At 35.2% G+C, this 72,089-nt stretch overlaps 5 protein-coding genes across 5 annotated transcripts; 1 reads left to right on the top strand and 4 right to left on the bottom strand.

Annotated features, from left to right (window-relative positions):
- Positions 1 to 2,949: 2,949 nt before the first annotated feature.
- On the bottom strand, positions 2,950 to 7,797 carry LOC110467502 (solute carrier family 52, riboflavin transporter, member 3-B-like). The gene is made up of 3 exons (XM_021524706.1): positions 6,831 to 7,797; positions 4,832 to 5,965; positions 2,950 to 4,616 (listed from the first exon to the last, which is right to left on the bottom strand). Exons 2-3 carry the CDS (start codon positions 5,936 to 5,938, stop codon positions 4,422 to 4,424), a joined length of 1,302 nt encoding a protein of 433 aa, XP_021380381.1. The 5' UTR covers positions 5,939 to 5,965; positions 6,831 to 7,797; the 3' UTR covers positions 2,950 to 4,421.
- Positions 7,798 to 7,832: 35 nt separating this feature from the next.
- LOC110467500 (phosphoethanolamine N-methyltransferase 3-like) lies at positions 7,833 to 26,283 on the bottom strand. The gene is made up of 16 exons (XM_021524702.1): positions 25,872 to 26,283; positions 21,787 to 21,841; positions 21,002 to 21,095; positions 20,493 to 20,557; positions 16,255 to 16,390; positions 15,403 to 15,494; positions 14,674 to 14,851; positions 13,831 to 14,123; positions 12,606 to 12,757; positions 12,122 to 12,310; positions 11,744 to 11,833; positions 11,084 to 11,173; positions 10,368 to 10,493; positions 10,003 to 10,131; positions 8,934 to 9,053; positions 7,833 to 8,451 (listed from the first exon to the last, which is right to left on the bottom strand). Exons 1-16 carry the CDS (start codon positions 26,004 to 26,006, stop codon positions 8,338 to 8,340), a joined length of 2,058 nt encoding a protein of 685 aa, XP_021380377.1. The 5' UTR covers positions 26,007 to 26,283; the 3' UTR covers positions 7,833 to 8,337.
- Positions 26,284 to 32,210: 5,927 nt separating this feature from the next.
- Positions 32,211 to 38,536, bottom strand: LOC110440230. Its single transcript, XM_021483177.1, has 6 exons — positions 38,384 to 38,536; positions 37,053 to 37,249; positions 36,297 to 36,458; positions 34,481 to 34,691; positions 33,554 to 33,749; positions 32,211 to 33,274 (listed from the first exon to the last, which is right to left on the bottom strand). The coding sequence occupies exons 2-6, from the start codon at positions 37,227 to 37,229 to the stop codon at positions 33,082 to 33,084; spliced, it is 939 nt and encodes a 312-aa protein (XP_021338852.1). The 5' UTR covers positions 37,230 to 37,249; positions 38,384 to 38,536; the 3' UTR covers positions 32,211 to 33,081.
- A 263-nt stretch (positions 38,537 to 38,799) lies between these two features.
- LOC110440254 (putative carbonic anhydrase 1) lies at positions 38,800 to 56,871 on the top strand. Its single transcript, XM_021483204.1, has 8 exons — positions 38,800 to 38,833; positions 43,588 to 43,685; positions 44,430 to 44,600; positions 48,129 to 48,310; positions 52,107 to 52,205; positions 53,779 to 53,860; positions 56,085 to 56,224; positions 56,557 to 56,871. Exons 3-8 carry the CDS (start codon positions 44,516 to 44,518, stop codon positions 56,686 to 56,688), a joined length of 720 nt encoding a protein of 239 aa, XP_021338879.1. The 5' UTR covers positions 38,800 to 38,833; positions 43,588 to 43,685; positions 44,430 to 44,515; the 3' UTR covers positions 56,689 to 56,871.
- Positions 56,872 to 60,446: 3,575 nt separating this feature from the next.
- Positions 60,447 to 64,067, bottom strand: LOC110440244 (complement C1q-like protein 2). Its single transcript, XM_021483191.1, has 3 exons — positions 63,987 to 64,067; positions 62,474 to 63,015; positions 60,447 to 60,946 (listed from the first exon to the last, which is right to left on the bottom strand). The coding sequence occupies exons 1-3, from the start codon at positions 64,007 to 64,009 to the stop codon at positions 60,525 to 60,527; spliced, it is 987 nt and encodes a 328-aa protein (XP_021338866.1). The 5' UTR covers positions 64,010 to 64,067; the 3' UTR covers positions 60,447 to 60,524.
- Positions 64,068 to 72,089: the final 8,022 nt, after the last annotated feature.

Raw genomic sequence — 72,089 nt, forward strand, 5'->3', positions numbered from 1 at the left:
CGGAGACAAACGTAAACAAATACGCGAAGGAATACCATGGACACCTTTAAATTGTGTGGAAAGATGTTCCTGAATTTTAACTTTGTTCAATGGGGCACAGCAGATGATAACTTCTATGTAGAGGAAGGGAGCGGACATCATGTTTCTGATTGTGTGTTGTCGTTTCGGTTTTTTTGACGGTCTTTCCCTACTCTATCTTTACTATAAAAGTTTTATGATTATACACAGTTTGGGTGACAGGATTCTTTAGATTTTTCAATTATGTGTACAACCCATTGTTTAAAACACGTATAATGTCAATCAAACGCACATTCAATCCAAGGGAGACAATCTAATTACATGTGGATTCTCAAATTCTATGACAAAGTCAATTCATAACGATTTTTCCTCAAATCAGTATTCTATCTAGTGATTCGTGATTCTTAAATCAATTAAATCGTATGTAGGTGCATCGGTAAGTTGTTTGATCGGCAAGTAGATTCTTAACTTGTAATTCAAAGAGGTTAAATGAAATAGCTATAGTTCATAATGTTATTTGAAGGTCATGACACAATGGGGTAAGTGGCACCTGTTTAAACAAACATGAAACGACCCGAAAAAGTAAAAAGACCTCATCTTAATAGAACATACAAAAATGAAAGAAAAATCAATTTGAAAATTCCACTAATTATATGGTTCAGGCGTTCTATCATAATGTAAATGGTTGTTGATCATCCAATATTCATACAGCTATAGCTGTTATTGATGACGTGTAACACGCTTGCCTGAATTATTGGTAATTTTAATTTGCATGACTGACACATCATTTAAATTGTAATTTGGTTTAAGTACATAAATGATATTGAAATGTGCAAAGCGTGCGCGATTGGTGTAATTAAACACGATTACGTCACATTTCCTTTGCGTTGGTGTGACGCTCAGACTATCCTGAAATTTCCACGGTGTTTTATTAATATCAAACACCTTCACTAAGATAAGGAAGGTGTTATGATGATGTTTTAAGGATATGATCATAAAGAAATTGATCAAAACAACAACACGTAGGACAGGATTAAAAAAAATCCAAGAAAACTAATCGAAATGTAGTGATTTATAAAAGTTAAGATGAGACACGTTTAGGATGAATTATGGACTTGGAACACATGCGGGGTCGTCACACTTTCATTATTGCTCTGTGCTCGTAAAATACGACGTCAAGTTTTAAAGATAACCTTGCCTAGTGAGGACCGGTTTTAGTTCGTCAGCATGTCTATGACACTCGTAATGTTCTATTGTCTCACGGTGACATCGTGAGTGGCTCTACGCTACACCTACACTGCCCTTTTTAATGACAGTCGTAACATACATTGTTTCATGATGTCTTCCTAAGGAGTTGTAGGCATGGCGACCAAAATTTGTTTTCGTGCTTTGTTTCAAACCATGAACACTATTGCTGTTACTTAATTACCACATTAATAATAAAGTACACCGGAGGTCAAAATAATTACAATACTTTATAAACTTATTTGATGGCGGGGGGGGGGGGGGGGGGGGTATTTCACAGAAGATTCGCTTTCCTGAACAGAAGAATAGTCATCAAAGTGATTATGATTTCAGTTGTTATAGAGTTTTTACATTAACTATATTTTCGTTTCCAATGGGCGGTTTTTTTCTATTAGATTAAAAACAAAAAGCATGTATTAATGACTACACCACTCTGTCCTAGATTATCGGCAGTTTCCTCCCAGTAAGTACCATACAACAACATGTTTCAATTGTATGAAATAAGGCATCTACTTAAAGCCGTTCTGATAATTTTGCAAGGACGCTTATACTAGGATTGAAATTCATTTCTGGCATATTATCTCTACCCACGTAATTTTACAGCTAATTGACTGTCATCGTGTGTATTACTGATAAAGGAAGATATCTTATAATATAGCTCTGGGTCAGACAATTACAATGGAAACGGCGGCTATAATCAAACTCTGAAACGTACATTGTGAAATACAGTCATCATGCTATGTTTGTAATTTATCACCGTAGACTGTTTTGATGGATGATGAATTTAAAATCAAGAATACAACTTAAGGATCCCCGTACAACTGCCAAAAACTGTGCTATGCACTGGAAACCGATTTTACCGGGACTGGTATGACAAATAAAAGATGAGATAAAAAAACAAGTCTCATCAACAAAAGTGTTCTGAGTGTAAAAACGTCAACAGGGACCGGGATTCGGACCAAAGATTTCAGATTGTTATACCAACGATCTAACCAACTGAGCTAACTGTCCTACGTCGCGTTCTGGTGCAACTTTTCAGCTTCCATATCCAAATCGAAATTATGGGGAGGTTACTGTAAATACGATAAATTAAAGTGCAGTGATCTTCAACACGATCACACATACATTATATATTAGGTTGTGCTACATATTAAGCTTTTGAAATTACATGAGCCTTTCAGCATGTGACAGCATAATACCTCAAACCTAGGCAAACAACATGATATTGATAAACATGTTTTATGGTAAGTGTAATCCGAGTTCGCCCTGGTGCATGTTATTTTTGTGTTTCACCTAAACAACAACGTTCGTTAGTTGCATAAGACGCGGCACGTATGCGTCCTATATACTCGCGATACCTGATAAAATGACAGGAGAGAGACTGACAAATAACGGCTAGTACAGAAGGGCAACGTCCACAGAAACTGTACTAACCCGACAGGTTCAGGTGAAGATTAGGCCTACCGTACTCAACCGCATGTTAGCGTCAGAGGTGATTATATGCGTCCCTTGAGATTTGCGGGGGGTGGGGGGCAGTGACGTCTGTGTAAGGGACACTTAACAAGCTAACATTGATATGATATCCCTATTCCAACACTAAGGATTGATATCTTCTCTTTATTCTCGCTTCCCACTTTCTTTTTCTATGTTGTGAGAAGAAGGAATAACATATCTACAGAATGTTTTAAGCCTTTCGACAAAAAGCCTGCCAAATTCTTTTATTATGATATTTAATCAACAAGAGTCAAATACAATGCAGCTCACTTATGATTAATATACAGAATACAATATTTGTAGACTTATGTCTTGAAATGATATCATTTCTAACGACAATAATTCAGTTGTATGATTATCGAAGGTAAAACTGAACCCCAGTATGAAGGTCATATACAATGTAGTAAGTCAATCGTGAGGAAGACAAACTGTCTATGGACTGTATAATCGGATATGCTAATTGAACGGCCAACACTTCCACACTGTTGTTAACTTGGTACGCTTTGTAGCTTGTATGCTACATACTCGTACAGCATACACAAAGCAGGGGTCTTACTCGGGCAAAGTGCCTTAAAATATGTCAGATGTCACTTCATGCATAAATCTGTTTAAATCAGTTAGGTTATCTGTTAGGATAAATGCTTGAGTATCGTATTAATGTGCATAGATAAAACAAGATATATAATGTGGTGGCTTGGAATGACTCCATACACAATGATGTAACACGTATTAAAGTAGCCCAGTAAACATGGGCGTGTCTTACTCGTTATAACAATTTTGTTTTGTTTTATACTGTAACTCATCTTATTTCGCGAGACATCATTTTTTGCATTATTTCACGCAAAGACTTGCTCACGAATTGAAATTTTCTATGACAAATTCTGTGAAAATTCAATGCCATTGATAATTACTATCATCTTTGATATATCGCCATCTTAATAGCAAATTGTACCATTCGCAGATAACGTCTACAGGAATGATTCGCGAAAAAGTACACACAACGAGTAATTTAAAGTTATAACGACTCTTAATTCAGACATAGATCTTATCCGCTAAAAATCGTTTATTTTGATATTACCACAGATGCATTTTCAATGAAGACTTCCATACCACATGTGTACATATCGTTCTCGCATATCTAACACTCAATGAGTTCACTATAAGGCTATTATTAGTCTGTCTCCATCATACACAACCACCAGCTATCACCTCTGATTTTACCCATTTTCCGAGTAAATGCAAGTGTCAAGCGTCTGCAGTTTGAAAAGCATACAATGGTTGCGAATTTAACATATTTTCTATAAAAGTAGAATTAAAACTTTTACATATGCAATATATTGTATTAGTCATTTTGTTTCTATAGGTATTAATTAATAACATCTTAAAGATGATCATATTCCTATTTTTATCGATTTCTTTTGGTACATTGTTCCTTTATTTGTACTCTGTACCTTTATTTTAAAAGACGACGAATAATATAACATAAAGCACGGCAGCATTAAATAAATCATTATTGGAGCTACGAAACAAAATTCACAATGAGACATGTACTTGCAGGTTGATATAAAATGTACTTGATATTCACAATCGAAAAACTATCTATAAAAATAAATATAGTAATAACACCTTAAAGAGTCAATATATACACATATATATATATATATTCAACAGACGGGTGCACTTTCAAATAAGGTCAAAACGTTCACTAATACATAGCTAAGAACAGCACCGATAAGCGAGCCTATCTGAGTTACTGCTCCACACCATATCAGGGCCCGCTTTCCTTCCTGTCTAAGGATTGAGGCGATGGACAACTTAGAAAACGTCATTAAGGATCCCATAATCACCCAGGCCGATATCTGATAAAAACAATAATTTCATAATTGTAATTTGACTGAAAGAAAAAGTCATATTTAGTTTCTGATGTTTTAATGAAAAAATATTTGTAAAAATGCTGAATCGTAATTCAAATATAATTACTACACGGTATACACTGAATGAATCAATGCTAATTGTTTCCTTTTTTGCGTAAGCATTTCCGATATTTATAGAAATATACGAGTAGAACACTTACCATTAGTGGTGGACCGGCCGCATCGTCGTACAACCAAGGAGTTGGACTTTGACTAGCCATCAATATGATGTAAGCCGATATCCCTGTTGCTATTGTAACATAGATTGTTATAACTATGGTTGATGCGACCGGAAGAAGAAAGGCCACAAAACACGTGACCGGATTAGCAATTTTGGAGAGCGTTACTGTCAGGTGGTAGGCGTCGTTTCCGTACGGTATACAAGAGTAAGACTGGACTCCTGCTAGGACACCGTTAGTTAAACTGTTTATCACTGTTATGAGAAACAGATAGAATGCAAAGTTTGCAGGGTTGATGCTTTTGGAAGCCTCCTTCACTGACGATTCATTTTGTTCACTGAGATCATACATTTCTTTAGCAGTTGTAAATTTGTGCGTGACGTGTTCCTTTTTACAATAAGGAAGATAGTTAAGTAAGGTAAATGCCACACCGCACACAAACATCATACCACACAGAAAGAAACAAAAGTACTCGAATGGAAATGAAGGCTCTTGGTAGACAGGTTTTATGTGAAAATAGGAAACGTTTGTTGTTTGGTTAACATCAGATATATTTTGACAAGTCATCTTGCCCACTCCTTGTCCAAGGGCTACTAAACTAGGCAAAAGTCCACTGAGTCCTTCCCCGATGTACAACGCTGTCATGTACTTAACATGAAATAATGCCATGAATGGCAGAAATAACACAGACGATGTACAGTCAACAAATGAAAGGAAAAAGTCAAGGACAAATAAAGCCACACTATGCTCCTCACCGAATAATGTTGATGTTTGATCCCAGAAAAAAGCCATCAGCACACATGCTACAGCTCCGATTATCAGAATGCCATAAACAATGACTTTCTCATTCAGTTTGTTCTTGCAACACAGATATGCCAACATAACAAGGAGTGGACCGATGTTCGCCAGTTGGATGATTACTGTCAGATACGATGGAAGTTTCCACCCTTCTGGTAAACTTGGGACCATGATGGGTAATTCTACCCAAACACCATTGACCGCTACCCATGACCCCACGCCGAATAAGATAACAACGAGATACACGAAGAAATTAACGTCGCCATTACGACATCCATTACAACTCTTCATCTTAGAAAGTCGTTTCGTTGGTTGTTTCTGTAAATACACAATGTGATGATACGTTACTGGATACATCATTTTTTAAAATCTATATGTATATTTTATAACGATAATATAGAACACTATATTTTTAAATGATAAAACCACACATTATGAGCTGTATCATACAGTGTAGCAATGTAACTTTTTCTACTTTTTTTGCTATGGATTTTATTTTATATTCAGCATTTAAATAGACATGATAAAAATGATGATCTGTCGATATTATTTCATAAAAAAGGAAGGGCTACACCCATCTTTGTGGATGGTCACTTTATAATACAACTTACAATATATTAAAATACAAACAAAAAACACAATGCTTTTATTTATTTCTCATAACACATTTTTGAATTTTGTTTAATTCAAACTAAATGAATATTTCTTAAAAGTGATAATAGCATCTGGTTTTAAACCAATATGTGTCTTGGTCACTGCTATGCTATCTTAAACATCACTTTGGGATATGTTCACCTCATAAAGAGAAACTCAAAGAGGTTCCTATTACTTTTGATAATTGTGAAGCGAGATTCCCCGAGGTTGATTAAACTGTGATGGAATGTGAACGAGAAAGCATTACAACTGCTTATATTCTTTGTACATATTTTTGGCAACAAAATATTGACCGAGACGAAGTGATATTGACCTTGACTTCGCCCGGTCTATATCACATTTTCAGATCCATATAACCACATTTTCACCTCAACTAAAGTTAATTATTGATAAATATAATGAATCAGATCTCGGAAGTTGTCATTGTGCCCATCCTTATATTACTTTCATTAGGTAATAGCAAACACAATACTGATACATATATAAGTGACACAATGATATCAACACAAAATTAAAACTATCAACTTACGCTTTTATCAAAATCCTGTGTCTGAGAAATAAGATCGTCCAATCCTCTTCATATTTTCTGTTTCCACATTCTCATTGTATAGAGTAGATCCGGCTATCGTCGTCTCTGGTTATCATCATTTCTATATGTGTATGGGAATGCCTAGTGTTGTAGTTATTTGTTTAGTATCGCTTATCTGTCGCTGTGTAAATAACGTCATGAAGATAACGTTATGTAAAACAACCGGAACAGGTAGTCGTTAAAGTGCATGTCTGCTGATAACACGGTATCTGCGTGAGTCGATTTCCAACTTATTCATCGCAATTGATATGTGATTTGTTTGGTAAAGTTTATGGGTTTCACATGTTGTTACCTAGTTGTGTAATCATGTTTATATAATGATGCATACTTGGTTTTCTGAAACTGAACTAGGTAATTCGAATATTTGTATTAATTACAATATCAGTGTTATTTCTTTAATAACAATAGGATTGTATACCACGAGCGATCTAAACTATTCTCACAAATGTTACAGGTACATCAAATATGATTTTGATATGTTAATATTATTACATTGTATCACTATCATTATTAGTGTTTTCTCTAAACTTTAATCTAACTAAGGAGTTTAAAAACTTATTCAGAAATAGAAAGGCATGCAGTCAAAACGAAGTTCTGGTTCAAATTCATCTATATACACTATGGGTATATATAATGCATCGCATGAACAATGACGTCATCATAACATATTTTATGAAGAAATCAACTAGTTTATATCACAGAATGTTGTTGCATTATAAATATTTAACCCTCTTACTGATTAAGTTGGTGACTATATTCACATATTGGTTATTTTTCTGTATGAGATACATAAGTTGATGAGTTATAACATTCAATCAGTTGATCAACTTGGTTTCAATGTTTCATAAATAATTTACCTGTAATCACATACAGGAGTTTATATAAAATACAAGGTGAAAAGTATATGTTTTCTTTCAACGTATAGATTGTATGAATAATAATTATGATGTATGTATTTGGAAAAATATTGTTTCATATCCACCTATACTTACATGTAATAATGTTATTTTGTGTATCGATATGAACGATACATCACGTATGCTGCCAGTTGAATTATAATATCCCTGTGCAATTAATTATTTAAAAGAAGAGGAAGTAAGCTAAGCTGTGTCTAATTCCTTTGCCTATGCTATTAATCAAATAAAGTTCGGAAAGTTGTATGAACATATAGAATGAGCTTTAACAAAATATTGTTAAATCCCATATTTGACAAGTAAAATGTAGCATAATGAGGGGCGCATAAAGGAATTGAAAGGGAAGGTGGTTATTGGAAATGCTGGCGGTTAGCGAGATGGTAAATGAATCGACGAGTACTTTATTATTTTTACTGTAGACATAAACGAGGAGCGTCACACTAAGGATATAATGTGAATATTAATGAGAGGATATAAATATATGTTGCAATGTATACGATTTTCATTTCTATTTTGACCAATTTCAAATCCATTTACGATAATTGTTTTTCTCCATAGAAAATCATCCATGAATCCCCACTTTTAAGCTTATTAACTATCTTTCTCCTAACTGTAAGTGTGTCTGCACATTCAGCATCAGATTGTTCCTGGAAAACAAATAGAACCTTTATCAAATAAAATCAATTATTGTTTATTCCATCAAAAATCTATAACATATAAATCTTTTCATATCTGCACCTTTACCTATTAAAATATCAACACCCGTGTCTTTTCGAAGATATTTTTTAGATATTTCCTTAACGGGTCATTTTCCTTTATATTTGTAAATGCTACCTATTATGACATTTCCTACATGTAATAATATATGTATAACCTGTTGTCATGAATAACGTTGAAATGATTCCACATATTTAACATGTTGCACTAAAACATTGATGTATATTGGAAAATATTAACCGATTGGTTGATTGGTTCATAGCATAAAATAATCGAATAAAAGTTGATATTTTATAATTCATCGGATCTATTGAGCGGAAAACGTTAAAAATAAAAAACGAATTTTGGCCGCCAAAAGTTTCCGTTATACAGTATTTGGAATACAGTCACACATTAATGGCACAATGGTTACCTTAACAAGAAGCAATTCCCGTTCAAGTGCCCGCAGTATATCGTCCGTTTTATCTATCGCTGATACTTTAATGAATCCTGCTTCTTTCATCATGTCAATTAATGCCCCTGTCGATAGTACCTGTACAAGTTTTTGTCATTAGCATTAAATTATACATCAAAATTGCCAGTTATATATGACACTCATTCTTTTCCAGCGTGTGTCAAATTGCACCTTGTTCGTTTCACATTTCAAGCGCATTGTTCTGAATCACATGTACTTGCATATAAACACTTTAAATACTTATATTAACAGTATACATTGTCATTTACTTAGTTCCTGTTAACTGCAGTTATCGGCTCAAGTTGGTACCATAGAACGTGACATGTTTCCATGACACCGACATCAATACATATGGTTGGCGTTATGCAAATCTTCCCCGAACGTTTGGTTTGAAAATGAAAAACATGTATCCGCTATCAGACTAATGTGTAAAACAATTGTGGAGCAATAACGGGGAAAACACTGTAAATATAAGATAAAAAACAATATTCCATTTTGATCAGATTATGAGGTGATTACCCCACAAACGGATTGGTCGTCTATTTATACGTGCGCAACTGGAGCTATTCCTTCTATCACCAAAATAGAACAGTGTTCCTTAAATTGTAATATAAAACATATAATTGGATCGTAATGGGGCCATGGATTTCGAACCAAATCAGGTAGTCATAATCACTGAAGACCGAGTGTATGATCATGAAACAATGCTAGTAGCATTATTTGAAACACAAATATCTGCAATCGCCATCGTATCAAAACGAAGAGTAGAGCAGGGGAAGAAAAATACATGCTTGTCACGTTAGTAATCAGTAAGCTGTGTAAACGTCAAAACACAAGAACATTATGGTGTAGACAAAATACTGTTAAAGCCAAGTCAGACAGCCAGATAGCTTGATAGAGCCATACACAGTTATTAATGACACCTGGTGAAAGATGATCGTGAAACAGTGTTACTGTTAATAACAATATCGAGTGGCATTGTTTGAAAGACGAATTATTGCAATTGCAACTGTATCTTACTGATTACCTTGTTCGGCACGTTACTGTTATGGTCCAGTTCCTCGTCAAACACATCGTTATCTAAGTCTAGATCTTCCATATCGTCGTCTATACAGTATTCCGACATCAACAGCCGGCCTCCAGCCTTCATGGATTCCTAGTTAATAAGAAATCATATCTAATATACTGTCATCTTAAATAGTCTAGCGGTATTCTGATTTGAAATCTTTTAACATTTAAAATGGCACTGATTTATGATTGCACTGATTTAAGTTTCTGAATATAGATATACATTGTGAGTGCGCCATTTTACCAATGCTCTACTCTTTTCAAAATCGATGGTGTGCTTAAATGTACGCCCGTTTAAAGTATAACTGCAGTACATCAGCTTACATACAATCGTCGAAGTACAGTCAGTACATTCTTGTTTTCTCCGATGACGTCACGGCTGTATATGACGTCAAATGTGTCCGGGTTGTGTATCCTTCTTGTTATGGATGCAACCTCAAATTGTACATCCTAAAAGTAAAGTAGATAAAGTTTTCGTTATCGGCGTGAAGGAGTGTGGATTGCACAAACACCAAAGTTATTATCAAAACCAATCTATCGATGAAACTAACAGATTGACAAATACGCTAAATACAAGGTTGATAATGTTCGCACAGTGAAATTTTGACAAGTGCGTCATATTTCAACCTCGGATAAATAAGTATTGCATACATCATTGTACAATGTATTTATTTACTCAATACACAATACCAACGCAAAATATAAAGGAAGGGTACTTAGTTCTGCCCTTTCCACATTTCAAACTCAACTGATGTTTTACGGCACTAAACATTTAGTCAATAATTGCCGGCCATTACACCACTACACCATCGGTTCCTCTCCGAAAAGGAGAGTTTACGTATATGTAGAGCTCAATGTACTATTTACAATACTGCGTGCCACCTATTGCCTATGCATTACGTCACTTTATGTCTGTGACGTAATGTATACATATTGTGTGATTTCATGAGCTTCACATCATATTAAATCTTTTGAAAGTTTATGAGTATTCTTATTTCGAAGTAAAAGGTACTGCACGAATTTACAGGTATAATACTAACCTGCGCCATGCCAGCCTCCTTTGCTCTTTCCCGTCCAATGTGTACTAATGTCGACGATGAATCACTGGCCACAACAGCCACACCATACGTCTGATTCAGGACAAAATTGAGATAATAATTAGCAAAAATGTTCTAAATACCAAAAGATTTTTCACCAGAAAAGCTGAACAATGAGGTTGATTCGGTGTTATACACTAAACAGTATATAGTGTTTACACTGATGACACTTTATTGTATCATTGTCTAATTGCAAAAACAAAAACTCTGTTTCTGTTATGGTACTAAAAGTGTCCATGGCTATACGTCTTTTATTACTGTGGAAAGTACACTGAACATGCTTAAAGTACTAATATATTTATGGGAAATATATATCTCAATGAAGTTTCAAACGTATGTCATTCCCTGCAAGTTTCCGTGTTTATTATTCATTTAGTTTAAATAGGTCGGAGCAACCGTAACAAGAACAGAACAAGCGAAATATAAATCAGCTTCAGTATCTTATATAACGCCTTTGCTGACCTACGAGTGACTGCATTTTAATTAATTTTGTTCGTCACTTTTTATTTCTTTATGCTTTACTTGGGTAGCTGCGCCTGCCAAGATATTAACAACATTGATTCCACCCTAGTAGACTAAGCGTAAATTGACGTTAACCCTCACCTTTGCGATATATATACCAAAACCTCCGGTTTCACAACTAAAGTCTAGTACCCGCTGACCTGGCTGAAGATTGAGCATTTCTGCTTTCATCTGTAACAAGTGGAATCGATATTACGTTCAAACATCATTATTGGATTGCAACACTAATTGTACAACAAATACCGTATTTATTTTTTGTCAGAATTAACTCTTTGTGTCACATATAAATAGTGACAGATATGGTTTATAAGACGGTTATAGATGTATAACCTTCCATCACCTCGAACACAATACCATATGATACTACTTTTATTATTGAACAAAACTGATAATTAAAACCAAACAAATATGTTCTTATGATATAGTTATAATATGATTAAAATGTGTATCGGTTCAAACCTTGGCTATTTCAAGTCCTCCTGTTTTCACAAATCCTCTTCCGACCAGCTCCTCTCGGCGTAAAATGTGACAAGTTTCTAATTTTCTTTGTTCCTTGAGTTGCGGGAGGATGGCAAAATCCTTACTGGTATCATATTCCCGTCTCACCTTCTGTATCAACCATACTAGTTGATTATCATTGTTTTTCACCTGCCAAGAAATCAGATATGTAAAGGTGTGTTTTTTTAAATGCGGTATTTATGTACAATATAGTTGAGACAAATAAATAACGCAATTAGGAATGTTCCATATAATCTGTCGTATATATCTGTTGCGGAATGAATTTCTTAATTGCGATTGTGTTTCTTAAGTATATACATTACCAATTAGATTTCTTTAAAGCGACTTCAAATCTATTTAGACGAAATGTTCCTTTCTTAGAATGCATATGATCGTAGTATCGAAGATTCACATATCAATGGAGTAGCTTAGTATTATCAATTACCTTGATATACGTATCGACAGATTTAGAAAAGACCTTTTCAAAGCCGTAAAATGCTCGCCCGTCTTCCGTGGGGATGGTCACACTAGCGAACAAAGATTCGTACACCAGAGGATCTCTGTAGTACGTAGGGTTGATGGTTCGCACTTTGCTGCCTTGAAATGGTAATTTTATCATTAAGGATGTGCATAATATGTTCATGGTATGCACCGTCTATATCTTCAAAATGAGTAAATCGCATGAAAATGAAATTGATATTGAATTGTTATTGAATTAAAAGTCTTTCATATACATCGGTACACGTTTTACAAAACATATCAATCTTAATAAAGAAATACTGCCTACTTACGGAAATACAAGGGGAGATGACTCTAAGACAACATTTTTGGTAAATACGGCTACGTTGTGAAAACGTTGTTTATAATTACGTTTTTCGGTAGTCAGGCTAGTGTGAATACGTTAAAAAAATACACAGTGCAATCTGCATGAAATTCGTTATATGAAAATAAAACTAAAAGCGTTAAGAATCCCTACAGAAAAAATACTGGAGAACTCAACTGCGTGTTTCCATTTTGGATTTGAAAACGCTTTAACTGGCAATCGGGCCATGAGACTCCCGTTGACCAGGTAGCCTAATAGGTTTGAGCGACAGTATCAAAATGTGTTGTCAATGGTTCGAATGCTGAGTCCTTATTCATGAAACTGCTCTTATGCTCAAGTATGGATTTTGTGCTCGAACCAACATTCTTGCAACTCGCTTGCATCATGTGACACATCCGAAAGGTTTAATGTAAATATTGAAAGCGGTTCTTCCAAATCGTTAGAAAATTTGGATTTTTATCAAATAATCACCAGAACAAGAATTTGGACTTGAACACAGCATCTGAGTTTGAGCATGAGAACGGTTTCATGAATACGGACCCTTGTCTAGCCAGGCTGATCTGTTAAAATCAACTCACAACTGTTGATTTTGTTTTAAGTCCCGCAAGATATAGTTTTCTTTTCAGAAACGATTAATTAAAGCTATAGTCATACCGAAAAAAAATTAGTTGCTAATGCATAGTTACATTTTCTTACAGTTGTGCCGGTATCTTTTAAACCAAACACTGCTCGTGGACTGTACAAAAACATGCAATCATGTCGCATGGTAAACAAAACAGAGTAAAACATTAAGGAATGATCTATGACAATTCAATTTGCATAAAGTAGTATCCTAAATAAAACGTACCAGACTGTTGTAGGCAGGACTCCCTACAGAACATATATCCGTCCGTCCGTAGCCAGGACAGCGAATTTCGTAAGAAGTGAGTGAGTTCGTCATTATCAAGATACATGTAGAGCCAATTAGAAAACACAAGATCCCATTCGTCAGCGTTTAATTCCATATCCATCACATCCGCAGCGAGGTAATCTATGTTTGTCAAATTCTTGTTGATTTCCCGATTCTTTTCGATAAAATTCTCCATAAAATCTACAGCCAGTACCTTCCCCGCCTTCTGTGCCAGGTGAGTCGTGAATCGACTGTAAACGTAAACAAAATCGCCAGTAAGCTGTGGTGTGGTCAACATGTGTTAATATTTAATGATATGATCTCAATTTGAGATTTGAGAAAAAAATATCTTGCTAGCTTTTAATACGTTGATTAATTAAATCAAGGACCTCAAAACTATCTGGGGCCATATACCATAGTCCTATGAAAAATGACAAAAACTATGTAAACAGTCAATACCAGATACACAAGTAATTATCGGGAGATATGGTGGATGGCCTGTGTCCAAAAACTATACGTAATCATTTTATTATTGTACTTGTACTTGACGAACACTAGCGAAAAGTAATTATGGTAAACATGAATGATATAAGCTATAACATTATTATACATATTGGTGCTTAAATTACTAGTATCTCGTTTAACTATGAGTTGTGAAAACGATTAGTATGGTTTATACACTATTGCATCGAGTTAATCAACTCGACAAATTATGTTGTTGTTGTTTTGTAAATCTTTTAAAGTCATCAGTGTTCACTGAACTTAATGGACAAAAACGCAGTTATTTCCAGAAGTATTTACCCTATGCCTGCTCCAAGTTCAACAACATCTAAGTTATCATATTTGGGTAGATATGATAGTATCTCGGGCAGCTCATCTTTGCTGAGTTCCTCTGCGTCGTTGTCAAGCATCATTTCTTGCATGGATGCATCCTTGGAATGTTCATCCCAGTACTCTTTCATAGACGTTTTCGTTCCATCTACAACAAGAAATTCAAAGACATTTAAGCAACTTGGTATAAAAAAAATTCGGAAACAAACTTAATACTGCAAATTGTGAATTGCAAAGTTAAAGATAATTTATTCAAAAAAGACAGAGTTGACTTTACACGTAGTGACCTCATTTCATAAGTCACTGTCGTACTCTATTGCTGTATTTTACAGAAATCTTTTTGAAACTAGAAATATGTTAACAACGACCTTGACTTTTGATCTATATTTGTCCGAGAGTCGTTATATTAATATATTTGAGTAAACACACATAAAATGGGATAATTACTGAACAGACTTTATTGTCATGTCTTTCCTTTGCTAAATATTAACCTTGACCGCCGACCCTATGTTTTTTTCCAAAGGGTTACCATTTTGATCAAGATATATATAATCAAACATTTACCATAATTACTGATGATTGTCAGCAGTGAAATGTGGTCCCTATGTGTTAAATGTTTCATCATAGAGGGAAAATGTAAAGTTGCAGCGAAGCTAAACGTGCAATTATGAATATTTTAACAATAACCTGAGTGTGTACCTGTATTGATTTTCTCTGTATCTACAGTAAGTGATGGGTCTTTTAACAATTCTGCAGTCTCTGATACATCGGTAGTTTTTACTGAACCATTTCTACAAAAAGAAAATTGTATTGCTGACTAAAGTAGAAAATCTAGGAAATGTCTGTTAGACATGAATGTCTCCTCTTCCATTCAAAGTACTGCCAATGTTTGATTAATATCTATAAATAATAACGGTTGCCTTGGTTATGACATTGTGGTCCTGAAATAGGGTCTCAATCGAGCTTTGCATGAAGTTTAATCGAAGTTGTTTAAAAATGAACTTGCTAGAATGATGTAACTGAATTGGTTGATATATTTTTATAAATAATAACAGTGACATTTCCCTTAACGTTAGAACCCTGAAATACAAATGAATTCGAGATATTCCCATACTTCACCTTTGTATAAAGTTTGATCAAAATCCGTTAAAAAATGAGGTCACTAGATCGATGACTTTGAATCGGCACGCGATGGGACAGGACGGGACGGAAATGGGTCATACAATGTGTCCCTCCATAAAAAGGCAGGAGGCATTTACTCTAATTTATATTATAATGTATATGTACGTTCATAATGTAACGTCATGTGAAGAAATATACGAAATGCACACGAGATATAGCTGTCAAAACATTTAATATGTCTAACGTAAACAAACTATAACGTCTCAAATGCATACATATCGAAATCAATTTTTTTCAGAATTGATAGAATCGGATAATTGTATAGCTATTATTACAAAATAATATATTGCATTTGGTGCTTTCCATTCTGTAGAGTGAGATAATAAAATGCATAAATATACTTTATATAATAGCTCACATGTAACACACCCCGTTTGTATCTGTAAGTGCGGATCTGTCCCGTACACCAGCAACTCTCTGACCTCGGTCAAATCCTCCTTATCTTCAGTGCCATGTTGTGGTGTATACCCTGTGCCGCTTACAGCGTCCACAACATTGCCCTGGTCTGTGAAAATAGTAATCTTACATAAAAATAATTTGAATAGTTATACATATGCAATGTAAGAAACGGAACATCACCCGAAAATAGTAGCATAGAGATGAACAATTTTAAAGTGAATAAGAAAACAACATATGCTGTTCCTATACGAACAGACCAAAAACAAACGCAGAATCAATGAGACTCCGATAGTTTAAGAAAGAATAAATGGGAACTCGACAACAAAAAGAGAAACTAGCGCTCAATAGAAATCGGTTCTTACTCTACACAAATGTACATACATAACCTCTATGGTCTCTCACAGAATATGTGGAAACTTCAAACTTAAAATTAAATATTCAAAAATGCTTTTAGTTTTACATAGATATCACCATATATTAAAACATTAACAATTAACTTTTCGAAAACAAAACGTCTGGAATCAAGAAGAATTGGGTCGCTTATTAATGCAATTATGCACGCATGATGTGATACTGCATCACTAATATTAATCACGTGCGAGTGTGAATATCTGTCAAAAAGCATGTTGATAATATTGCGTTTCAAACTGAGTTATTTATCCTAAAATTAATTTTGAAAAAATATATACAATTACATAATGAGCACATTATTTAAACATACGAATTACACAACAATGTTTAAAGCATTTTCTTGTACAATACAGTAGAAATCCACGAACTGGTATCATCAAGAATGGATTTTTGTTATAACGCTGGATATACTGTAAACGTTAATTATTTCACAGCACCCAAATTTTAGCAAATTATCGAATCTTATCAGATGAAAACGTTGATGATTTGGTGCATCAGAACCCAATTTAGAACATCCATGGTTTGACGAAGTGTTTCAAGCGCAATACACTAAACTCGGTACGTTTACAGTACCGTTGCTAAGTGAAATATCAATTTTGACTGAACAAACAAAAGTAAAAGACAATGACTATGTAATAAAGTATAGAATATACACAAGAAAAAAGTCTAAACAAATGACAACTTCTAACCATAAAAGGACAACTACACAAACAAAACAAGAAAATAGGACAAATAAAAATAACTCCCACTTAAAAATATTCTGAATGCTATGTCGACGGATGTTGTCACACTCACCTAGATACAATATTACAAAACAACCTGGTAGTTGTAATGGTGCATGCCATGTTCTCCACCATAATTATCATGTAGAAATTGATAACAGCAATACGTGCATTGCATGCCATCGACCAAACTTATACACATGGTAATGTGTAAAACGTATACACATAATAAAAATTATGCGCTGTGTCTGTGGTCCTGTGGTGATTACAATAACACTAAAAGGTACGCCCGAATGTTTACAATTTTAAAGTGGGTGATATATATACCATAATAATGTTGTACATTTATTACTTTATGACTGAAACATCGTTTCAGAGGAGTGTCAATGGGAAAATATGATATACACCATAAGCTTATAAGTAAGTAGTTTTAATACAAGATGAACATTTAAGAACAGGAAATAGGTAATTGAATGAGCATATAAGTGTTTTGGTATAGATTACGAGTACACATTATGAATTATATTATTATTGTTGTTATAAGTATGCGTCACTTGTATCGGAGCTTTCCATCAAATCTGGAAAATGAAATTTCAAAATCAGGAAATATATATATTAGGTGTTTCTTTCGTAGTCCCTCTGAGATTATGAATGGAACCCTGACAACAAAGTTAAGCATGGCTGATCTCAGACTGCATATGGTAGACAACGTCTGGTATTACCTGATATGTATTGCATCATAGATATCGACATAATTTATGAAAATATGATATTTGTTATGACGTCCTTGTCAATTTTAAACCTATTAAAGTTTGCAGTGGAAAATAATGTATTTATTAATAATTATATTGCTCTTGTTTAATAGATATATCTTAGTTTATTTAATAATTATTTCAATACAATCATTTCAGTTAGCTAGATCAAGTTTCTCAATTGCTAAACAGACACATCGTTGTGATTATTGCATGACAGTCTAATATATATTTATCTTTCTTATTGTTGTTTGTACATTAAGATACTTACCTTTGTATCTTTTGCTGAGAGTCAAATGTATCTTAAATCTCTTTACAGGCTATGTATGTCATATAATCACAATGTAGTGTTGTGTTGTGTCAGTTTCTGTGTTGTCCTGAATGTCTACTGGGGCCTACATACACATAGACAGTAGTGTTTGATGAAGGAAACTGTACATCCGGTTGTGTGGGTGAGTGTCCGGAAGTCTGCCATTGAGTATTGTAACACACAACAGTGTAGGATGAACTAATTTTATCACATATTGTATAGCTAATTTCAACGTCTGCTGTCGTTCATTGTGCAGTGTTCAGACTAGCATAATGCTGATATGTATGTACCAGTTGCATGATAGTTTCAACTTTCTTTAATGCTGCTATAAAATTATTTTTTTACAGCCAAAGTCAAACATGTTGTATTAGCTTGTATTAATCATTCTTGTTGGCCCAGATGGCAGCGCGAATGGGATCTTAATGGTGAATGAATCCGGGTAACTCAGGGGAAATCCGATATGAATAACTGGTAAACGATTCCATTTCAACAAATTTTATTGACAATCGGAAAGTACAATGCTTAAAAGAAAGTTGCCTACATAAAGAATTTATAAGTCCTCTCCCTTGGTGGCTGACGGACATTATGTATAGATTTTACATTGAACTGATAAAGATATGGCTTACTTTCAATATTTGAACACGTGACACAGGTGTCAAAGTTTGTTTTATAACCTTTATTTAGACAAAGCAACCATAAGAAATGTAGACCTCGTTGAACTGATGTAGATTAGGAATACTATATTAACTGATGTAAACGTTTAAAATAGGTTGTAAAGTTGGGATGATACTGTGTGAATTATGATATACAGTCATCACTTTTTCTCATTATAAAGCTTTTATTTTCCTGTCCTCCTCTACGTTTTGAAGTTAATAAAATTAAGCGGTTTATGCACCTCCCCTTCTGTTTCAAATATGTGTCAAACGTTTATCTTTAAAATTTTACCTAATCTTAAAGGTGCATCAGAAGTGCCCTTCCCATTTTCCATTAACTCTATGGAAAGTCAGCCTGCAGTTACTGGAGAGTAACTGCAGTCTGCATTATCTGGTCACATGACCATTGTTTCCGTGACGTCAGTGTTAGCAACCACTCCCATCGATGCGATAGCCGCCATCTTGTTGTCGTTTGGTTCATACAAGTTGCATTTAACAGGTTTTGCAGACAATGAAGACATCCGGATAGGAAGGTGAGCTCTTACTTTTGAATAAGAATGCTCTGCACATATAATCAGATAATTAAACAGTTGTCGCCTGGATACATTTTTTAATGGCGACCGTTGTTTGGAAGTTTTCGGTCCGATAATGGCCGTCTGCTCAAAGAATTGGACCAGTGAGGTTTTTGCGGCAGCAGGAAATATAAATTAAGCTCATCCGACTAAATAATAAAACACAGGTCGTATGAGGAAATGTAAATATAACGATTGAATGTCTGTCAGATTGCAGTAACAGCCAATATGAATGCACTCTGGGTGACAGATAAATAAAATGACGTTCATTAGGAGGCACGGCAGTCCAGTGGTAGGACGCCTGGCTTGTGACCGAAGGGTTGCGGGTTCACCCAACGGCACGGCAATGTGTTGTATCTTTGAACAAGATACTTTACTCCGCTTGTTCCAGTGTACTCAGCTGTAAATGAGTACGTGGTTGGGCAGTGCTTGAATTGTTGAATGCTAGCTGTTAGCGCCGAAATGGCAGCACTGGCTGTATGCTCCCCATGAAGTTGAGAAATGTATTGGCCGGCTGGAAAGGCCCTATAACCACGGATAATAATTTGTGAACCGCTTTGAGACGACCTACGAACTAGGTTGTGATAAAGCGGTATATAAGAACCTCGAATTATCATTATTATTATTGAATGTGTTACGTTCATCTTTAAAGACCTGACAACACATAGTTTACATTTCTTAGAAAAAATCAACTACTTAATCCCTAATGACTTTCCCAAATAGTCTGACAATGTCTGAAAGGTCTACAGAAAGTGTACATTACTTGATATCTATTGTGTAACACTGACCTCGAACACGCCCAGGCAAGGTAAACTGGATCTTCTCCGCACTGCGACAAACCTTCCGACAGTTCCTGTAGACAATTCACATGAACGATTATCACCAGGATGTACATCATACAAATGTCTTACAGTTAGAAGGAACATTATGGATGCTTTTCTGTGCAACAGCATGACTTGTCAGTATTGTGTGGTCATTTCACACATATGGCAAGAAGTGCAGCATTGCCCAATAAAGCTGAAGGTTGCCCTATTTTATTTCGCAAAATTGTTCTGAGGCGCTTTACAATATATGAATTATGGTCGCTCTGGGATATCAGAAGCACATAGACATAAATATCTGAGGCGTAAAAACATTTTTATTTACACCTAGCAATTAACATGCAATCAATTTTAAAAGCCAATGCAATGGTTAAAGAATGTTTAAGTAGCCTACAATACTTCCCTAACTACTTCTTATATAACCTGTCAACATTCACAGACTGGTATTTATTCTTCACACATATATGAATACTTACAACGCTCCCTCCCTTTCTATGTGGTACGGCTCCGAACATCCCAAGAGAAGGACATGATAGGCATTGTTGACATTAGAGAGCGAGTCAAACTGAACTGTAAGATAATTAATAACATAATCAGTAATAAAAAAAAAATAGTTTTAATTGTAACGAGAACAATTACACAAGACCCTGAACTGTCTCTTTTTGCAAATGATGGATTCGAAAGAGTGTGCACCATCATTATACACTAACATACTAAGTTTGAACACAATCAGACACACAGAGTGTCGGTTAGCTTCACCCTGGCGTCCACCTACACATATTTCAGTCAATCGGAGGCAACGATCGAAAACAAAACGCGTAACTAAAAGAATCTGCACTTGTCAACCAATGTCTCTGTGAAGTTTCATAAATATCAAGCAAGTGGTTTCTGAGAAACCAGTTTGGCAGAAGAAAAATAAGAAAGATTAATAAGCAGAAGAAACGCAGCGATAAAAACCACAACTTCGTTTTGAGACTTAATAATCATCAAGTTACATGATTCTGGAATACACATTCTCAAATGGGGCGAAAGAGTGGCACTTTGTTAAACGGTTGGTGAGCCAGGAAAGAAGAGAGTAAGCATAGCAGGAAAATGGCAGAAAGATTAGAGAGCCATGTCTTATTAAAATTTGATCTTCGGTCCAATACAAATCAGTAAACGGGAACAATGCGAAGATCTTATTTTAACGTGGCATACCAGTTAACGGGAGCGACATTAATCAGAAATAACTTCAATGCAAAATGTGTATATTTATTCTCACCAATGTAAGAATCGTTGACTGGCAACTTGTGATCTGAGCATTGATACTGGTCATCCTGGAACATACAGGCAGTAACAAATATATCATTAACAGTAACAAATATATTAGTAACAAATATATCAGTAAAAAATATATCAGTAACAGTACCAAATGTATCAGTAACAGTAACAAAAATATCAGTAACAAATATATTAGTAACAGTAACAAATATATCAGTAATAGTAACAAATATATCAGTAACAGTAACAAATATATCAGTTACAGTAATAAATATATCAGTAACAGTAATAAATATATCAGTAACAGTAACAAATATATCAGTAACAGAAATAAATATATCAGTAACAGTAACTAATATATCAATAACAATGCATATCAGTAACAGTAACAAATATAACAGTAACGAAAACAAATATATCAACAACAGTAACAAATGTATCAATAACAGTAACAAATGTATCAATAACGGTAACAAGTATATCAGTAACAGTAACAAATATATCAGTAACAGTAACAAATATATTAGTAACAGTAACAAATATATCAGTAACAGGTAAAAAATATATCAATAACAGTAACAAATATATCAATAACAGTAACAAATATATCAGTAACGATAACAAATATATCAATAACGGTAACAAGTATATCAGTAACAGTTACAAATATAACAGTAACAACAAATGTATCAGTAACAGTAACAAGTATATCATTAACAAATATATCAGTTACAGTAATAAATATATCATTAACGATAACAAATAATCAGTAACAGTAACTAATATATCAATAACAGTAACAAATGTATCAATAACAGTAACAAATATATCAGTAACGATAACAAATAATCAGTAACAGTAACAAATGTATAAATAACAGTAACAAATGTATCAGTAACAGTAACTAATATATCAACAACAGTAACAAGTATATCAGTAACAAATATATCAGTAACAGTAACAAATATATCAACAACAGTAACAAATGTATCAGTAACAGTAACAAATGTATCAATAACAGTAACAAATGTATCAGTAACAGTAACAAGTATATCAATTCCAAATATATCAGTAACAGTTACAAATATAACAGTAACGATAACAAATATATCAACAACAGTAACAAATGTATCAGTAACAGTAACAAATATATCAGTAACAGTAACAAATGTATCAATAACAGTAACAAATATATCAGTAACGATAACAAATATATCAATTACAAATATATCAGTAACAGTTACAAATATAACAGTAACGATAACAAATATATCAGTAACAGTAACAAATGTATCAATAACAGTAACAAATATATCAGTAACAGTAACAAATATATCAGTAACAGTAACAAATATATCAGTAACAGTAACAAATATATCAGTAACAGTAACAAATATATCAGTAACAGTAACAAATATATCAGTAACAGTAACAAATATATCAGTAACAGTAACAAATATATCAGTAACAGTAACAAATATATCAGTAACAGTAACAAATATATCAGTAACAGTAACAAATATATCAGTAACAGTAACAAATATATCAGTAACAGTAACAAATATATCAGTAACAGTAACAAATATATCAGTAACAGTAACAAATATATCAGTAACAGTAACAAATATATCAGTAACAGTAACAAATATATCAGTAACAGTAACAAATATATCAGTAACAGTAACAAATATATCAGTAACAGTAACAAATATATCAGTAACAGTAACAAATATATCAGTAACTGTAACAAATATATCAGTAACAGTAACAAATATATCAGTAACAGTAACAAATATATCAGTAACAGTAACAAATATATCAGTAACAGTAACAAATATATCAGTAACAGTAACAAATATATCAGTAACAGTAACAAATATATCAGTAACAGTAACAAATATATCAGTAACAGTAACAAATATATCAGTAACAGTAACAAATATATCAGTAACAGTAACAAATATATCAGTAACAGTAACAAATATATCAGTAACAGTAACAAATATATCAGTAACAGTAACAAATATATCAGTAACAGTAACAAATATATCAGTAACAGTAACAAATATATCAGTAACAGTAACAAATGTATCAATAACAGTAACAAATATATCAGTAACAGTAACAAATATATCAATAACAGTAACAAATATATCAGTAACGATAACAAATATATCAATAACAGTAACAAATATATCAGTAACAGTAACTAATATATCAACAACAGTAACAAATATATCAGTAACAGTAACAAATATATCAGTAACAGTAACAAATGTATCAGTAACAGTAACAAATGTATCAATAACAGTAATGAATATATCAGTAACAAATGTATCAGTAACAGTAACAAATATATCAGTAACAGTAACAAATGTATCAGTAACAGTAACAAATGTATCAATAACAGTAACAAATATATCAGTAACAGTAACAAATGTATCAAAAACAGTAACTTATATATCAACAACAGTAACAAATGTATCAATAATAGTAACAAATGTATCAGTAACAGTAACAAATGTATCAATAACAGTAACAAATATATCAGTAACAAATACAAATATATCAGTAACAGTAACAAATATATCAGTAACAGTAACAAATATATCAGTAACAAATGTATCAATAACAGTAATAAATGTATCAGTAACAAATGTATCAGTAACAGTAACTAATATATCAACAACAGTAACAAATATATCAGTAACAGTAACAAATGTATCAGTAACAGTAACAAATGTATCAGAACGTAACAGTAAAAAATATATCAGTAACGATAACAAATATATCAGTAACGATAACAAATATATCAGAAACAGTAACAAATATATCAGTAATAGTAACAAAAAGATTAGTAAAAGCAACTTATATATCAACAACAGTAACAAATATATCAGTAATAGTAACAAATATAACAGTAACAGTAACAAATGTATCAGTAACGGTAACAAATACATCAACTATATAAGTCGGATTGATTATCAATGTTACAATGTGAAAAATAGGTATTTTACTTGACAGGTAAATCAAAACATTTATATATTTTACATTGTAGCAGATGTTGATATAACATCTTTAGCTCCGTAGTCATCGGTCGCCACATATTCAATTAAATGCATAGCATCGTTTATATATTTCTTATCAAGAAACACCAACAATTTTGAAACCATTCTATTTAATCGTATCTGTGGTGACCGATGACGCGTTGCACACGATAAATGAAGTTAAAATTATTTGATTCGCAAATAACATTATAAAGTAACTGACACATATTGTAAGTGTATTAAACGTAATTTAACAATACTGTATGGTTATTTCATGGAATATATCAGACCACGACAGTGCAATGAACGTGTGGGAATATCGCATACAACTGAAATATATATAGTGCTCCTGTATAGTATCGCTATTTGATTTGATAAACAGTTCATTCAAAATGTGCTATGATTCAAATGAGAAAAAATAACGATATAGGTATTGTTTTTGTTGTTTTGAACGTAAATATTAAGATTAAACTTCATCTTTTAAAGAATAATTATGGTATACAACACAGTTCCGTGCAAACATATTCTCCCTAATAGAAGACAATTTCTGCGAAATTAATCATTTTCGTTGGGCTTTATAATTTCGTTGACTTCACTGTTAATCTTCATCCTCGAATTCATATCTCTACATCGTAATTATAGTTCGATATAAAGCTTTTTTCCCGTTTAAGTGGGTACTCGTATTCCAAGAATCCATGTACCTACACAACCACGAAAGTTTGGCCCCATGAATATATCTTATATCACAGTAGTGTGTGTATGTGTGTTTGTACAGTTGTTCTATAAATAGATAACGTAATAAGTGTCTAGTTATCTTTTGACATTTGTACGTAGATTGTTTTATCAGTTCGACAGACTATACCTACAATACACAAGTCTTTGTTAGAGTGTATGTCGTTATAGAAACTATACTGAAGGTAATCCGACCGTACACACAAGAGTTTTTTAATGCTAAACAATAATGAGTAAAGCTATATATATATTCACATAAGAAAGTGATATTGATTTCCTGGTATCAATATCTTAGACACATACGTACCTTGTTGAAGTAAACATCTCTTATCCTTCCGTCCGCCTCTGAATCTACTTTAGAGGTAAACAATTCGTCAGATGAAACTAAAATCACCAGGCACGCAACGACTATTATTGACATGATGCTAGTTACAGCTGACATGGTCGAGTCCTTTTGTAAAAGTGTTACACTACTATATTGATTCTAGTTGATGATTTAAACCATGATTACTTATAGCAGCGTCATATAATTAAAAACACAATGTTTCTCTAGTCTCTTGTTAGGTAATACAGGTGATAAGTATATATCCGAAAAGCATCAATAAATAAACACGTCACATACATGTAGATATGGGAAAACCAAACTCTGTCAGTGCTGATATGCGAGTTCAATATCATTAAGGTCCCAAGAAACTATCAATATATTTTCGATAGAGAAGTAATGACGAGCCACTCATTATATAGGACGTTATCGCTATATTTAGACTTGGTAGTATATCCTAAAAACCATCCGGAACACCTCGGTATTTTCTCGCAGATAAACACGGAAAGGCCTGGTGGTGTTTTCGGGAGCTTAAATAGTATACATTTAACAAATGACATGTAATTCCTCTTTGTCCTCGACTGTGAGTATCCGTTGGAATTCGGTGTCGCATTGGACATAAAATTGACTTATTGAGAGCAACAAAAGTTATTAGGATACTTATCACTTCTATACTGTATGCTAGCTGGTTGTACTTTATTATTTATTATTCAAATCGAACTGCATCAACACTAAAGTCAATTCTAAAAATCGATCGACACAGACACATAATCGAAACACTGAAAAAACACGCGAGCATGAACCCAGTGGGCACGTAAAAAAGGCGACAAATACAACGCAAGAAACTACAGATCCATATCACTCACACGCATCTCATGCAAAAAGGTTGAAAAATAATCAATATAGCGCAAGCAGAAAATATCTATATAACCTGCAGCAAAGCGTTCACCCCTCATGATCTTCTGCATTCAAACAAGACATCGCACCAAAAACATAACATACTAACAGACTTCATCTTAAAAGACTTTGCAAAAGCTTTTGAGAAAGTCCCACACAAATGGTTACAGTTTACCAATCGAAAGACCGGGAACATACTTGATCATATCACCAAAAGAGTTATACTTGAAAGTAGATACTCAAGCAAAATACATGTAGCGTCTGAAGTGTTTCGAAGTTCCTTTTTGAACCCAGCCCCCTTCCAGATTATCCTAAACAACTTCCAAAATACATTTAACACAGTACACTTAGGCTATTCGACGGCGACATCATTCTATTCTTCCACAAATAACCATAACAACACATAAAACGAGCATAACTGGGATTCAGCTAGAAAATGAGAAAATTACTTGTTCATGCAGTTTCATCCAATAAATGTCCATACTCATAATAAAACTGAAACGCATGAAAATACGCTCCACGACCAACCATTAGAATTGCTAAACTGAAGTAATATCTGGGACTGACAAATCCGTCACCTTTCCACTGTCGATCCCACATGAATAGTTAACCCATGTTGCTCTCCAGAAATTTCATTCCCGGTAAAAGCTGCAATAACTTTTATAGGAACGGGTAGGTACACTATGTACATTTGTAAGTAGATGTTAAGTATGCGTAGTAATGTCCCTTCCTTTCACAGTGGAAACCACATACTTGTTAGATCTACATGACACGTGTTGTCGGTGAACAGAAGACGTTTTACCCCTCCGACACTCCTGGGCGAATCAATATTCATTAAACCGTTCCCATGTTCAAGCATGGGTTCTGTGCTCAAAGCAACTTTCTTGCAACTAACTTAAATAATGTAAAACGAACAAAAGGTAAAATGTAAACATTGAAAACAGCTTTCTGCATTAAGTATCTTCAATTTGTTTCCAAAGCATTGATAAAATAATATTTTGTTTTTTATTTATCTATAACCGGAACAAGAAATTGGGTTTGAGAACAAAATCCATGCTTAAGCATGAGTGTGTCATGACTACGGGCGCTGGTCTTGATCTCCTTGTACTTTTTCACGGGTCTCCAATAAATTCGTCCCTTGTTCATATTGTGTCATAGTTTTACCGATATTGTGCTCGAATTATGGTTTAGCTGACACTTCGGTATTCTATTTTTTCAATATTTTGTATATATTCAAAAGACAAAAGGAAAACCTAACTTTAATCTTAACTAAACTTTATTCAAATTGATAAATGAACTTACGAATATTTGATTACCTAAATAAATAATGTACATAGGTCAAATTAAGATTTTTAAAAAGTAGAAAATAAATCATACAATAAGTAATGGAAATTGTGTACATTTTTGTTGTATTACCCGTAGATAATCCCACAACCTCAAAATGTTATAATGAACCAAGAAACCGGAATGGTTACCAATAGGAAACTGTCCGGGACTGTTGTCAAACTGTAGGAATAATAGGGATAGCTCGTAACGTGATGTAAAATTCATACTTTGATGTAAATTCCCGTATGATTTCCGCATTATATTAGTCCTCTTACAGAAATGGTAACCATGGCAAACAAGACGTATAACTGCAACACCGACTGCTTCACACATTCTTAAATACAACAAGTAATTTAGATTGAAACGGGTGTAGTTGAAATAATAGCAGGTAATTAAAATTGTGTTTGGTACAATGTTATCGAAACTGTAACTGGTACATGTAGCTGAAATTGAAACCAAACATGAAACGGCAACAAGTAATTTAAATTATATCAAGTTACTAAGTTGCAGGAGGTAACTGAAATTGCAACAAATAATTGAAATCGTACCAAGCAATCGAAATTGTAACATGTAATCGAGATAGTTACTGGTAATTGAAAGTGAAACAAGTAAATGAAATGGCAGCAGTTAATTTAAACTGTAACAGGTAATCGATTTTTACAGTTAATTGCAATAAAAACAGGTATACAATTTAAATTGTAACAGGTTAATGAAATTAAATAATGAACTAATATATAGTAATTACAACACATATTTCAAATATTTCCTTCAGTTTCTTGAATTGTAAATGATATAATGTGAATTGAGATTCTTTATAACATTTTGATCACATGACATAAAACATGTACCTTAATAGAATTCCCCAATGCCAGATTTCCGTCAGTGTCTATGGTCCTATGAACACTTACAATGCAATTTTGTTTCAGCCCTTCATTATTGAGAAACATCTATAGCTAGAATTACATTTCACTTGTTGATATACATGTATGTATGTATGTTGCTTTCTAGTTTATGTTTGTAACTTTCTAAAAATCGCTCAAGATGTTTTCCCATCGATCAAGACCAAAAGTGGAAGTAAGCCGAGTTCACTTAGGGTAAAAATGGAATACAGAAAGGTGTTTGGAAAAATGAAATTCGAAGTGAAAACACTTTATAAAACTTTTAAATATTATCATACGTCATTTAATATATATAGTTCCCTATTTCATGAGAATATTGTATGTGTAGAATACCAAAGCATACTTAAGGAAGGAGTCAATTTCACTTTTGAGCTTTTGATTTTTGCTGTAGCAGTCTTCTCCATGAACCTAAAAAATTCAAGGTTTGCAAGCTAGGAAGACAAAGGATATATATAATCATTTTAATCTGTATAAAAAGGCAAGAAATGGCCTAATATATACAACAGGTCAGTCTACTTGTTGCAAATTTATGTTTATTACTAATTCAAGGTAAAGGTTACCACTTCATTTAGTTAAAGTCGCGAAAAAGAGTTCCACTTGGAGTTTTTTAATTGAAGTCTCCCTTCTTATATAAGATGAAGTAAACCTAAAGGATTAGAGTAACCTCCCCTGTCAAGATTTTTATAAAATTTGCCTATGACTTGAACTCATTTTGATGCTATTCAATTAAAATTCCTAGATGATAACATTGATAAAGCAAAAACCTTGTGATGTAAAGATCCCAAATTCGACCCCTGCTGTTTTTGTAACTTATTTTTTAATCTATTTTTCGTCAAATGTCGGGGGGAAAAATCTGTAAAATGCATCTCATCATATGAACAGTTAAGGAAAGGCTTAAGATTTACTTCACAACAGTGACAATGGTAATATTATAGTTTAACACTTAATGAAATTCAAATGTAAAACGAAATTTTCCTAAAGCAAACACATTACTTTCTATCCTGATAAGGGTTTGTTACTTTTAGCACATGGTGTTCATTATGGCACTAAGAATGATAGAGGATATTCAATGGTTTCCTTTTGAATATAATGGAATAGAATACATATTCAATGGTTTTCTCCATTAATATAACATATTTAATCAATGATGTCCTCCTGAATATAACATATATTTACTTGTTTCCTTTCGAATAAAACATGCTTGCACTGCCTTCCTGTTGAACAGGACACTAGTTCCAAGGTTTCCACTTGGATATATTCAATGGTTTCTTTTTGAATATAATGGAATATGATACATATTCAATGGTTTTCCTCATTAATATCAATGATGTCTTCCTGACTAAAACATATATTCAATATTGTTTCCTTTTGAATAGATCAGGTTTTTAATGGCTTCCTGTTGAATATATTGACACTTATTCCAAGATTTCCTCTTTGATCAGAAAATGCATATACATATGAAGTACTGTATACAAAACAGTATGCACTCTGCAAAAAAATGACATGGGACACCAATGGTTATCCAGTCTATCTATTGGAGGTAGAATGTGTTTCATTCACGCTGCATAACCTATGCTATAAATCAAGGTTTGTTAAACAATTTCTATGTGGCTTAGACAATGTACCGCTGTACATGAATTCACAGCAGGTGATGTAACAGTTACGAGTATGTATAGTAGGTAACTATACATCAAACGATAGGATAAGTAGAAGTAACCAAACTACAGAAATGACGCTCTGGAGAGAGCCTCCACAGTAGAGTTGTAGACAATAGTTATATAAACACTTACACAGTACACCCTAATTAAATATATATACCAGTGTATACAACTGAGTACAGGCGCTTAATAAGAGACATATAAATGTAAAAAATATGTAAATTTATCATGACAAATTTAGCACATAATATACTCTACATGTAAATTCTATGGTAAGGGCACACCTAACATGCGGTCAATATGGAATTCAATAGTGACGGGAAAATATTTACTGGACAAAACAATTCAAATACAGAGTATAACATAATATAAAAGTTTTCATTTTCTCCCATTGAACAAAATACAAAACATGTAATCTTGAAAACATACACCGATAATAGCACATATTGAAGTACTTGTGTATAAGTGTATTCCATATGATGATTCTTTATTGAATGATTTTATTTAATCAAAAAGAAATTTTCTATTTTCAAAATATGATGCCATTTAATTGAAAATGCACTGAATTTTAAATGCATGTCATGTTATCAAAAATTGCTACTAAATGAACCTTCTTTGTTCAAAGATACCTTTTCTACAAATATATATGCCCAACCATACTTCATTCACTTGTGTGATATTGACTACAAACATACATGCCACCAGATCAATTATTATAAAATGGTACGACAACTGAAAATAGAAACTTAACAGGTGGAGTTTGACAACTTTATTCTATGCTCTTTTTTTCCTTCAAAAGGATTTCCACTGATTTCCTTGGGTCTAATTCAATCTGACATTTTTGGCAATTTGATAATTTTGGCAATCAATTTGGTAAGTATATTAAGTGTATAATTATAGACTCTATTATACATAATTGTACAATAATGAGTTATTACTTTTAAGAGGTAGACATTACAAGTAATTTCAGTCAAACATTCTTAAAAGTCTGCCTCTATTACCAGTAAATGACCACCCATACTTACTCTTTTGTAAGTCCTTAACTGTTGGTCCACATTGTAGTGTTTTCATTATTATCTTAGCAGCAGAAAGACACCACTTTATAGTTCTATCAAAGTGTGGCTACTTAACACAAGTTTTACTTTACAAGGGTTTTTGAATAGATGCATCCAAATTCTTTCTTGGGTGACAATGAACTTATGTTTAGCATTAAGTGTAGCCTAGGTCAAATGTAACCTGTATAACACAATCTCAGTCTACTTAAAATACTTTTACATATCGTGGATTCATACATGTACATATGAGAATTTCTTTTGTTACTGCTGGTCAATGTTCACCCATATTATTTATGCCTACTGAATTTATGTTAAGAAGACCATGAAAACACAATAATGACCTACAACAGTATGCAACAAAATATCCAGGTGATGCTGATGTTAACTTAATGCCTTTGTGAAAAATTGAAAACAAATCATCCTTATGAAGGTACATGTATATATTATACTGAAAACATACTCCTTGATTTGTTCTATATTTTGGTCATATTAAACCATAGTAACAAACAAATACATCAAAATCTCTTTCAATACAAATGACATTTTTAAAGAATTGTTTATACAAATACTTCTGTGTCATTACCAATTTATACAAGCTGAATGAAAAAACATCTGAGTTAGGCAATCTACTCAACAAATTACCACTAAACAAAAATATTCAGCCAGTTGCAGCACCGAACAACACTGCAGCTCTATGACTAACTTCCATTATACCTTACACCATACACACAACGTTTTCAAATATGTTCTGATGAGTTTTCAAATACATGTTACTGGAAAAAATGTGATTCAATCCATGACATACATCCAGAATATGCTTTACTTTAGCTTACAAAATTAAAATGATCTTCCATCAACAAAATACAGTGAAACTATGGACAGGAAAAAAAAAATCTTCTGGTCTGCGGATGAGGTAGAACATGTCCTAACCAGCAGTATCGCAGTAAAGAATTTCCGATAGATATACAGAATTGATCATGCATGAACCTCCATCCAAGAATCTACCAAGCACATCCTGTAAAATCATACTTGATATTTGAGCCTGAGTGGGGTTTTATCGTTAACGTACTCTTTAAGATTTTTTTTAAACTTTAAATTTGATATCTTCCATCTCGGACGTACACTTATCATCAACCTTTATAAACGCTTTTTCTCATTTTGTTCATTACATTTCCTTTAATATATCGCCAAACACCAAATTTGGGCAAGAAAAAAGGTGGTAGTATCACAAGGTTGGAATGTATACACAATGTCAATGAATTTGTTGAAAAATCAATCAGAAATACAAATTTTAAACATTACATAGCTAAATGATACACCTATCTTCCATGCCCTGTACTTAAAGATGCCCTCAATGTCTTCACTCCTTGGTGACACTGTCCGGTATTTCTGTCTTAATGACAATCTGCTCTGCTTCATCGCTAAGGTGATCATACAGAGGAAACTCACAGCAGCACAGACACTTCAAAGCCCTTGGGAGGGCTCCATAACAGCCCGTGGGGAGAGGGATAAGGGGACTTGTCCTGTTCTTGAATATCAAATAGCCTTCATCCCTGTAAAATGCATATATAACTAATAAACCTTATGTGTAAAACATTTGTATCGAAAAAGTTTTTTCATCAACTGATAAATATTCATTACCATGCTTTTTGATAAGGATATGCAGCAAATGTGTATTAGATAAACATGTGTAACAACTGAAAAATGATTAAAATATCAGGACCATGTATTGAAATCTTACTAAGAACCTGAACAAGAAAACTTGAAAACTAAAGAAGATAAACACAAACACATCTTTATTGAATGTTTGGTCTAATATCAATAAATCTTACTGTCTGAAACGTTCATCTGCCTTTTTCTCGAGAAGAGGGATACCACTGAGGAACAATAGGATTGCCATGGTGAAAAGTGGACTTAGGACGGCTGACCACTGTCCATCCCACAGGATACTGGTACTGATAATGAAGATCCCTAACCACAATGTAATCTCTCCGAAATAGTTAGGATGTCGGCTAACACTCCATAGACCTGTCAATTCAAACGTAGAGTTATCTCCCTGAAATAGTTAGGATGTCAGCTAACAATCCATAGACCTGTCAATTCAAACATGTAGAGTTATCTCCCTGAAAATATCATATTCGTTTTTATGTAAGTTCAACTCTTAAAACATTTTTACTTAAATGTTTCTAAAACTAGGCACCTCAACCCTGGCATTCCTCCAAAAAAATGCTTAGGTCATTTTATGTACCTTAAATAAAATATACAAGTTATCTTTGTATGTACGTTAATTTTGTTAGTGCATGGTGAAATAAATTCCTTTATAAGAAGAGCAAAACATAAAGTTTCTAGCACATCATAAAATATTAATTAAATCTGCATTTTCAGAATTCTGATTGGCCAAGATACATGGATGGTCATGTGTGAGACACTGTTTCAGTATATTAACTTGATGTTACTTAACTTTTTTTAGAAACAACAGATTGATAATGCTTTATGACGACTCTTTTATTGTGCTTTCTTGCCAAATGCAGTACTTTTCTCTTGACAATTTAATTTTTCCACTTTCTTTGATGATAACAATCAGCATAATTTCATATTTGATAAAACAGTAAATTACTTAAGTTTCCACGATTAAGTATTATTTACCCCCAACTTTATCACGGTTAAAATATTTTTCTCATGTCCATATAACAACAGAGTTCACCTCAACTTAAGTCCATAATTGTTAAATATACCAAATAAAATCCTAACATACTCACCAACATCACACCATTTTCCTTTATTAGCTGGATTATTTCTGAAGTTAAATTTCTCAATGTCACCAATTGTCTCTGATAGTAGACCAACAACGAAAAAAAATGCACCAACTATATCCTGAGGTGTCCAGTCATTATCAGGGTTCAACTTGACTGAACTGGACGGAGCATTTACAAAAATGACTGGCAAGCTGACAGTGAACACCCAAACTGCCTACAAAAAAAATAAAAAAATGATAGTTAATGCCTACGCAGGATGTTGTTACGAAACCAGTGTTAATACGAAGGGGTTGTTGGTTGGTTTTATGGAGTTTAATGACCTATAAAGAGTAATGTAATTTTGGATGTGCCTCCATGGGTGTAATGTAGGCATGCATGTTTGTGCGCTGGTGGTCAGGTATGTGAGTGTGATAACCTCCTTACGAAAGTGTGGATCTAATGCTGACTTTATAGTGCTACCTCACTGTAATACCATGCTGAAGGCACCCGGTACGGTTTTCAGCCCCCTCACAATGGGTGAAACAATTATTGCCATTTTTCTAATTGCTTTTAACATGAATAACAATTGCCATTTTTAAAGACTTTGGTTTACCCGGGTATGGGGACAGAACCCATTGCCTTCCTCCCCTGGGCGAGTTTTCAACATTAAAGCCAAAAGTGAGGTAGTGTCAGGTATTATACACTAGGTAACCAAGGCAGTTTATAGATGTAAAGCGAAATACGAAGACTTTAAATATTGCAATGGGTGCAGCAGATATATTTTGATTGCTGTTCTGTATATCCCCAGACACAAATGCAAATCCCATTTTTCTGCAGGGGGTTGAATGCAGATGGGAGACATGCATTATGCCTTCTTTATGAGTTGATCATTTTATAATGGAATACAGTAGATTTTGCTTAATATCACTTCGCATTTGTCAGAGGAAAACATGATATTAACCGGAACGTGACATTATGAGGAAACATGTTATTCTGACCATACAGGTAAATGGGGTCGATCTATTTTTCGGCAGTCAGTTATGTGTGAAAAAGGCACCGTTAGGTCGTGACATTGTTTACATAGCGCATCCAGTTGTGACACAAGATCCCTGGGGCATAAATCATTGATTCTTATTATCATTTACCTATGATTTGCTTTGTGGCAGTGGCCAAAATAAAGTGATACTAAGTGAAATTGACATAAAAACAAGTGATATTATTAAATAAAAGAATCGCATTCCATAGATTATATAGCAGGAAAAATGGTGCATGAAGAAAACATAACAATAACTGAAAAGTGATATTAAGCAACGTGATATTATGTGAAATGTACTGTAATTACATTAAGTTTCCAGTTGCTTAACCAGTAGCATAATCAACTCTTATATTAGACTGAGGGGAAGGCTGCTTTCTGAGGTTTTTACCAAAGCTGGCTGGAACAGTGCTATTGATAGTCAAACAGCGTTCTTGTGAATTTGTTTCATGATATTTTGTTGGGTCTCGCAAGCTGACAGGAAAAGCAAATTTACTAGGGTTAATTAATTATATAAGGTGCTCATCATGAACTCAGTTATAAACGAGTTTTAACAAAGAAGCTACCAGTGAATTTAAACAAAACCTGATTTAATCAATCTTTGAAGACTCGTCTGAAACAAGTGATTGGCCATAAATTTACTCAATCAATCAATAAAATATTTTATTATAGTGTCACATGTTAATTACATATACATAAAACAGATACATTTTACACAATCAGGTAAAACCATATTAACACCCAGCCATAACTGACTTATGAGACACTTAAAACAATTTAACATTAGTCATCACACTTGCTTCATACCTGAAATATCCAGAAACCTGCAAAAGCTAGACAATTTTCTCGTTTGTCATCAAATCTTTTGTCTTCTCCAATTTTGATGATTCTGTACAGAAGGTATCCGGACAGCCTTATCCCCCAGGCACACACAAATACAGTCACACATATCTGTCTCCAATTGTATGTCTGAAGTCGGAAAAGAAGGACTTTAATTCACATTTCAATTGTATTTATTCAGTTTTAATGGTGAGACACAACTCAAGAGCGTTGTAGGATATACATTATAGAGGATTTCACTGAGCTTACTCAGTCTTGAATGAACTTAAAAGAATATGATGATTCCATAAACTAATTTTTATAAGACATAGAGTCCCACTACTTTCTTCTATATTATATATTTAGGCCTGGAGGAAATTATCTTCCTGTTAAACTAATGTTGCCTCTTATAAAAAAAACCATAAATGATAATGTACAAGCCTTTTTCCACAAGTTAGGACATTTAATATGCCGAGTTACATTGTGTGTGCAAACAAATAAAAATTGCCAACAAATTAGAACTCATTTATGTTGGAAGATATACAATAGAGAGTTTATTTATTGAGTTCTTAACGGCCTATCAACACAGAGGAGGTCTTTAAAGGGCCAATACAAGGTGGTAGATCTATATAATACAGAGTGACACCGCTCTGCTTTAATCAAACTAACATTGCATGTTTCTTATCTTATTTCAACTTTATGGTTTTACTCAATGATATTTTTAATTTTTTTCCCAAAACTTACCTGTGCTAATAAAAAGGTGAGTAAGGCTAAAACAACGAAGTTTGTACCCCCAGCAAAGTCTGTAACTTTGTCAAATTTACAGCTACACGCCACCAGAAAAAAGGTGAACTGCATAGCAATTGTAACTATGGCACAAATTGCCAAGTTGTTTTCATCGGCATCAAACACTAGAACCATGTTGATGATTGATGGTTTCTCTGAAAAAAAAGGAAAAGAGTTGTTTCACATATATATCAGTTTTTTAATTCAAGCAACACTGTATTAAAATACAAAAGACTTAACTGTTTTCAGCAGAGATATCAGCAGATAATCATTACAATGTATACTTCATTCCAGTTACATGTCTGTTAACTTCTATACAATTGTAGGTAATATATGTATTAGCCCAAGTTTCCTCTGGCCCTGACACTAGACTTAGATATTTTGACAGATAGATGTCACAACAGACATCTATCTGTCAAAATGTCTAAGTCTAGTGTCAGGGCCAGAGAAACTTAGGCTAGTAATTATAATTGACTGAAATAATATGATACAAGTATATTTTGTTCAGGTCTATGATACCATGCCAACGTCAATTGCACTACATTTACCGACAGTCAGTATATACGTAGTATATACCGTGCATGGCAGTCAAATACTGTATTTTGTTTCACAGTGACAGTGGTGAACTGTCTGGTAGTCAATTGTTACTGACTTGGATGTAGAGGGATCATAGACGGATCGTATTGCCCTTTAGATTGATTTGTAACAGGAGAGGAAAAATGAAAGGCCAGACTGGGGTTCGAACCCTGGACCCTCCGAACTCTAGATGGACACTCTACCAATTGAGCTATCTGGTCGCAGACGATCGACCCAGTCCAGTTCCACTACATTCCTCCCTCCTTTAACAAAGTCTTCGACCCCGAAGACACAACTTTTTACAACCCAGGTTCAGATATCCTGTGTCAAGCATACACCAAATGCTTGAAAGAAGGGTTGGTCACAGGTACCACTGCAACAGGAGAGGAAAAATGCACGGCCAGACTAGGGTTCGAACCCGGGACCCTCCTAACTTTAGACGGACGCTCCATCAATTGAGCTATCTGGTCGCCGACGATCAAATTAACCCAGTGCAGTTCCGCTACAGATTAGTTGATTAGTAAAATACTGGAAAATATACAATAGTCTTCAATACAGTAGGGTAAACCATTTTATATTTTTACAAATTTACAAACCATATGAAGGTAACTGTGACATACGTGTATGTTGACCCAGTTTTAGCGGACTAGATCAACTCCCAACAGCTTTCTAACATTTGCATTTTTACCAACAAACATCCAGTATTTACTTACATCAGTCAGTCTTCTGAAATACTGCAATCCTCTGTGATTTTTCGTGCGGACAAACCTCGTTACTTACAGATAACACATTCAATATTATAAAGTTATATAACCCCTTTATCAAGTGTGCACGTGCTCTTCAGCGTGACAGCGACTTGTTTACAATTTCCTGTCATTTGTCGCTTAGGCTCTGAACAATAACATCGCTTAAATATCTACAAAATAATCAATTTAAACATAATATTCACCATGTTTCGACTTTAAGATGTATTCATTATCATAATAAAATATTTGTTATCCAAAGTTTAGCACTGTTATAGTCAAAAAGAACTTTTTATTTGCAATATTCATACCGGAAATAACCCTTAGTCAAATAAAAAGGGGGCGTGGCCTAAACGTTTCATAACAGAAAATTTAGTGCATGCGCACTAGGACTAACAGCAACTTGAGAAGAGGGTACATGTATGATCATGCCTCACAATCACATGCCCAGCGTCTTAGTACAGGTTTTTAGTAAACTCATGACTGCATGACCCTCTAGATGTATATGTTGTAGTAGAGTAAGTATTATACTCTATGTATAGTACCACGGAAATTTGTTATCTAAGTCCGTGATAGTACCCATGTATCTGGAGGAATTTAAACGAAAATTATTTGAATTTCACAAAACTACTTATAACGTGATTTAAAATAAGTATGTGACAAAATGTCTGCGGAAGAATTCAAATGTTACAATTTAATCTGCATTAAAGGAATGTAAAAAAAATGTACAAATTTTGAAATAGCAGATATTTTAATATATTTTTATATTATGGGTTGATATTTGTAAATGCACGGGGGTTGGGGTGGGACGGACTGTTTTCTGAAAATTTACCATCAGATCTTCTTCTTCTTCTCGATCATGAGAAGTTTTCAAACTTGAAGTTATAATGTCACACGTTGGTTAAAATGGTGTAACAGGACTTCTTTTTTAAATGTCATGAATTAAACATGTACATGTATACGCGTGTACGTACAGATAGAGTTTACAGCAAGGTTTTGAGAGTGCTAACTACTGGGAGGACCGATAGAAATTCATCCACAGTATTGGCTGAAGCAATAGAGGCAGGTATAGATAATTCCATTAGATAATAGATTCTTGACAATATGGCTAAATATCAAGCTGATTAAACACAAGATAACTTAATTCCGTCAGACTGTTTTCACTGCAGGTATGTAAAATATTCCTAGACTGACAGACGGTTACGACCGATGATTCCAGTAAACCCCATAATTTCGTTGCCGGGTTGGGGTAGAGGGTGGGGTGGGAAGTGGTTATGTAAAAATACCATGAACAATAAAAAAAAATGTATTATCTTTGTTTAGCCAAAGATTTGAACAGAATTAGACCGGTTGATTCCCTCCCCAAAATATCGAGAAATCTGTATGTAGGTACACTTAATACATATAGATATAAGTTTAACTTCATTGATAGGTTATATTTATGCCGTTAAAATACATGTATATTATATTTAGCAAGGACAGTTCGTGTTTCTGCATATTGAAAAGTCAAATACGTGTACATATGTAGATAATGAAAGTGATATATTCCGTCTTTGCATATTGCAGAGTTATCTTCTCTTGATAACAGGTATTGATTGTTATGTCACTTGTTTAAGAGAGTAACGTCATCAATTTTTGAGAAAACGACGTGATTTTCTCACACAAACCAATGACGTAACAATCAATACCTGCTCCCAAGAGAAGATAACTCTGCAATACGCAAAGACGGAATATATATATGTATAAAATATCAAAAGAAAAAATCTCAACAACGAGAACTTCTAACACGTCAAGGAGATTCGTCAGACTGTTTATTTGAAGTCTGAAAAAATCTCCTGGAAGAGATGAAAGTACTTAAGACTCGTTGTTGAGATTTTTTCTTTTAATGTTATTTCTTAGTCCGTAAGGATCATTTTTCTACTTTTATACTATATAAGTCCAGATTCGTTATAAACGCAAGGAAAACTAGGTGGTAAAATAATAAGCAACAGTATACAGTATGGCTGAGCCTCGAGCAAACATAGATAGGCCTAACAATAAACCCCAACAAATAACGGAGTAATGTAATAAAGTAAATAACATATGCGCTTTGTGTAAATATTAATTACATAAAATTGCCATTAGCAGTAAATGTCATGGCATTTTGTTACACTACGAACCACTGCATTCTGAGTGACCGTTACGCTATACAAAACAATATTACGATAACTGTCATACTACACGAGCCACTGCATTCTGACTGACCGTTACGCTATACACACAAAAAGCTGCGCGTGAACGACTGTCTTACTACAATGAAACGAAAGAACATTTACGATAATGTTCTGGCATGGCTGACTGAATTTCTCATATACCGCTTTATCACAACCTAGTTAGTAGGTCATCTCAAAGCGGTTCACAGATTGGTATCCGTAGTTATAGGGCCTTTGCAAACAGCCAATATATTTCTCAACTCCCTGAGGAGCATACAGCCAGTGCTGCCATTTCGGCGCTCACAACTAGCATTCAACAATTCTAGCACTGCCCAACAACGTACTCAAGCGGAGTAAAGTATCTTGCTCAAGGATACAACACAGTGCCGTGGCGTGACTCGAACCCGCAACCCTTCGGTCACGAGCCCGGCTTCCTACCACTAGACTACCGGCCGTGTCTCCGTGTTATAAAGATATGTAAATGCTGAAATCTAGTTATCCGTTGAATTGTTTAACTGATGTACGCCGGTAACAAAATACCAATCATCGTGTCACTATAATAACTAATGATAAATGGAAACCATCATCGTACATGAATTGTACAAATACGATAGAATACGTAATTATAAATGAATTCGAACATTTATATGGCACTCGTCAAATAAGTCTTACACGTTTTCATTTTTAGCCAGTCTCTGCCAACTTAGGGACGAGTATCATAAATTCTATAGGAAGCGGAAACGAATCAAACATTCTTTGTTATAATATTATATACAATTATTTGCGAGAGAAAAAAAACTGTTTCTCCACGGACTTAGATAGCATCTAATCTAATTCCGTGGTTTCTCTGACCATCATCAAACCCTCAATGCCACATGTATCACCTTCACTGCTACGTCACAATGTCGTGACGTCCTGTCCATAATTCTCATGATGACTTCACAATGGTAAATTGCCTTACGATAGTCAAGTGATTTTAATAGAAATGCTGTCAATACGGCCAATAATGTCAAATATGTGGTGATACTGAAATCCCGAACGTAAGAGCGATCGTATACAACATATACATAGTTTCATGTCAATAATTTTACATCATTTTAAAATATTTCTTAAAATACCGCAAAACTTCCATAATTTTTTTCTAAAAAAAAGAGTTTTGCTTAGCTTTCTAACGGGTAAATTCTTATTTCGCTATAACTCTATGTGCTTCTAGTAAGAAGCAAATTACATGTATTACCTGTTCAGTCTAAAATACATTTGGAATAATTATCAATGTAACCAAAGCTTACATTTATACAAAATCATTTAATATTATTTTTACAACTTATACTAATTACTTTTGATGGTCCGAATGTTAGCGCGCGAGTGATCTTACTGTGGGAGGAAACCGGAGTACCCGGATAAAACCCACGTAGTCGGGAACATCCGATAGGGGAATCGAACCCCGACCGCCTTGGTGGAAAGGCAAGTGCGCTATCCACTGCGTCAGCCGACCATCCATTTCTTTTAATTAATGGTATTGAAGTATGGTAAAAAGAATGTGTGACACTAATAAATATTCATTCATTTAATTACGCTTGGATAGTACCAGTGCTGCGGCAATGAACGCACATTGGCTTAGCGTCTTTCAGTCATTTTGAGACAACCACAGAAGACTTAATTTCTCTGATGCGTTGATGCAATTTTGATTTTGCAAATAATGCGTGTACGATACTTTGTACCAAAACTTGATTGCACTAATATAAGTATGTTTATAATGTTTTGTTGTATATTTGTAAATGTTGATTTTTTCATATATCCAGTTCCGATGAAATTTATATACATTACTTTAAATTTTGTATTACTTACTATAAAATGCGATGTATATTCATCACATTGATAATTCATCTATAATGACGACATATTTTGCTGGTATCATTTTCTGTAGTGTGCCTGAGGCGTTATGATGAGTAAATGGGTTTTTTGTAAGGATTACATGTATATAACACATGTAACACCCCGTATTTCACTAAACTAAATCTATGTAAACGAAGTTTTTTGTGTTATGGCTGTCTGGCACTGACAAGTCGTGTTCCTACACCCAGCCTCAAGCCATAATACGTAAGAGTATAACTACTACTTCTGGGGGCCATGCTAGTTTACATGAGATAATTATTTTTTCTGACGATGTAGTTTGTGTCATCAGTTTGCTATAAGATTATACTTTTTATTCGCTGTGTTAGAGCAGGCTAGTTTTATCGAAATATATTTTTTGTATCTTCACTATCGCTATATAATTAAATAATATTTATTTCAACGCAAATATTTATGAACAATACATATATTTATTTTGTATGTTAGATATTTAACTATACCACAAAACTTCGTTTGTAATTGTTTCGTTTCCATTTTGCCAACAACTTTTTTTGACTGGGCGATTCGTTTTTATAGGGAGACAAATTGAAAGCTATTTTAAGTATATTGTTTTTAATTATAACTTACTGAAGGAATGCATCAGTGAATTTTGGAGTGTTTTGAAAAGCTAGGTAGTACAAATTATTGTCACTGTAATTTTGTTAGTTTATTAAGAAATACTGTTTCAACGCTTGCTTTGTCTCTATACACACCAAATCATCATTGAGTAAAATCAATAGATAAACATAAATATTCCAGCTGACTACATTATACTCTTCCATTGATAATGCAAATTACTCAGGATATACATTTAAGCTTTACAATACATACACAAAAAGTTAATAACGTTGATCAGAACACACTATATGCATTTGATGCGCGGTCAGTTAATACTACCGTCTGCGCATGACAGCACAAAATCAATTGTCCTTGTGATCCACAAAACATAAGTGACTGTAATCTTTATCTATGTAGTCATTATACTGACACAAAGAGATCGCCACTGTTAACCATGGGCACACTGACCATACTGACCATACTGACCACACTACGGTTCCTCGTGCCAATGTTGATATCCTGTGTTAACAGCTCGTCGACTCCAAGAAGGCCAGCAAGACTCGGAACAGCCGCTTGTGCACAGTTCAGGGAGCACCACGTTTTTAGTTATGACCTACGATCACGTTTAGGTAAACTTTTAATGTATTCTTTGAATGCTTGAAATTTCTCAAATGGACTAATTGACAGTTAAAACTATGTGCAGTGTTACTGATTGAGTAAACGCTAAATTAGCGAAAATCTCAAGACCGCAAAAATATGTATGGTATATTTTCACATTGATTTATTTATTGCAAGATACACCTTCATATGTGTCGAACTTTTGCAAGCAGCTTTAATGGAATATGGAACCCATAATATTGTAGCTATATGGACCATTGTGAAAATGTTTATAACTTCTTTTTTCAGTATAAGTAGTATCAAACCTCTGGAACAATGCTACTGCTTCAAAGCTTTACTAAAATATGCTAATTTATGGTTGGTGTTACTACTGTTTCGTGATGAAAATCGTGCTTTAGATATTAATTGTTATAACTTAGACACGTAAATACATTTTAACATTTCTGTTACGATTTGAAATAGACTGCATTTGAACACATCTGTTATTGAAATATTATTTTTAGGTGCAATAACCTGTACCAATTCCTTTCTACTTTCTACGAAGAATAAACTGATTGATATCAAAATATATTTAAATTCTCAAATATTTCAATGTGATTTATTTTAGATATAATGTATTCAGTGTAAAATGCTGCATTAATTCTAAGTTGGTCATATCTAACCCTATTTATATAATACAGAATTGACTTTATAATTACACGAACTGGATATACCTCAGAAAATATAAGTACTTACTGATCTGTTTCGGCCAACAGCCCCTGGTCAATGGTCGAGGTGTTATAAAGAGTGTAATGGACCTCACCAGAGTCCGATCGACATCAGACTGAACTCTGTCCAGTGTATGGAATCAGGAGAGGAGGAATCCCCCATATATGTCTGGTATAGGCGTCACCATGGATACGCTAGAGGAAGCTTCCTCAACAATGGTAAACCTTACATCAGATGTACATATTGATATGTGTCCAATGCTCTGTTGTGATTGCTGTGATGATATTATTACATTTTGCAACACGTCTGTGATTTAAAGGGCCGCGGTGGCCTAGTGCTAGCCCTCCATCACTGGGTCGCGGGTTCGAGGCCTAGCTACTTGGGGCAGTCGCCAGGTACTGGCCGTAGGTCGATGGTTTTTCTCCGGAAACTCCGGCTTTTCTCTACCACCAAAACCTGGCATGACCTTAAATGTCCATAGCTTAATTAATAGGACGTAAAACACAACCAAACCAAACCAAAATCTGTGATTTAACGGTCGTTTTCTCGGTCAAATACCATGCCTTACTAAAGATTTTATGCATATGGAATCATAACAAACGGTTACCCGGTTCAATTGTAGGGACGACTTATTCTTGTGTCTAAGATTAGCGTTTTGTGATGCATTATCCTACTGCCACTGCTAAATAATGTTACCACATATTGGAACCCCTTTTCCTTGACACGGCTATAGTATAGATAAATTATTGCTGGAAAACGTACATTCTGGAGCTTTTATGAATAATAATTAATAATAATTCAAGGTTCTTATATACCGCTTTATCACAACCTAGTTCGTGGGTCGTCTCAAAGCGGTTTACAAATTATTATCCGTGGTTTTTTCCTGCAACATACAGCTGCTTATTCCTGCATCATACAGCTGTGTTTTCCTGCATCATACAGCTGCGTTTTCCTGCATCATACAGCTGCTAATTCCTGCATCATACTGCTGTTTTTTCCTGCATCATACATCTGTTTTTTCCTGCATCATACAACTGTTTTTTCCTGCATCATACAACTGTTTTTTCCTGCATCATACAGCTGTTTGTTCCTGCATCATACAGCCGGATTTTCCTGCATCATACAGCTGCTTTTTCCTGCATCATACAGCTGTTTTTATCTGCATCATACAACTCTTTTTTCCTGCATCATACAGCTGTTTTTTACTGCATCATACAGCTGCTTTTTCCTGCATCATACAGCTGTTTTTTCCTGCATCATACAGCTGTTTTTTCCTGCATCATACAGCTGTTTTTTCCTGCATCATACAGCTTTTTTTTCCTGCATCATACAGCTTTTTTTCCTTCATCATACAGCTGTTTTTTCCTGAATCATACAGCTGTTTTTTCCTGCATCATACAGCTGCTTTTTCATGCATCATACAGCTGTTTTTTCCTGCATCATACTGCTGTTTTTACCTGCATCATACAACTCTTTTTACCTGCATCATACAGCTGCTTTTTCCTGCATCATACAGCTGCTTTTTCCTGAATTATACAGCTGTTTTTTCCTGCATCATACTGCTGGGTTTTTTTCTGCATCATACAGCTGTTTTTTCCTGCATCATACAGCTGTTTTTTCCTTCATCATACTGCTGTTTTTTCCTGCATCATACAACTGATTTTTCCTGCATCATACAGCTGTTTTTTCCTTCATCATACAACTGTTTTTTCCTGGATCAAACAACTGTTTTTTCCCTGCATCACACAACTGTTTTTGCCTTCATCATACAGCTGTTTTTTCCTGCATCATACAGCGGGTTTTTTGACCTGCATTATACAACTCTTTTTTCCTGCATCATAAAGCTGTGTTTTCCTGTATCATTCAGCTGTTTTTTCCTGCATCATCCGCTGTTTTTTCCTGCATCATACAGCTGTTTTTTCCTTCATCATACAGCTGATTTTCCTGCATCATACAGCTATTTTTTCCTGCATCATACAGTTGTTTTTCCTGCATCATGCAGCTGTTTTTTCCTGCATCATACAGCTGCTTTTACCTGCATCATACAGCTGTTTTTTCCTGCATCATACAGCTGTTTTTTCCTGCATCATTCAGCTGTTTTTTCCTGCATCATACAGCTGTTTTTTCCTGCATCATACAGCTGTTTTTTCCTGCATCATACAGCTGTTTTTTCCTGCATCATACAGCTGTTTTTTCCTGCATCATACAGCTGTTTTTTCCTGCATCATACAGCTGTTTTTTCCTGCATCATACAGCTGTTTTTTCCTGCATCATACAGCTGTTTTTTCCTGCATCATACAGCTGTTTTTTCCTGCATCATACAGCTGTTTTTTCCTGCATCATACAGCTGTTTTTTCCTGCATCATACAGCTGTTTTTTCCTGCATCATACAGCTGTTTTTTCCTGCATCATACAGCTGTTTTTTCCTGCATCATACAGCTGTTTTTTCCTGCATCATACAGCTGTTTTTTCCTTCATCATACAGCTGTTTTTCCTTGCATCATACAGCTATTTTTTCCTGCATCATACAACTGTTTTTTCCTGCATCATACAGCTGTGTTTTCCTGCATCATACAGCTGTTTTTACCTGCATTATACCGCTTTTTTTTCCTTCATCATACAGCTGTTTTTTCCTGCATCATACAGCTATTTTTTCCTGCATCATACAACTGTTTTTTCCTGCATCATACAGCTGTTTTTTCCTGCGTCATACAGCTGTTTTTACCTGCATCATAATCTGTTTTTTTCCGGCATCATACAGCTGTTTTTCCTGCATCATACAGCTGTTTTTTCCTGCATCATACAGCTGTTTTTCCTGCATCATTCAGCTGTTTTTCCTGCATCATACAGCTGTTTTTTCCTGCATCATACAGCCGTTTTTGGCTGCATCATACAGCTGTTATTTCCTGCATCATTCAGTTGTTTTTTCCTGCATCATACTGCTGTTTTTTCCTGCATCATACAGCTGTTTTTTCCTTCATCATACAGCTGTTTTTTCCTTCATCATACAGCTGGTTTTTTGCTGCATCATACAGTTGTTTTTTCCTGCATTATACAACTGTTTTTTCCTGCATCATACAGCCGTTTTTGGCTGCATCATACAGCTGTTTTTTCCTGCATCATACAGCTGGGTTTTCCTGCATCATACAGCTCAATATTCCTGCATCATATAGCTGCTGTGTCCTGCATCATACAGCTGGGTTTTCCTCCTGGGACACATCAGTGATGCTAGGGTCCAAAAAGTTAGAAATCCAAAATGGTACATGTATAACAGAACTTTAGGTGTAATATAAACCTTAATTATATGAATTCAAATTCGCAATATCACAAAATGATGTTAAAACGATGCTATATCAAATTACTCCCTGAAAGTATATGATTGATAATAATTATATATACCCTGATAACAAGTTGTGAGAAAAGTGCAAATGTCACGAAGTGTCAATTATTTATGATAATATCATCAATGTAACTTTTAAATCGCACTATATAAGTGTATATCCTGTATTTTATTTTACATGATAAATTGCCTCTGTGAAATTAGTTTGTCATTTAACTTGTCTTTGTAATTACCCGCATGTGATTTTTATTATACTTCATGTTTGTCAACAGAATATCACTACAGTGCTTATGTTTTATCGTTTGAAATATGCGACGTTAAATAAAACTTCTAGTATCTCGTATCATCATGGTTTACATAGCTTGTTAATTGCTACATTTCAAACCCTAAGCCACAATTGTTACAGGTCATTCTTGTGCGTTTTCCACTCATAACGGAGATGTGCGTACGTACGGTAAAGTACTGAGGAATGTTCCGGGCCAGGAAGGTGCCGACTACGTGTTCTCCGAACTTCACTTCCACATTGGTGCCAACGGAAGTCGCTCCGGATCTGAACATCGGATAAACGGCAAGGGATTCAGAGGAGAGGTTAGAACTTGCAGGATATCAGATCTGGGTTATAAAACAAATGCTTCTTTTGCATTTGATAAATGTCAGTGATATTTTGATACATTAGTCAAGCGCTATCTGTTTTCGTAGGTGTACAATTCTATATAAATGCTTAGTATGAATTTAGCTGCAGTCGTTGCTATCACCCAAATTAGGGAACATGAACGTAACACACGGTTAATTGTACCTTTAAAATTTCAATAATAGATACAGTACGTTAAATATAAACTACACAGCACCATACAGCTGTTTTCCCCGCATCATACAGCTGTTGTTTTTCTGCATCATACAGCTGTTTTATCCTGAATCATACAGCTGTTTTTTCCTGCATCATACAGCTGTTTTTTTCCTGCATCATACAGCTGGTTTTTTCTGCATCATACAGCTGCTTTTTCCTGCATCATACAGCTGTTTGTTCCTGCATCATACAGCTGCTTTTTCCTGCATCATACAGCTGCTTTTTTCTGCATCATCCAGCTGCTTTTTCCTGCATCATACAGCTGTTTTTTCCTGCATCATTCATCTGTTTTTTCCTGCATCAAACCGCTGTTTATTCCTGCATCATACAGCTGTTTGTTCCTGCAACATACAGCTGCTTTTTCCTGCATCACACAACTGTTTTTTCCTGCATCAAACAGCTGTTTATTCCTGCATCATACAGCTGTTTTTACCTGCATTATACCGCTTTTTTTTCCTTCATCATACAGCTGTTTTTTCCTTCATCATACAGCTGTTTTTTCCTGCATCATACAGCTGTTTTTTCCTGCATCATACAGCTGCTCTTTCCGGCATCATACAGCTGCGTTTTCCTGCATCATACAGCTGCTTTTTCTGCATCATACACCTGTTTATTCCTCCATCATACAGCTGTTTTTTCCTCCATCATACAGCTGGTTTTTCCTGCATCATCCAGCTGCTTTTTCCTGCATCATACAGCTGTTTTTTTCCTGCATCATACAGCCGCATTTTCCTGCATCATACAGCTGTTTTTTCCTGCATCATACAGCTGTTTTTTCCTGCATCATACAGCTGTGTTTTTTCCTGCATTGTACAGCTGGGTTTTTTCCTGCATCATACAGCTGTTTTTTCCTGCAACAGCTGTTTGATGCAGGAAAAGACAGTTGTATGATGCAGGAAAAAACACAGCTGTATGATGCAGAAAAAAGCAGCTGTATTATGCAGGAAAAAACAGCTGTATGATGCATCATACAACTGTTTTTTCCTGCATCATACAGCTGTTTTTTCCTGCATCATACAACTGTTTTTTCCTGCATCAAACAGCTGTTTATTCCTGCATCATACAGCTGTTTTTTCCTGCATCATACAGCTGTTTTTTCCCGCATAATACAGCTGCTGGTTCATGCGTTATACAGCTGCTTTCTCCTGCATCAAACAGCTGCTTTTTCCTGCATCATATAGCTGTTTGTTCCTTCATCATACAGCTGTTTTTTCCTGCATAATACAGCTGCTTTTTTCTGCAGCATACAGCTGCTTTTTTCCTGCATCAAAAAGCTGTTCATTCCTGGATCAAACAGCTGTTTATTCCTGCATCACACAACTGTTTTTTCCTGCATCAAACAGCTGTTTATTCCTGCATCACACAACTGTTTTTTCCTGCATCAAACAGCTGTTTATTCCTGCATCATACAGCTGTTTGTTCCTGCATCATACAGCTGTTTTCTCCTCCATCATACAGCTGCTTTTTCCCGCATAATACAGCTGATGGTTCATGCGTTATACAGCTGCTTTCTCCTGCATCAAACAGCTTCTTTTTCCTGCATCATATAGCTGTTTTTTCCTTCATCATACAGCTGTTTTACAGCGGTTGTTTCCTGCATCATACAGCTGCGTTTTTCCTGCATCATACAGCTGCGTTTTTCCTGCATCATACAGCTGGGTTTTTTCCTGCATCATACAGCTCTTTTTTCCGGCATCATACCGCTGCTTTTTCCTGCATCATACAGCTCTTTTTTCCGGCATCATACCGCTGCTTTTTCATGCATCAAACAGCTGTTTTTTCCTGCATCATAAAGCTGTTTTTCCTGCATCATACAGCTGTTTTTTCCTCCATCATACAGCTGCTTTTTCCTGCATCATACAGCTGCTTTTTCCTGCATCATACAGCTGTTTTACAGCGGTTTTTTCCTGCATCATACAGCTGTTTTTTCCTGCATCATACAGCTGTTTTTTTCTGCATCATACAGCTGTTTTTTCCTGCATGATACAGCTGCCTTTTTCTGCATCATACAGCTGTTTTTTCCTGCATCAAAAAGCTGTTAATTCCTGGATCAAACAACTGTTTTTTCCCTGCATCACACAACTGTTTTTGCCTGCATCATACAGCTGTTTTTTCCTGCATAATACAGCTGTTTTTTCCTGCATCATACAGCTGTTTATGCCTGCATCATACAGCTGCTTTTTCCCTGCAAAATACAGCTGCTGGTTCCTGCATCATACAGCTGTTTTTTCCTGCATAATACAGCTGCTTTTTTCTGCATCATACAGCTATTTTTCCTGCATCAAAAAGCTGTTCATTCCTGGATCAAACAGCTGTTTTTTCCTGCATCACACAACTGTTTTTTCCTGCATCATACAGCTGCTTTTTCCTGCATCATACAGCTGGGTTTTCCTGCATCATACAGCTTTTTTTTCCTGCATCATACAGCTGAATTTTCCTGCATCATACAGCTGTTTTTTCCTGCATCGTACAGCTGGGTTTTCCTCCATCATACAGCTGATTTTTTCCTGCATCATACAGCTGTTTTTTCCTGCATCATACAGCTGTTTTTTCCTGCATCATACAGCTGTTTTTTCTGCATAAGACAGCTGCTGTTTCCTGCATCATACAGCTGTTTTTTCCTGCATAATACAGCTGCTGTTTCCTTCATAATACAGCTGCTGTTTCCTGCATCATACAGCTGTTTTTTCCTGCATCATACAGCTGCTGTTTCCTGCATCATACAGCTGTTTTTTCCTACATCATATAGCTGCTGTGTCCTGCATCATACAGCTGGGTTTTCCTTCTGGGACTCATCAGTGATGCTAGGGTCCAAAAAGTTAGAAATCCAAAAAGGTACATGTATAACAGAACTTTAGGAATTCAAATTGAGAGGCGTACTGGTTAATTTCAAATTACATGAGTAATGTGTGAATATTATTAACCGTGCCACTACTTTAAAAAGATTACTGTGTCTGTGAAGGTTACGACTAACCTCGGGTTCTAAGTGGCTAAGAAATTCACCAGCATATTCTTCTACTATGTATCTTGAAAGATGAATATATCACACACAGGAGATTGCACCTTACAAAGTTTGGTAATATATACGGTGTGCCAAAAATGAATTACACTGCATTTTCTACGATATTTGAGTTACAATTTATATTTGATCCCCTTTTTTCTCTCGTTTTCTTAATTGTAAATTTACCTTGATTTCAATCTTTTTTTATTTATCCATTTCACATGAACGAAAAAGTGTTGCCAAAATGCTTCAAATGTCTGGGAAAAGCTGTTTTCTTCTGGCTACTAGCTGTTGATAAGCCGTTAAACCCTTTACGACCAACCAGCTCACCTTTTCCAGCTTCTATTTCTATGTGACTGCATCATCTTACTTTCTTCCGTTTTCCACTGTTCCTGTTTCTGTCTCTACGTATCAACCTTGAGTATCGATTGTGTTTTTATATGTTGATTTTCAGTATATATTTTTTACTCAGTGTTTGGTATATTTTAAATTTGAAATAACGATACCAAATTGATATTGGGTTTGATCTTTACTAGATTCACATGGTTCATTGGAAGAAGACAGAGGAGTTAAGAACATACGAGAAAGGGTCCGAAGCCACAGACGGATTGGTAGCTATAGGAATCTTCTTCAATGTAAGTTGTGTAAGGGATCCCCGTGCCACTGCCGGCAAGACTGTAGTATTAATGGATCATATCTGAGAAGGAAGGGCCATACATTTGGGACTGTAATGAAAAAAACCCACTAAAGATGAAATAGAACATCTGTAATGTAGGGGAAACATAGCAAATTTTCTTCAAAATCCTTCTTCTTCTGTAGGAAGGAAAGGATTTGGTCCAAATTTAGTGTGGAGCATCCTTGGGTAAAGGGGAACCAATTCTGTATAAACGGTGGGTGTGGCCCCCTGGGACCTGAATGGGGGGGGGGGCAAATAGGGGAAATAGAGGTAAAATCTTTATAATCCTTCTTCTACCATAGGGATTAAGGGATATTATCCTAATTTAGTCTGGAGCTATCTTGCGCAAAAGTGCCTTATTACGAATAAACAGCGAGTGTGCCCCCCCCCCCCCCCGGGGGCAGAAGGGAAGGGCCCAATAGGGGAAGCATAGCAAATTCTTCAATGGCAGGATTTTGTCAAAATTTGGTATGAAGCACCCTTGGGTGAAGGGGTACCAATTTTGTATAAACAGTGTGTCTAACCCCCCTAGAGGCAGATAGGGGAAATAGAGGTAAGACTTTTAAAATCTTTCTTCTACCATAGGGATTAAGGGATTGTATCCTAATTTAGTCTGGAGCATCCTTGGGTCATTTTGTATAAATGGTGGGTATGACCCCCTTAGGGCATAGGGGTGGGGCTCTGTTTGAAGTTTGTTCTTGCTATATCTCAAGAACATGATAGATCTTTCTGAAATTTCATATGTACTTACAGCACCTACCATGGAGTGCTATATCTTTACTTCATACCAATTATTTTAAACATATATTCAGGTGAGCGATACAGGCCCTTTGGGCCTCTTGTTTCCACATTTAAATTAAAATAAACAACAACGGCTAACCCTATCATAACGTGTAACGATGTTCGATTTTAAAATTAAATATGAAATGGAGTACATTACCAAATTCATAATAATATCATTTTCTTTATGCAAGAGTCATATATTTGAATGAAAAAAAGTCATTGAACAGTAAAAAACATATTGGTTAACAGTTGATGGAAAGGGGGGGGGGCGGGGGGGGGGGTTAACCTGTATTTAATTCAAAGGCGAGACTAGCGAAGTTTGAAATTGAAAAAGGTGTATTTTATTCAATTTTAGACTTCGTTACTCTCGCCTTTGATTTTTTTTTTATTGAAATTGTATTCAATTCAAAGGCGAGCGAGAGTTGCGAAGTTTAAAATTGAAAAAAGGTGTATATTTATTTTTTCAATTTTAGACTTCGTTACTCTCGCCTTTTAACTAATTACGCAGCATGGCTATTGATTTTCCAACATCTGTTGATCATAGTTAACTTTTATGATACAAATATGATCTCTAACTTGCTCCTGTACACTAGTACAGATATGTTGTACTAACTAATACTTTCACCTTGTCCAGCTGATGTATTCACAATTAATTAAAATGTCATCAAGTAGGCAAATAAAACAATGTTCGCTTGAATGTAACACTGTAGAAGAAAATCCGGTTAATTTACCTGTATTTTTTTTAATAGGTCGTTAGACGTTGTCACACCGAAGCAGATAGACTTATATTGAAGTACGTGTATCACGCAAGACGGTACGAGGCAGTCAAAGGTAGGAGGAAAACAAAGTGAAGAGTATCGCAGGGAGAAACAATATACTGCTATCCCATGCCAATATGACATACTAAATACCTTATGATGTATTACTGTGTCTACTGATGTAGGGAGAATTGAAGAAAAAAATATGTGCTGTATTACTTAGAAAACTGAGAAAGCTGAAGGAATATATACATTTATAATCTTAAAATGAATTTTCATAGGAATTGTCTCCCTTTGTACATATTTCAAACTATTTCATGGTTTGAAATATGAAATTGTTGTACACACGACAACAATATGTCATCCTGATCCCCGTTGTCGTGTACAGACGACAAAATAAAGGGCCGTCTCATCCCCGTTGTCGTGTACACACGACACGAGACTTTGATGTAATCTGCCTGATGTTTAGTCGGTTATCGCACGAGACTGTCGCGAAAAAACAATTAATTGTCGCTAAAATCAGAACCCATCAGTTTGGAAGAAATAATTTTATTTGTGCAGAGTATACTTTTTTATTATGTGACTTAATGTTTTCGCATTTGCCGCAAGATGTTTGCGTGTGGTGCCTCAAATGTAAACAAGATGGCGGCAACTGAATTCGATACGAACACTCGTAAATTCATCATCAGATATTTGTTGAGACTTATGGAAGTAAATTTGAATATTCTAAATAAGTCTTGATGAAATCTACTTGTAATTAGAAAAAAACTCAACGACTCCACATTCGTAACCATAATCAATCCCCATTGGAAACCTGCACTACAACACTGTGTTAAATACAAGGAATCGGATCGTTTATTGCCAGACAAGTGTCGATTTCTCAGTCATAATCAGCTCCCAGTTAGTCATTATGCTGCGAAAATGAAGGAGTGTTTGTCAATAAACCAGAACATGAAACAATAACAATATTTGTTCACGGTTACCTGTTTAATTCTTGCGACAGTTACACCGAGTCTAAAGAGTACATTAATAATCCGCCATTTTGTTATAGGCGCGGGGGCGAGTCTAATAAGTACTGCCAGTACGGAATCCGGACCGGAGTTGCGGTACGGAAAGAGTTAAGCTAGGTGTTTACTATCTCCATCTGTCTTGTGTCTTCATGTTAGGTGTTTACTGCAATTATCTTGAAAAACCTAACATGAAAACTCAAGACAGATGCTGATAGTAAACACCTAACATGAAAACACAAGACAGATGGAGATAGTAAACACCTAATGTGAAAACACAAGAGAGATGAAGATAGTAAACACATAACGTGAAAACACCAGACATCTGAAGATAGTAAACACCTGACGTGAAGACACAAGACAGATGGATATAGTAAACACCTCACGTGAAGACACAAGACAGATGGATATAGTAAACACCTGACGTTAAGACACAAGACAGATGGAGATAGTAAACACCTGACGTGAAGACACAAGACAGACGGAGATAGAAAACACCTGACGTGAAGACACAAGACAGACGGAGATAGTAAACACCTGACGTGAAGACACAAGACAGATGGAGATAGTAAACACCTCACGTGAAGACACAAGACAGATGGAGAAAGTAAACACCTGACGTTAAGACACAAGACAGATGGAGATATTAAACACCTGACGTGAAGGCACAGGACAGATGGATATAGTAAACACCTCACCTGAAGACACAAGACAGATGGAGATATTAAACACCTGACGTGAAGACACAGGACAAAAGAAGATATTAAACACCTGCCGTGAAGACAAGACAGATGGAGATAGTAAACACCTCACGTGAAGACACACGACAATACCCTATAATGAAGGATACGATATCCTGTAGCCTTTACACACAATACAGGATAGGGAATGGTCAGACAACCCATGTACTGTACTCGGCAAAAGGAGATAATGAACGATATCTCATCAGGTGATCTATTAATATCAATACGAGGCAATGGTGACATAACGATATACGAGGATGTGATTAAATCACGTGCCATACCAACAAATACGAGGCGGCGGATGGAAAGACACCTCACGAGCTACACGAAGCACTGCTAGAACATGAAATATAAGACATCACGTGAATTACAAAATGAGACGTTCAATGTAGAATTCGATACCATATAAAGATATTTATATATTCATTATTTTGCCAAATATTTTGTTTTGGCATTTGATATTAAACATTCAATTATGTGACGTTATATGTTTATTATGTTAAAGGCCATACAAGCTAATCTCGTTGTATCTATTTTTTGTCTTCAGACCCAGCGTTTGCTAACCCGAGTCTTTTACTGCCAGCGGATGGCATGTTTTACACATATAAGGGATCTAAAACCACACCACCTTGCAACACCAATATCATTTGGATTGTATACAACACACCGACAACCATCTGCCACAGGGTATGTTGATTGTACCGTAGCGTGCATCGAATACTGCTATATGTTCCCTACAAATGTTGACCTTTCGAGTGGAAGATTTCAAAGAATTGTAAGTTCTTTCTTCGGTTTTGTTTCCAATCAACAAATAGGATTTGCAGATTATCATGATACATTCTTTAAGGGTTTCTGCTTTTAAGTATATGAAACCAAAATACATGGACTTATTCACCAACAAAAAACACAACTGAACATTTTAAATGTCTTTGAAGTAATCAAATATCATAGTCGGTAGAACAAATGAATTGAAATGTACTTTTCATTTCAGTATAAATTTTTTCTATATATTTTGACAGAGTTACCGGATTTTAATGGCGCTGCAATCCGCCGAAATAGGTCACCCGTTCCTGCGTACGTTTGGAAATGATCGTCCGATTCAAAGCAAGGGGACAAACAATGTACAAGCCAATTTCCTGAGGTGTGATTAAGTCGAGCAACGACTATGTAATAAATCTTTCTTAATGAGTGATTACAGTTACATACAGTTTATCTATTGTATCCTTGACAGATACATAACGTCACAAATTATGGTTATTATTGTGCACATATACTGTCTCATTGAATTCTGTTAATAATTGGGTGATAGAATAGTATCATTCGCCATTATTAAAGGGAGAAAATAATTGTTACTTTATTTACAATATTGACTGTTTCATTGTTATAAATTAATAGATTTATCTTTGTATTTTATATTTACTTTATCGATAAATTAAATTAAATAAAACATTTACAGTATTATGTTTTCAAACAATTAAGCCACACGGTTTGGTCCTAATGTCATTTTTAAACATGATAAATGGACGCCATACACGGATGACCACGACTTACAATCAAGTGATTAAACACAGGGTTACAAACGAGGCCGATGAAGATTATGGACAAGTGTTATGGTCGTCATCACGATCTCGTACGGAAACATTGTATTTCTTTGTGTGCTGTGAAGGTCGATTGTTTTAGTATGCTCATTAGTGTGCATTTTTGAGTTGTTGTCACTTCCGGAATTCTTGATGAGAGGTCGTTACATTACTTGGATTCGATCAAGATCTACATGGCAGTTGCCGTCGATAAAGCCGAAGTCGGCTACCCTTCCGGAACACCTGGTTCTTTTTCTCTATCGTGCCTTTACAAGGGTCTCCAGGTAATCTCTCCTCTTCGTATTTGCCAAATTTGTATCGGTTTTGATGTCAAATTATGGTAATGTTGACACTTTGGTATTTTCTCGTTGTGTTTGCCCTATTTTTATCGATTTTGAATCAAGATTGTGGTTTTGACTGGTAATCTCTTGTTGTTTTAATCAGACCTTCAACTCGCGTTTGTCACTGCATACTGCTGCATACCATATATGTCGAAATACTCTACCATTGCTGCGTAGACTACAAACCAGTCATACGTAAAGTGTAGTACCTCTGCAGACAAACGATATACTGTGCAGACATTTCATCCCGCAGGCTTCTTACATTAAATGATGAGAACAACATAGCGAGCATTAGATGTCATGAATATCGCGCTGTGTTGTCGTTGCAGTACGTTATTATTACTTTTTTAAATAGTACATAATTTAGTGCTAGATTGGCAAACTGCGATATTGAATGTTCACAACGATAATTGCATCGAAATTGTATATTCTATTTGTTTAACGTAGATTTGAGTGAATTTAGAATCACATTGATATGTGTAGTTAAGGCTAAGTACCCCAACGGTCTTTTTTGTATCTAGATAATGATAATAATAATTCAAGGTTCTTATATGCCACTTTATAACAACCAGCTAGTTCGTAGGTCGTCTCAAAGCGGTTCACAAATTATTATCCGTGGTTATAGGGCCTTTGCAACCAGCCAATATCATTCTCAACTCCCAGGGGAACATACAGCCGGTGCTGTCATTTCGGCGCTCACATTTAGCATTTTACAATTCTAACACTGCCCAACCACGTACTCATTTACAGCTGAGTAGACTTGAATAAGCAGAGGAAAGTATCTTGCTGTAATATGTAGATGTACAAGGAAAACAGATCTCATTGATTGCCATTGTTTAAGCTGGAGTTGCGTTGCCCATTTACGTTCGCAAATGGGTAAATGCGAACGGAATATACGTGGTCATTTTCTTTATCACAAAATTGCTTTTGCCAATGAATCATCGATATAGCACGGAGTTAAACTAATATGCGGTACGCGTCGTGATATTTATGAAATTAATACGTCCATGAAACATAACTCGAATAACATAAAGTGTTATAGGTTATATTATAATTTCCCAAAATGACCCACAACCTCTAAAGTTCGTAATCTGAACGAAGAGAAATAAAGAAAAGTCAGTGATTATATAAAGCAACATTGTCACGTGAAAACGGTGTCCATGGAATGACGAGGCCCCTCATGGACTGTACTATCCTTGCTATCTTTCTTATTCTGATTCTTAACAATGGCGTTCCAAGCACATGGTTTTATTACATTCGAATCTCTCGTTGATTATCATACACATAACAATAACGGGGAATCCCGAAAGTGTTATACTAAACTCCGAGGTACACGGGCAGTAATACCCAGACAGTCCAATATTCTACATGGACCACTTTGAAATGCCATTTCACTTCAATGGCATAACCTGGACACGGTAATATGACACTCTTATCGCTCAGGTAGCAGTATACAGTAGAAAAGGCCCGACTCTGATAAACAAGGCACATGTCGAGGAAAAGTAAACACAGCGGATTTACACGTATACATGTATATCTATTTGTAAACTGCATTACATTTACAATACATATAAAGTACTGAGAAGTGTATAAACCTCATTTTTCTATGTATGTCACTTGTGTGAAAACCATGGTTACCACATCAAAAATTACCAAAAAATGCCAAAAATTGCTATTCTCAACCCAAAATTTGACCCCCGCAACTAGTATTTTTTTCCTAAGCTCTGTCTGAAATTAACAATTACCTACCTGGTTGCAGAATTATCTGGGTCCCTGTAAAGCTTGCTTTTCATGTGTACGCACCCTTTCGGATTATGGCCAAAATTTTATTCTCAAACCACTTCATCATGCTTATACCAATTTTAGTACAGTTTTATTTTTATAATTTTTTTACATATCATTATACAGGGGTTAGCCATTTAACAAAAATATCACCCATGGCCACAACCCTCTACTGTACACTGCTACCTCAGATTATACTTACAACGGGCAATTCAGCTGAGAGCAGTAGGTGCCAAGTGTATAGGCTATGCCATGTTTTTGTCTGGGGCAGAGCCTACAACATTCTTCGCGAACGCACCTACCCATTACTCAAAGCGACGAGTTGTACAATTAAGCGCTTGAGAAAAGGCAATGAGAAAGGCGAGAAAATAAAAGAATCAGTAAAGTTGCAATGATTGTTGTTTGTTTTGTGTTTTGTTTTGTTTAACGTCCTATCAACACCTAAGGTATTTCAATGACGTGCATCCCCGTGTTTTTACTGTATGTGTACATTTGCAATCTGTGCTTGATGCAGGCTATTTTTGGTGTATTTAACTCCTTGCGATAGCGCGGATCTGATGCTGACTTTATAGTGCTGCCTTATTGTAATACCATGCCGAAAGCACACAGCACAGTATTCCACCCGATCATGTTACACTGACAATTGGTAGACCAGTTGTTGCAACTATCCTAAATGTGTACAGCATATTTGTTTAGACGTTCTTTTGTGCCCCGTAGAAGACGGCACAGAAGAAGTTCTGCATGGGGTCCTAATAAGTCGCCCCTTACGAATCACCTTTCTTACTTTTTAACCTCTAGCATCCTCGATATCCAGGGGTAACGTTCACTTTCGCACTCTACACCCCTGAAACATGTCATAGCAAAATTAAAGGCACGAAGATAGCCATGATTAGGTAAAAAGAACTGACCAATCGCTAGGCTGAGACCTGTCCTTTGACGATTACAAAGGAGAGACGCCCAACTCCAAAGCCTGTCAATTTTTACCGTTACGTGACCGCGAGATTCTATTGATGTACATCAAAGGGTCGAACTAGTTTTGTCTCATCAACAAGGTAGCGCACACCGAGCCGTTATTTTTGCTATGACATATTCCATGGGTGCAGAGAGCGAAAGTAAGCGTAACCCCTAGATATCGCGGATGGACCTGTGTGGTAAAGGGAATGAAAGACCCTACCTAAAAGTGATTTATAATACAATACAAGTTCACTCTTGAAATATTCTTTTTTTATTGATTTAATAAACTTACATAATTATACACCAATAACTACTCGTGATCTTTATTTGCGCTCAATGCGATTCAGACCAAGGAAGAAGAAACCCAGAAAATGATGAAAATGATGGTTCCATGTGTGATCCAGGTTGATGTTTTTTAGTCATGGCGACCCAAACCTCATCACCCTGTCCCAGTTCAACTACCGCTGTTCCAGTGCAACTACTCCAGTGATCGTCACTCCCACAGGTCACTTTCGATATCATGTTGCCATTTCGTTGGATTTGCACGTCTACCTTTTCATGTGTATCAAAGGATAGCGTAGAACTTAACACATATAATCCGTTCTGGGTACAGCGGAAGATTCCGGAGTTAGGACTGTAGGCATTACCAAGATTCGTGATGACGTTGTGAAAAGCGATTGATTGACCCAAACCAAGATTTTCAACAATATGATCCAGAATGGCATGGAATCCGATTCCAGTGTTTTGGGATGAACCTGGAATGAATGCATTATACGTTTACACAGTGATTAATCTACAATTCATTTTCACGAGTCCTTTTCAACTGTATTGCTAAAAACAATGAGTCCCACTATATTAAATTTAAGTATTTCCAGAAATTCTGTGAGTCCGGTAGCAATTCTACGACTATAGGACTCGGGACTCACGTGTAGATTTATCCCTGTTTACATATCTTTGTTTTTCATCAATTCATGTTTTTCCAGTTGTATCATACTGATAAGTAGTCATACAAATTGATTTAGAATTTATTTTTGTCACATATAAATGAACAAAACATATGTTCCACATAAAACAGAGACCAAATTGTTTGTTTGTTTGTTTTGGTTTGACGTCCTCACAAAAGACATATGAGAACGGATGCCTAGGGAGACCCGCCTGAAACAGAAGGGAGAGCGAAAAGAAAGATTACAGGAAGGACAAAAGATCCCAAGTGTTACAATCGGGGCAGCAGGTCAATGTTGGTCCATTGGTTCGATGAAGACTCCAAGGAAAATACCAACTCTGCAGGTCCCAACGCATTAGTCGCCTTTTACAATACACATTTCAGTGGCATAAAGGCAGTCTTTTCTTGATTTGATTTGTTTAATGTCCCCTATATAGATGACAGGGAAGAAACCACCCCCGGAGCCCACATAAGAAGCCTCTCATAATCACAAAGAGGGATAGTGCACGGATTTTACCATATGGTTTTGTTTAGTGTTGGCTTTAATAGGGTTTGCGTTCTATGAACGGCTAGGGTCATTTAAGGACGTGTCTCCATGTGTGTAATGTATGTTTGCATGTGTGTATGTCTGCTGTCGGTGGTATGTTGGTTTATTTGCGTCCTTTCGATAGTGCAGATCTGATGTCAATTATTTATAGAGTGCTATCTCACTGAAATACCATTCACCCAGTGCCTTATCATATTACTGTACATACTTTAGTGGACCTAAATGCTAGATTATTATTGAAATTCAACAGGTTAGCGCATTGAAGAATTGACGCCCACAAAATATATACAATAGAACACTATATACAAGAACGTCATTCCTCATTTAGCCCAACATTCAAGGGCGAAAAGGGCTAGACTTAGAAGACCTCTGAAATATGTACGCTGACGGGCAAACCAGTTGTTACAATAGGACGTTTAGCAGGGTGTAACATTTATTATTTTTAAGGAATTTGGTCTGTCGTGGCCGTGGGACAGAACAAATATAATGTGTAAAATGTAGAGACAACATTGAAAGATGTTGCAATGAATACAGCGTATTTTATGTTGTCACTTTTGTGTTTCGAAGCAGCAATTACAAATGCAAATCCACAGTTCGAGGGATTTCCACTGCAGTACCCTATTACATACGAAATGCAGGGGGTAGCAGCAGAAATGTTATTCCCCCCTTCCAAAATCTGCAGAAGTGAATAGAAGCATGTATGAAAAAGGTGAGTACTTATAAACCAGTTTCATATGAGTAAAACAAATGTTTGATGGTAATATAAAACAATTTTAACGTTAAATTGCTTACCGACTCGGGTGATCCTGCTCTGGTGAGACCTCACTCCCGGATGAATATTAATAGTGCTTCCTTTTCGATGCGTGTTTTCGGTTACCTTATTATATCCAATCAGACTCCCATTACCATCAGAACCGCTTTTTGCGTCAAATGAATGTTCTGCTTTTGCATGCTTAGGACCCCGTAGTGGCCGGTGTCCCTGTTTCCCAATATGCTTAATGGCAAAGTCGTTCAGAAACTTGACGCGATTTTCTAGAGTGTTTATTTTCTTATTGTGAATTGACATTTGTTGCAAATCGCTGGCATGGAAATTCTCCAAAGCTTCTATTCGTCTGTGAAGAATATTAACCTCGTTCCCATGGCGACGCTCCATCTCCTCCATACGGTTCATCAATTCCACTACTAACGGGGAGATGTTTCTTGATTGGTTATTCATGGTAGGAATTTGGGGTTTTGTGTCTGCAGCTGATAGACAAATACTGACGGCCGTCAATACAAGCAGCAGAGTGAAACAGTGCAGAGGCATCGTGATAGTCATGGTATGCAAACGTTTCCTGTGATAGAACAAATTGAGGAGAAAGGTACCACTGTAAAGTATTAGGAGAGGGAAAATATAACCTCGTTTTGAAGAAACATTATATATCTTACTGAAACCTTAACTTTCTTTCCATAATAGTTCAAATTGAATATTGTATGAGTGTTTTGAATTCATTTGCGTGACCCTTAAGTAAATTTGAAAGATATATATAATATATACATGTACATATATGTACATAAATTCTTTAAATTCAAAGTTGTATCTAAGAAAGATTATTCTAAAACAAATCATAGTATAGCGTGCAAAGAAAGACATGAATATAGTGTAAAATACGCATACCATCATTCAAATATATACACCCCATAGTCTATATCTCACTCTGCCGGAAAAATAAATGTTTTGTACGTGTTAGATTCATTATACAAATTAGAAAAGGTGCAGACTACGCACTGAACTAATAATTACATCATACTCTCAAAAAGCATTATCTTTATGAACACTAATTATCTAAAATTTTGAAGTCTAGTCCAAAATTTTGAAACAAAATGTCTCATAAACAGCAATCGAATGTCTTTTTGTCAATTTGACGTTCAAAGTGAATTTGCTTTGAGAATACAAATACTGTGGTGACATTCTTCCTTTTTTGCAACGTTAAATTAAAAGCTACCATGAAAATTAAATGTTGTTTCAACATTTATGAGGTAATGAAATAATGAAAACATTGAGAGCATATATATATTGAATCGAGTTGAAAATTAAATTCCATCTTATTGGATCATGATGTAAATCGTTTAACATGTCAGCATCGATTTCGCTTAACTAGTATAGTGCAAATCATTAAAAAATTACTACAACAACACTCGACATATTGTCAGTCTTGCACAATAACAATGAAAAGAATAATGTCTGTACGTTACTGTTCAAATATTCAATACATGTCATTGTTATACTTGAAATCTTGTTAAAATATCTTAATTGTCAACCCACCTGCTCGAAGAAAACGCCGACATCAAAGTGTACCAAATCTTGCTGATAACAATTTCGGTCAAGTAATGTCATATCTCTCACAATGGGTTTCTACTTTAGCCATACAGCTGTCTAGGCTATAGTAACATACTGTCTAAGTCTTAATCGTAAAATTTCTAGTCTACAATCACGTTTCTGCATAATAGCAACACTTTAACTAACTACTGAAATAAATGTAAACATTGTCTAGATTCTACATGCTAAGCTATGAGAGAAGTTATCAACTTAATTAATGGTTTATTTCTAGTTATTGTACCATCATGTTTTATAATATGCTTACTGGTTTAGTAACTACAGTAAAATTGCTACTAGTTATAGTTACAAGTACAGTAACTTGTAGTTTTTATTAATGGTTCAGTTACTTCAAGGTATGATACATAATCTAGGCGATCCCTGCTAGTTAACGATGTCATTTTAACTGCTTTTTCACACTAAATAAACTTAATGTAAATCAAATAACAAAAACAAAACGTTTTGCTTAATATCGGGCAAAATATTCACAATCATTTACGATGTTTTACAATCATTTGGGATAAGGTCCTTAGGAGGCCTAATCCATGTATTATATGATGCGCGGATTCTATGTAAAAACGAAATTATCAGATTTGTAAATCTCACTGGTTATTATAATACATAATTTGACCGGGGCACAGATTCCACAACATTCCTAGTTAAGGGAAACGCTCAAAAGACCAATGCTTAAACGTTGCAATGGGCACAGCAGAATTCTTTTGGTTTTCTTTCATGTATCCAAGTAGAGGATTCTAAAGAAACTCCCACATTCTGTAGGAGCTTCGCCATATCTTATTCCCACCTGCAGAGACTGAGAAATGAGTTGACCTCTACTTTAATGCGATAACACGATAAATATTATAGTATGAGTTAGTTGGTTCTTATCTTTACACACAGACACATAGCACAAATCATCTACTAGTAATCTTCGTCTGCGCTCAATAGTAAGCATTCCATTGAAGAAGAAACCCAGAAAACGATGAAAATGCCGATTCCAGATGTACTTCAGATTGTGGTTTGCCTGTGACGGTGACCCATACCTCATCATCCTGCCAGTTCAACTACGGCGGTTCCAGTGCAACTACTCCAGTGATATCCATTTACACAGGTCACTATCGATATCATGTTGCCATTTTGTTGGATTTGCGCGTATACCCATTCATTGTGGCCTACCGTAAAGCTTAACACATATAACCCGGCCTGGGTAGAGCGGAAGATACCGGAGTTTGAACTGAAGTTATTGCCAAGATTCGTGATGACGGTACGAAAAGGGATTAACTGACCAATACCGGGGTTTTCAACTACATGACAGGAATAGCATGTAATCCGATCCCAGTGTTGAAGGAAGAACCTGGAATAAATATGTTATCTTTGTAATGTCTTCATACCTGGTCAATATAGCTTTCATATCTAGCATGAAAACTGGTTAATTTAAATAGCACGCGATATTGTCGAATATACAAAAACGAAAGCATCTATTCCACACACAAAAAAAGAACTATAGATATATAACATACAAAACAATTAATTATGAAGCTAACTGTGTCGACGGTCACCTTGTTTTTATGTCCACTCCGTCTCCCATAACCACTAGAACTGTTCTCTGTGTAAAAAGTCTGTTCTACTTTTGCATAATTTATTTCATGGTTAGGACCCCGTAATAACTGATGTCCATGTTCCATAATATGCTTAACGACAAAGTCGTGCAGATGGTTGACACGTTTCTCTAGAGCGTTAATTTTCTTATCGCGAACTGACATTTGTTGCAAATCACTGGTATGACGAGTCTACAAAGCTTCAATTCGTCTATGAAGAATACTGACCTCGTTCTCATGACAACAGTTCATCTCGTCCATACGGTTTCATCAATTCCAACACAAAGGGTGAAATATTCCTTGATTTAGTATCCATAGTAGCAATTTGAGATTCCGTGTCAGCAGCTGATAAACAAAAGCTAACGGCCACCAATACTAGCAGTCGAGAGACACAGTGCAGTTTCATTATAGTAGTAATAAGATATACAAACCTTTCCTATTGTAGAACAAATTGAAAAAAAAAAGGTAAGTTGACACTATAAAGCAATGAAATAAACAAACGGGTTAAACAATACATCCATATTATCTCGTATTGGATAGGTAAGGGTTTATACTACATATTTCCTATCCCCAATAACTCAAAGTAAAATGTTTATAAATGTTGTTTTGAATTAATGTATTAGTAAAATATGGTTAATTAAAGAAAGATATTCCTTAAAACATTAATAGTATGACGTGTGTGGAAGGAGACGGATTGAACATGGAAGCATTCGCCTATCGCCATTAAAATCCATATGCTCCCATGGTCATTATCGTCCAACATTGGTATAATATTAGCCGTCATGAAAAATAACGAAAATAACTGTCAAACATTATCCTGTTATACTGCATACTCTACGAGCAAAAACATTCAATCCTTATGAACATTATGACCTGAAATCTTGAAACGTAGCCCGAATTTCTGAATAAAAGTAGACTGTATTAGGTCCACTTGATCTTGAAAATCGAGCGTTTCTGGAGTAAATACTACCATCTATTGCCTGCATTGGCCTGATACACAAATCTACATTCTTTACGCTTGAAACCATTGACGCTAATGATATTTGTTATTGCAAAAACGGGTTATGTCATCACAGCGTTCATAGATACATAAAATCCATCCTTACGAAACATTCCATAAGTTTTAAAACAAATCAGCATTGGATTAAGAATCTTCACGTCACTGCCAAAACTGTAACTTTTCACTGGACAACCGATTTTGCCGGGACGAATGTAGCTTTGGTCAATTATTTCTGAAACGAAACCCATATGTTGCTGGACTTTTATGAAATAAGAGAACAAAACAAGCAGTGTTCCAAGTAAAAAAAACAAGTTAGACTAGACTGGTATTGGAACCCCGGACTGCAGAATTTTGGACATTGTACTATCGCTCTGACCGACTGAGCTACTTGGTCGACGGTAGTTGTCTGACCCAAATGAGCTACAGTTATGTCAACGGCAAAATGAAGGGGAGGTTACTGTTTATACTAAAAACTACAGTGCAGTGGAACAGGGATCAGTAACTAGTACAGTTTATATTTAAATCGAAGAGCGAGCAAATAATGGTTGGGAAAAAATTGGAAAACAAATCCAAGTGATTCGTGAAACTATCACTAAATGGGAATATCTAATTGGACATTTTTTCGTATGTCGCCTGTGTATTATGACGTCACAATAAACTTCCCATGATCACTATGAAAATACCTACGTCTGTATGTATTGTTTTGTTATGTATTTGTATTGCAATGAAACAAATGCTTTAAACAAACATTAAATTCTCCGTATATTAAATATATTCTAGTTTAATTACTGAAGAAATTAATAAATCACCTGTTATAGGTAATTGCTATTGTAATTACTACTGGTCATAAATACTGGTGGAATCACTACCAGTTACAGTTACTAGTGCAATTTCTTCTAGTAATACTTATTCTAACACGATTCGTTTGCAACGCGTGTTTTGATTGGATACGGACCATGTTCTAATCTGCGATAGAATCATGATCAATCGTGTAAAGGTCCTCCCATCGCACGTAAGCCACGCCCCGTTTCTAACCAAAACAATATGGCGTCAAGCTAGCCTCTTAGCGAAATCCCGCTGATAAGGCTAGCAGGCAACATAACAGAAACGACCGATGAAATGTATTTGTTCAATGAATTAAAAAGGAAAAAGGAAACATTCCTTGTTCTTACTTCCATTTATTAGTGAAACGTTCATTCCATCCGTGATAACACCACTAGAAATATCATAACCTCGTGTCAAGAAACTACTGCATAGCATAAACCACATAAGGCAAGTGGCCCAGCTAACATCAGTGGCAGAATATTAAAAGAACTCAAAGATCAAACACCTCCGATTCTTACACTAATCTTTAAAACATCACTTGAAACTGGCAAAACACCAACAGATTGGAAACATGCAAATGTAGCACCAGTATTCAAAAAATGGGAACAATACAACCCAGAAAACTACCGCTCGATATCATTGACATGTATTTCTTGTAAACTTATTGAACATATCATCACCAAACACATCATAAACCATCTTGAAAAGAACAATATGCTGTATGACCTCCAGCATGGCTTCCGTCAAGCTAGATCCTGTGAAACGCAACTAATGTCATTCATTCAAGAACTCGCAGCAAATAATAACAGCAACACACAAACAGACTTAATTAAGTTTGACTTTGCCAAAGCCTTTGACAAAGTTCCTCATAAAATATTGCTCTATAAATTAAACTTCTACGGTATCAAAAACGAAACACTAAGCTGGGTCTCTGCCTTCTTAAGTAACGGAACACAAACAGTTGTCCTGGATGGAGAGTCATCTGACCTGGCTCCAGTCACCTCATGTGCCCCTCAAGGCACAGTTCTGGGTCCAGTATTATTCTTGGTATACATTAATGATCTACCAGAATTCTTATTATCCAGTAAGCTCGATGACAGTATCATCTACAAAACCATCAAAACCCAAAGTGACTGTGATGCACTACAGTTGGATTTAGATGCAGCTGCTAGGTGGGAGCAAGACTGGTTGATGGCTTTCCATCCAGACAAATGCACAGTCATTACAGTCTCACAAAAGAAAGAAAAACCAGTTTAAACATGACTATATCTCCCACAATCACAAACTTGAACTGGTCTCTTCAGCTAAATATCTGGGCCTTACACTACAAGCAAACTTAAAATGGTCAAAACATACAGACAACAATATAGCTAATGACAACAAATCTTTAGGCTACCAAGAACGAAATTTAAAAATATCATGTAAGAACATCAAGATTCAGGCATATCTGGCGCTAGTTCGACCAAAACTGGAATATTCATGTACAGTATGGGACCCTCACATTTGAACAAACTTCTAAAACCGACGAGATGGTCGTACGACGAGCTACCAGATATGTCTGTAACAAGTACCATAACATCAGTAGTCCTACATATATGATAAATTCATTAAACTGGGCAACACTACAAGAAAGAAGATTAATAATGTTCTACAAAATAGTCTATCAAACCGTAGCAATCCCATATGATATTCTCATACCATCAGACAGTAGAACCCGCAAAAATCATAATTTCACTTTCAGACACATTTCAACCAAAAAAGATTCATATAAATTTTCATTTTTTCCTTATACCATAACTCAATGGAATTTATTACCAATCCATACAGTCACTGTCACAACAGTCGACACTTTCAGAAAACAGCTCACACCAGCTGTTCTCCACAAATGATAACCTAAAGAAGAAGAATAAGATCTGTGTGAAGGCATTTAGTTAGATCCGAAATCAAATGAAACATTTCACATGTGTCGTATGAATTTACAAAAAAACCTCTTCACAAATCTATACAAACTGAAACAATCTCCGATTTTGTCAATAAGCACAGATTGGTATGCATACTGACATGGACATGAAATAATTTGGTCAATATTAATCCAAATGTGTCGAATAAACTTTGGTAACAGGATGTTCACGAACAATCCAAATATTCCGCCTCGTCAACATACAGGTCGAGCGCTCGCCATTATGGGCCGAGCCAATGCAAATGACCGACTTTTGAAAGCTTCGTTCCGATTGGTCAGTCCGCTGCATAATGACACGTCGCAATTTCAGGTCACAAACTCTTTTACTATCTACTTTTGTACAAAGAAGTACAATGTTTCTAAAGATATTAGCGTAATATATGTGTTAAGGTGTGTTAGAATGGAGATAGTACGTTGTTTTTCGTGTCTATACTGGCGATTAGAACATGAGATTTGGTTTAAACTCTCGACCTATCGGTCTCGAGTTCAAACCAAATACCATGTTCTATTCGCCAGTATAGCCAAACAACGTACTATCCACTAAATAGTACTTACTTTTAGTGTTCATTATAAGTGTAGTTACTCCTTGTTCACGGACTAGTGCAGTAACTTCAAGTTTAATTTACTACCTTTTATGCTAGAATTCTCCACCTCTGCAAGTAGGGGATCGGGAAAAGATTACACCTGCTGTTATTCAGTTCATGTATCGTAGGCTACAAATGTCAGGACCCCCTGCAGAATTGAAACAAAACGAAACAAAACAACAATTCGCATTTACTAGTGTAGCTTCTACAACGGTTACTGTTACATTGTAATTACTTGTAGTATAGTTTTGTAGGTAAACTCAAGTACTGTAGTTCATATACGGACGGTGTGTATATCGATATCACAGTGCATACCTAAGTGTATATACTGTATGTATCACCCTCCTCTGCTGAAAAAGCACACATAAACTAAGTAAAACATTAACGCATCCTAAATCAACAAGTGTATGTGTATTAAAGATTGACCGCACGCTTTGACCTCAGAGGTTTGTATATATCAAAATTGTTTGGGTTAAACATGATCCGTGTCGACTAACGCTTTGATAGGCAATGGTATTGAATTAACGTTTATATCAGCAGAATAATCTGAACTTCCTGGTCACATTCGGCTGCTGGCATTGTTTCATATACACCTATTTTAAGAGCTTGCGAACTAACCTGGCCGGTATTCAATACTATGAATGAGCTTGACAAAGGNAGAACTATAGATATATAACATACAAAACAATTGCTAAATAGCATCGAACTAATTATGAAGCTAACTGTGTCGACGGTCACCTTGTTTTTATGTCCACTCCGTCTCCCATAACCACTAGAACTGTTCTCTGTGTAAAAAGTCTGTTCTACTTTTGCATAATTTATTTCATGGTTAGGACCCCGTAATAACTGATGTCCATGTTCCATAATATGCTTAACGACAAAGTCGTGCAGATGGTTGACACGTTTCTCTAGAGCGTTAATTTTCTTATCGCGAACTGACATTTGTTGCAAATCACTGGTATGACGAGTCTACAAAGCTTCAATTCGTCTATGAAGAATACTGACCTCGTTCTCATGACAACAGTTCATCTCGTCCATACGGTTTCATCAATTCCAACACAAAGGGTGAAATATTCCTTGATTTAGTATCCATAGTAGCAATTTGAGATTCCGTGTCAGCAGCTGATAAACAAAAGCTAACGGCCACCAATACTAGCAGTCGAGAGACACAGTGCAGTTTCATTATAGTAGTAATAAGATATACAAACCTTTCCTATTGTAGAACAAATTGAAAAAAAAAAGGTAAGTTGACACTATAAAGCAATGAAATAAACAAACGGGTTAAACAATACATCCATATTATCTCGTATTGGATAGGTAAGGGTTTATACTACATATTTCCTATCCCCAATAACTCAAAGTAAAATGTTTATAAATGTTGTTTTGAATTAATGTATTAGTAAAATATGGTTAATTAAAGAAAGATATTCCTTAAAACATTAATAGTATGACGTGTGTGGAAGGAGACGGATTGAACATGGAAGCATTCGCCTATCGCCATTAAAATCCATATGCTCCCATGGTCATTATCGTCCAACATTGGTATAATATTAGCCGTCATGAAAAATAACGAAAATAACTGTCAAACATTATCCTGTTATACTGCATACTCTACGAGCAAAAACATTCAATCCTTATGAACATTATGACCTGAAATCTTGAAACGTAGCCCGAATTTCTGAATAAAAGTAGACTGTATTAGGTCCACTTGATCTTGAAAATCGAGCGTTTCTGGAGTAAATACTACCATCTATTGCCTGCATTGGCCTGATACACAAATCTACATTCTTTACGCTTGAAACCATTGACGCTAATGATATTTGTTATTGCAAAAACGGGTTATGTCATCACAGCGTTCATAGATACATAAAATCCATCCTTACGAAACATTCCATAAGTTTTAAAACAAATCAGCATTGGATTAAGAATCTTCACGTCACTGCCAAAACTGTAACTTTTCACTGGACAACCGATTTTGCCGGGACGAATGTAGCTTTGGTCAATTATTTCTGAAACGAAACCCATATGTTGCTGGACTTTTATGAAATAAGAGAACAAAACAAGCAGTGTTCCAAGTAAAAAAAACAA

This window comes from Mizuhopecten yessoensis, unplaced genomic scaffold, assembly GCF_002113885.1.
Source record: "Mizuhopecten yessoensis strain PY_sf001 unplaced genomic scaffold, ASM211388v2 scaffold11175, whole genome shotgun sequence".
Taxonomy (NCBI): domain Eukaryota; kingdom Metazoa; phylum Mollusca; class Bivalvia; order Pectinida; family Pectinidae; genus Mizuhopecten; species Mizuhopecten yessoensis.

Coding starts and splice junctions, on each gene's coding strand:
- LOC110467502 (XM_021524706.1), bottom strand. CDS start 5,938: ATGAAGAGTTGTAATGGATGTCGTAATGGCGACGTTAATTTCTTCGTG. Junction 4,617..4,831: donor CGGCCGGTCCACCACTAATG/GTAAGTGTTCTA, acceptor TGTTTTTATCAG/ATATCGGCCTGGGTGATTAT.
- LOC110467500 (XM_021524702.1), bottom strand. CDS start 26,006: ATGTCAGCTGTAACTAGCATCATGTCAATAATAGTCGTTGCGTGCCTG. Junction 21,842..25,871: donor GAGATGTTTACTTCAACAAG/GTACGTATGTGT, acceptor TGTATGTTCCAG/GATGACCAGTATCAATGCTC. Junction 9,054..10,002: donor ACAGTAACGTGCCGAACAAG/GTAATCAGTAAG, acceptor AAACTTGTACAG/GTACTATCGACAGGGGCATT.
- LOC110440230 (XM_021483177.1), bottom strand. CDS start 37,229: ATGGTTCTAGTGTTTGATGCCGATGAAAACAACTTGGCAATTTGTGCC. Junction 36,459..37,052: donor TCACCTTTTTATTAGCACAG/GTAAGTTTTGGG, acceptor TTCCGACTTCAG/ACATACAATTGGAGACAGAT. Junction 33,750..34,480: donor AGGAAAATGGTGTGATGTTG/GTGAGTATGTTA, acceptor TTGAATTGACAG/GTCTATGGAGTGTTAGCCGA.
- LOC110440254 (XM_021483204.1), top strand. CDS start 44,516: ATGGAATCAGGAGAGGAGGAATCCCCCATATATGTCTGGTATAGGCGT. Junction 44,601..48,128: donor AGGAAGCTTCCTCAACAATG/GTAAACCTTACA, acceptor CAATTGTTACAG/GTCATTCTTGTGCGTTTTCC. Junction 52,206..53,778: donor CTATAGGAATCTTCTTCAAT/GTAAGTTGTGTA, acceptor TTTTTTTAATAG/GTCGTTAGACGTTGTCACAC.
- LOC110440244 (XM_021483191.1), bottom strand. CDS start 64,009: ATGTCGGCGTTTTCTTCGAGCAG. Junction 63,016..63,986: donor TCGGCGTTTTCTTCGAGCAG/GTGGGTTGACAA, acceptor GTTCTATCACAG/GAAACGTTTGCATACCATGA. Junction 60,947..62,473: donor GAGCAGGATCACCCGAGTCG/GTAAGCAATTTA, acceptor CATTCATTCCAG/GTTCATCCCAAAACACTGGA.